Raw genomic sequence first — 72,089 nt, forward strand, 5'->3', positions numbered from 1 at the left:
TCCCCACATGCTAGCCAAGACACCCCCACCGGCGGTTTCTAGCCAAGGAGCTCGGCGAAGAAAGCGTCTTTGAGGGCGGGGTCGGTAGGACCATAGACGGATGTTACTTTAAATATTTCCTCTGATTCGCGTACACGGACCATGGCAGAGAGGCAAAAAGTTGTGGTAGTTATGTTAGATATCTCAACTAGGAGATCATCCCAGAGCAACAGGATTCTCCCTCTAATACCATTCGCTGGTCGTTGCGCAAAACTATGCAACCGATGACCCCCTAAGAAGGCGGCCATGAATTTGTTGATATTGTCGAGTTTCATTTCTTGGAGGCAGACCACATGGCAAGAGGAGGAGGCGATGGTGGCATTGACCGTGGACCGACGGTCCAGGCAGTTGAGGCCCTGAACATTCCAGCTAAGAAAATTTATCGGTTGTGCTAACATGATGAACATTCCATGGCCACATTCCCTTTTGATCCCACCCCCCTTCCTCCCTCCAAATCACCATAGCATCGAGATAGCTGCTCGTCCGGACAGGGTGCGGGTTATGTCAGCTTCGCCTCCACCACTTCATGAGGACTGGGCGATTGTGACGATTGTGCCGATGCCAAACCTTCCAGTGCAGTTCAACACCGTGCGCGAGGTACTTTCTGACTTCTTCACCGACAGGAGATTGGGGTTTTCAGAGATTGCCCCTTGCCCATTCGGGCAGGCTTATGTTAAGATGAACAGCATTTTTGATCGGGATGATCTAGTTTCCAATAGCCCACACTTGTTCACGGATGTTCATGTCATCTTTGAAAGACATGATAGAGGGTTAAATTGGAGAAAGTTGGCTTTGGACAGAGAAGTTTGGATTCTTTTATGTGGTTTTCCACTTGATAGGAGGAACATTCAGGAGATTAATGATGCAGTTAGCAAGTTTGGAAAGTTTGTCAGCTGGGACAGAGTTAGAAGCACTAGAGCCAATCAAATGGTCAAAGTGAAGGTGGAGGAATTAAGAGATATTCCTGCGAGTATTGTCTTTGGAGATGGGGATAAGGAAGATTCTCTCACTTGTCCTGTGGTCATTCTTCAACAACAGGTGCTAGGTGTGGAACCACATGATGAGGATCCTATTCAACCCAATGGTAATCCACACCCAATGCCAGTTCAAGAGAACTTTCACCCTAACCAGCATAACCACTTCCTCGGACCCCTTCAGCAACACGAGCAGCAAGGACCAAATCTGAACCTGAATCTGGCACTGAATAATGTTGAGGATATGGATGCAGATGCAGAGCAAGAACAAGAGTTACCTGGTTGGGGCCACTGGGCTATGCCAGAACCTATGGTTGACCAGGAGATCAATCCTGGAGAATTTCTGGAGCTCAATGATCTTATGGCGCCCATGGAAGCAGATGTTCAGCCTGTCATTGACAACATTGATCATAGCAGTCTCACTCTATCCATGGGACAATCTGACCACAGTGCCAATTCTGGTGCTTCAGCTAATGGGCCCTTGGCTCCTCTCCTTCCAGATTTGAATTTGGCAGATGGGCCTATTCCTGCACTGGAACCTGCCCACCCCCCTCATGTGGATGCAATCATGGGCCCTTAGTTACCAAGACAGTCTATTATTGATATGAGTTTGGATATGTTTCTGTGGCAGCCCAACAACAATGTGGTTGATAGACAGGAGGACCCCATGCAGATGGAGTTGCTGGCTCACTTGACCTCTACCTCTAGTGCTGCTCCATTAAAGTTGCTGGTATCTGCAACTGGAGAAAAGAGGACTGAAACAGAACAACTGCAGATGGAAGCACTGCCACTGGATCAACCTTTGCCTGATAACCCCACAGATCCTAAGGGTATGATTGATACCTCCTCTAATGATAACTGTTCTGATTTGTTTGCTCCACCTGGTTTCCCTGTACCTGCTTTCCTCAATCAACACAATATTATCACTACAGGTCTTGTGCAACTAAATTTACCAGATGTTGATCCAGTGATTGCAACTAAGGAAACTGATCATGCTAAGCTGACAGAGCTCCTAGGGCAGGAGGGAGCCGAGACCTGGAAAGAGCATTTTGCTCCTGTGTAGAATGACAAGGCCATCATTCAGGTACCTGTTGATTGGGTCAATTTCTTGTCAGTTACTTTCCTCACACCTGATAAATTTGATTGGGCCAAGAAGTTTGTGAATTCTAATGTCTGGGAGATAATCACACAAGGGTCTAGTGGTCTCAGTACTCTACCATTTGCTATCCCTAAGATCTACCCAATTGTTGAATCATTTGTTTCCACTGCCACTGTGACTAAACAGGGTGGGAAAGAGCAGGAAGTTACCTCTCCTTTGATCTCATCTTCCAAAGTGTCAGCCGCAGCATCTTCCTCAAGGGTTCTCCACAATAACAAGAAGAGGAAGGATAAAGTTCCCTTGGTGGAAACTGAGGTAAGGAGAAGTTGCAGGCTGCAAAAGATGGCTAATGGTTATAAAAAGAACATCTACACAGATAGAAATTGTTTGGCCTGTCATGCTTTACCTCCACCAATCCCTGCAAAAGTAGCTAAAAATCTTAATACTACTTTTTGCAAGGTGCCTGCAAGTGATACTTCTGAGGAACTACTCTCCAAGAAGCACAAGAAGAGCAGGATCACTACTACATCCAAAGTGGGCCCCAAGACTGGCTTGGACCCAGCAAAGGCTCCCAGTAGCTGAAGCAGTCAAGCTCCAGTAGTTGTCTCTTAACTAGTAGTGTTATGGCTTCTATAGTGGCATTTTGTCATCATGTTCAGACTCTTCCAGCTCTCCCTGTTTTAAGAATTTGTCAGTTTGTAAGGACAGAGTTTGTCTGGTGGGCACTGTGGTTCTTTTGGTGTCATGATCAGTGTAATAGAGATGCTATGAGATTGTTATGCTTCTATATGTCAGACTCAATTATTCTCATTTCAGTAGCACCATGGGTTACTATTCTTTGCCCACTACTTCATCATGATCTGCAAAGATTCTCCTGCTTTCTTCTCTGGCATAAGTATTTTCACAGTACATGTTATTGGGCTCTATTCATATCATATGGCTAGAGATTGGACTATTTTGAACTGGAATGTCAGAGGCCTCAATGATCCAGATAAATGGACTGCAATTAGAAACAAAATTGAAGAATCTCAGTGCACAATTGTCTGCCTTCGGGAAACTAAGAGAGAACAATTTGACAGTTCTTATATTAAAAATTTCTGTCCCAGGAGAATAAATAAATTTGCTTTTCTCCCATCTATTGGCGCATCTGGTGGCCTTTTAGTTGCCTGGAACGAACAGGTTTTTCATGGACAAATCTTTCACTCCAATGATTACTCTCTATCCATCAACTTCACCTCTAATCATAATGGAGATTCCTGGATTCTTTCCAATATTTATGGTCCATGTCAACAACCAGATAGAAGCAATTTTATTGACTGGTTTAAGAATTTTCAAATTCAGGATGATGTTAATTGGATGGTGCTTGGGGATTTTAATTACATCAGATATCCACACAACAGAAGCAGAGAGGGACGCAGCATCTCAGACATGTTTGCTTTCAATGAGGCCATTCGCAACCAAGCACTTATTGAAATACCTGTGAAAGGCAGGAACTTTACCTGGAGTAACATGCAGGAGGCTCCACTTTTGGAAAAATTGGACTGGTGTTTCACCTCTGAGACCTGGACTTTGAACTTCCCAGCTACTTTTGCACATCCCCCGGCTAAAACAACTTCAGACCATGTTCCTATTATGATCAAGATTGGTACATCTATACCCAGAGCTAACATCTTCAGATTTGAGAATTACTGGCTGGAACACCCAGATTTTCAAGATGTAGTGCAGAACATTTGGAGCCAGGATGTGGGACACATGGATAGTGCCAGAACTATTGCCACAAAATATAAGAGGTTGAGGAAAGGATTAAAGACTTGGGCCAGAAACATCTCCAATCTCAAAAAGATCATTGAAGACACCAACTTTTTAATCCTCTGCTATGATTCCTTTGAAGATGTGAGAGACCTAACATTGGTTGAAAACAATAGCAGAGAGATCCTCAAATTGCATTTGGAGAAGTTGTTGAAGCATCAGAGATTGTACTGGAAACAAAGAGCAACTATCAGACAAATTAAAGTTGGAGAAGCTAATACTAAGTATTTTCAAGCAAAGGCCACAATCAAATTCAGGAACAACTGTATTGCCATGCTCAAGGATGAAAATGGATCAGAGCACCATGATCACCATGCCAAAGCTGCTATTTTATACAGGGCATTTAAGGACAGACTGGGTACAAAGGCTCCTTCTCAAAATCCATTGCAACTCCAACACCTGCTTGTGCACCATCAATATCTGCAGGAGTTGGAAGCCCCTTTTGAGAAGAAGGAAACTGATGAGGTGGTTCAAAACATGCCAGCTGATAAAGCACCTGGACCTGATGGTTTTAACCTTGCTTTTTTGAAAGCCTGTTGGGGGATCATTAAAGAGGATTTCTATAAATTGCTTGAAGACTTTCACAATGGTACAGTTAATCTTCAGAGTATTAACTACTCCTTCATTACATTGATACCAAAGAAAGACTCTGCCTCCTTACCAGCAGAATTCCGACCTATTTCACTCCTAACCTGCACACTCAAGATCATCACCAAACTCCTTGCTAACAGACTTCAGAAAGTGATTTTGAGTATGGTCCATAAAAACCAATATGGCTTCCTTAATAACAGGTGTATTCAGGATTGCTTGGCTTGGACTTATGAGTATATCTATCAATGCCACCAATCTAAACAAGAGATAATCCTTTTGAAACTTGACTTTGAGAAGGCCTTTGATATGATCAATCATGACACCATTGTTGATATTCTACATGCTAAAGGTTTTGGCTCTAGATGGATCAATTGGATTAAAATGATTTATGGCACAGGCTACTCTTCAGTCCTCCTAAATGGGGTTCCTGGGAAACAATTCTTATGTAAGAAGGGAGTCAGACAGGGTGATCCTCTTTCCCCTTTGATATTTGTGCTGGCTGCAGATCTACTTCAATCCATTTTCAATGAGGCCATGAATCACTCTCTTCTGGAAACTCCTCTGCAACATCATTCTTGTCAAGACTACCCTATACTTCAATATGCTGATGATACTATTTTGGTAGCAAAGGCTGATGCTAGGCAGTTAAGCCAGATTCAAAACCTGCTCCTGCACTATGAAACTTACACTGGACTAAAAGTGAACTACTCCAAATCCATCATGATCCCTATCAACACCCCTACAGATAAGATGCATACTCTCTCTCAGTTACTGGGTTGCAAGATTGGGACATTTCCTCATACATATTTAGGGTTGCCTCTCTGCATCTCAAAGGCAAGAATTGAAGACTTTGTCCCCATGTTGACAAGGATTGAAAACAGACTGCTAAGTTGCTCCACCATGCTCTCTTCTGGAGACAAGCTCACTCTACTGAAATCAGTTTTCTCCAGTATGCCAATTTTCTTCATGTGCACTCTCATGCTGCCCAAATCAGTGGTTAAACAGATTAACATATATCTGAAGCAATGTTTTTGGAGAAAGTATGGCACCCAAGACAGTGGCCCTGCCCTTATCTCATGGGAGAAAGTATGTAAACCCAAAAATTCAGGTGGTCTTGGTGTCCTTGACATCACCACCCACAATCAGTCCCTCCTCATGAAGCACCTGCATAAGTTCATGAATAAAGAAGATACTCCATGGGTGAATGTCATTTGGGAATCTTATTATCAAGATTCAGTGCCAGGTGATAGGATGGTTGGATCATTTTGGTGGAAAGCATTGCTGAAACTACTCCCCACCTTCAAGACTCATGCTAAATGCAAAGCATTTAAAGGTGACACCACACTTTTCTGGTCAGACAACTGGACTGGACATACTACGCAAAACAGATTCCTAGAACTCCACTCCTTTGCATTAGACAAGAACACCACTCTTGAGAATATGCAGAGTCAAGATGATATCAGCCTTCTATTTCGTCGACCTTTGTCTGAACAGGCCTATTCTCAATTTAACATGGTTCAAGACATGCTCTCCAGCAGAACTGTTTCTGAAGATAAAGATCAATGGCACTATGCATGGTCCTCACCACAATACTCCTCCAGGAAGATGTACAAGCAGCTCAAGGGTACCAATTTTGCGCACAAAATTTTCAAAGACCTGTGGAGCACCACTTGCAGACTGAGGCACAAGATCTTCTACTGGCTACTGCTATATGATAGACTCAACACCCGAAACCTTCTCCATAGAAAAAATATGACCATTCGGGACTACAACTGTGCTTTATGTTCAGAGCATACTGAGGAAACACTGTCCCACCTATTCTGGAATTGCCCTTTTGCTCTTCGGTGCTGGGATTTCCTTACACCCAACAGGCACAGAGGTATTTCTACCTATGATGAAATTCTGATGATCACCAGCCAACTGCCTCAGGAGATTGCTCAAGACATAGTACTTATGAGCTACTAGGGGATATGGTCAGTCCGAAATGACAAGATTTTCAGATCAGCAGCACCACACATCAACTCCTGGAAGCACTATCTTAAAGAAGGCTTATGGGCAGCTCAACTCAGGTCAAAACAGAGCAAAGCTGAGATTCTAAGAATTTGGACTGAACAGATCCTTTAATTAACAATGTGTTCTTTCCCTAGAGCAGGAGTGGGATGAAGTTGTATTAGTTTTTTATGACTTTGTAAATACTTTTTATTTAATGAAACCAAGGTCTCAGTTTCAAAAAAAAATAAAAAAATGATGAAACCAAGGTATCCCTGAAGTATGGCCACTGATGAGCAGAAACATCAGTCGCCCCAACTCCGACATCAGTTGAACAAGAAGCAGCGGCCTCATTTGTCGATAGACGGGCAGCAGCCCACACATAATACATAAAAGCACGATTACGGCAAGGGCCAACAATTCTCAGTGCCAGGACACACACAATCCTTGAACACACACAGCTGCTACATGGCTCCGTGCCAAAACACACAATGAGGATACCCCTGAACGTAAACTTAGCTCCACCACTTGAACACAGTAATGCTTCTGGTCATGAACTGCAGCTCAGTTGGCCGTCTGCTGTGCCCGCTGCATCTTCACCGGGTCTCTCCAGGTCCAGCGCTCCTCCTCTGCCATGCACCAGGAGGGCATCTTCAACAGCCTGAGCACTGCTTTCATCCAACTTGAAGAGCCTGCGCATGTCCGCGATCATCTCTGGCGATAGCTCCTCCTTGAAACGCTCGGCAAAGGTCGAGAGCTGCCGAGGTGACGTCCTCGTCATCCTTGACGATTCCCAGAGAGCGGCAGACGAGTAACTCGGCCGCGCGAGAAGCCGGCGCGGCGTTGGCTTTGGCGCGGCTGGCCGGCCGTGTCTTGTGGATGGACAGGGTGCCCCCAACCCTGGAGATGGTAACCCCGGCCATCGTCTTGCGGCGAGCAGCAGGGGCCCGAGGAGGTGTCGTCGTGGGAGCAGGAAGAATGGCCTCCTCACGGTCTTCGAACAGCGGCGCGAGGCACTGGAGCCCCACCGCACAGGCAGCAGCATTAGCCCTCCTCCTCTGCACCGGAGATGGGGTGCGCCGCAGAGGACCGCTGGACACCAGCGGCGGAGTGGGAGAGGCCTCAAACCCAGGAGGCTTGGCTTGGCTCTGCCTGCAGAAGCGCGACCGACCGGGCTTCATCGCCGGCGAGCCGAGCGTGGCGAGGGATACCGGGTCGGGTTGCGGCCACGCCCAGCAGCGAGTGGTGGAGCCATCAGTGGTGACATCTCCAGGGCGCGGTCCACGACCAGGCTCGAGGAGCCAGAGCCGAGCAGAACAGTATGTGCGGCCACGACCGCCGGCACGGCGTCAGGCAGCGACCCAGCAGCGCCGCGGAGACGACCATCGCGGTCACGACCGCCCTCCTCACGGCATCCACCGCGGTCAGCACCGCGCCCCTGGTCACGCGATACATCCCGAGGCTGGCGAGAGAGGCTGCGCCTGATACGAGCGCCCCATCCTTCTCTGTTACATGATCCATCGCGTCCCCGGCGGTCTCTGCCATCTCGCCTCCTATCTTGATCGTCATCGCGGTCGCACCTGTGGTTGTCGACGGGTCGGGAGATGCGCTCCTCCGGGTCACGGGCGATCCGCTCACCGTCGACGATGACCTTCAACCAGGTGTACCTCTGGGACACAACCCGTCGCCCTTGCGTTGGATCCTCATGAATCGCCAGGTGAATGATCACCCGACGCTCTAGCCCGCGCCGCCCAAAGGACGGCTGGTCCTCAGAGCGAGCCGGCAGGGTCACCTAGTTGACGCGCGATATGTTGGCTGGCGACGCCGTCCACGCCCACACCCCTAGCACCTCGCAGTCCGTCTTGAGCTTCGACGCAGGCTCGATGTAGTCTATCGAGCAGCCCAGGCCGATAGCCTGCGCCACGGTCTGCTCGTCCCACGCCTGCAGCGGGAGCCCGTCGAGTCAGTGTGGAGCATCGCATCGCATTGCCCATGGCCGTTGGCGTCACATCGCGCGCTCCCCTTCTCCTGCCTCCCAAGCCAAGCCAAACCCAGAAAGGGGAAATGCTACACCGTCCAAGTTAGACGGATGGATACAAGCACCGAGGCGTTTCCGTTTTTGTCACCTCGCCAGTGGCCGACGCAGAAAAGCCACCGTACTACTAGTTGGTGTCTGATGCCTCTAGCTCGGCCGGCCTAGCAGCAGCTTGAATTGATTGATCCATGGCGTATGGATGATGCGCGTGGTAAATTTAACAAATTTGACCTGTGCACAAAATCAAATCATAGAATGAACTGCCCGTGAAATTATTTCACGCGGCTGATCTTTTTGTTTGACGCCCGATACGAAGACGCCACACTACACTGTGCAACGCTCACAGATAGGCGCTACACGCCTGGCCAGCGTTGCATCCGTGTGATCTGAAAATTACTAAGTCAGTGTGAAACGCCCAAAAGCTAGGCACCACACTATACAGTGTAGCGCCTAGCTTCTAGGCGTTGCACTAGTGGTTGCTTCATTTTGTAGTGCAACCACTAGTGCAGCGTCTGAGAGCTAGACGCCACACTATACAGTGCAGTGCCTAGTTCTTAGGCTCTGCACAATGACTTAGCAATTTTTAGGCAGCCTGGGATGCAACGCTGGCCAGTTGAGTTCTGCTGCTAGGAATTTCACAAGGTGGTCTCTCTCGGTGTCGACCGAGTTCCGAGCCACGTAAAGGAGCATTGGCACCACCTCCTCCATAAAAGGCCCGCCATTGCTTCTCCTTCACCATTCTCACTTCCTCCAACCGTCAACAGACAACAAGAAGGGGCTCCATCTAGCCAGCGAGCCAGCCAAAGACGATGAGGTCAAACGCCCCGACGCTGCTGCTGCCTCTCGCCTTCCTCCTCATCCTCCTCCTCGTACCACCGCTGGCACCAGGTACGTACGTACGCACCTCGTTTCGCAAACTAACTAACTCGATCATGCATGCAGCTACATGTTAAAATCTGGTCTTCTTCTTCTTCTTCTTTGCTGCAAACCAAACTGTGATCCACTGATGATGTCTGTTTATCCCACTAATTTACCACTCTTCTTCTTTGCTGCAGCTGAGGCGAGGTCTGATTGTACGAGCCAAGTCATTGATCCGATGGGCAAAAAGTGCGATCGCGCGGGTTGTTACTTGAGCAGCCGCGTAGCCTACGCTCAGATTGGATGCCACAAACCTGCGGTCAGTTGTTCTTGGACTGCCTACTGCAGCAGCGAGGGGTGCAACTTCACCTACTGCATGTATAGCTAAGATAGGCCGGCATGTTGATCTGATAGAATAACAAATATGATACCATGGCAATGCAATATGTACTACCTTCGTTCCTAAATATAAGGCGTTCCCACAGTTCAAACTGAACCAATGAGACGTCCTATATATATTCGAAAAGTTGTTGTAGCTCCGGGGTCCCGACCCCCGGTTATCCTACCGTCTGGCGCAGTTGAGATTCGTGCAGTGTTCATTGCAATCGCAGAACATTTGCAGCTGTTGCATGCTTGTCTAGGCATTTGACTGTTTTAATTATAGGACAAGTAGCCTATAGGGGTAGGCAGCAGGTTATAGGGTTATGCATGCGCTCTGTGTATCCCATTAAAGTGTCTGACATGCATGCACAGGCTGCACAGCAGTCTTTCTCCTCACTGTTTCTCATATGCATGCTCAAGCACAACACAGTCTCTCTCGGGTCTCTCACAAGCTCTCTCTCACTAAAAATAATAGAAAAAAGCTCTCTCACAGTCTCACTAAAAGGCGTGGCTATGCATGCGTTTTTTTATAGTGATCAGTCATCTAGCTGAGAGAGAAGTGACAATGAGTAGAGAGAGAGATGGAGCTAAGGATGACTGGTCACATCTGTCAATGGCAGCTACACAGCCTACCAACAGTAGGTGGCTACGATGCTCTTCGGACCTAGTGATGCACTAGAGCGCATGCATGATACGTGGCGCTCGAAACACCGGTAAAATTGCCCCATTACAAAAGTATGGAGCTGCTAATCCAACTGGTGTTTCCAGACATGGCACAGATCTCAACGTTTCCTATTGTACATGGATGGTTATGATAAGAGGGAGTTCAGACTCCCGGGTCCTAAAAGGCTGGTCTCGTATATATTTAGAAACAAAGGATGTAGTTATATATGTTCTCTGCCAAGCGATGTACCTGAATCGTGAATTATTAACATGCCTACCATGAATATGTCTCTATTTTATATCATCCAGAAATTATGTTCAATTTATGTACTATAAGCATTAACTCTCCGCGTATCTTTGCCTTTGGTCTATCCGATACTTGTCCAAGGAAATCACTGTGCGATGATCAATGCGTGCAAGGATGATTGTAAAGGGGAGCATTGTATTGGTCGTGGTCGTTGCCACAATTTCCATATATAATTGATGTTGTTGCAAGAGGGTATGTGTGGGGAATACGTGGATTTACGAACTGAAAAGGCTAGATGAGGAGAACCAAACCGAGCCTGAATTTTCAGTTAGTTTTGGTATATGGTGGTATAGGATTTAGAAACGATACAAAACTGGGTTTTTGGCTATAAACCATGAAAATGGTAAAAATTAAAAATACAAATTGCGCACCTCATTTTACATAGTATTAAGTAGGAGTATTTTGCCTCTGACATTCAGATTTCACAGTCTAGAGCAAGCATTGTATCTGTATATATGCATGCTTGCATCATTGCATGGAGCCTGACCAAGTTACTACTCTGGCGGCGGCAATCAGCGGCTACCGGCTGCGTCAAGCTCTGCCCAACCACAACTTTTTCTCGAATACGCACAAGCATGCGTATCATTCATTATAGATGGAAGGGAAAGACTCCCAGGAGCGTTTGCCTGTACAATATATTTACAGTTAGGCTTTGCCCAGCTCCGCCCAACTCACACACCTAACTACTCAGGAGCCACCCATGGTAAGCCCTCCGTTTGTCGGATCAGGCCAGCCCTCTCCCACCAGCTTCCCTCCTCACTTATATGTCTGATGCAGGCCACCATAGAAGGCGTTGCTCCATTGAAAACGACGTCATTGCGGTGCTTCCAAATCATCCACATGCCAAGTAGACATTTAGCGCGTGTGGACTTCTTGTGCTGGCAGCCTTCCTCCTGCCTGAGTGCCCACGCTTTCAATGATTCATCCAGCCTATGAGCGAAGCTTTGTCTGCCAGTTCTCTCGACAAACCAGTGCCAAATCTGTCGTGCAAAGGTACAGTTGATAAGTAGATGTTGAATGGGCTCCTCCTCTTGGTCGCAAAGTGGGCATGCATCCTGGTGTGGTAGTCCTCGCCGTGCGAGTCTCTCTGATGTCCAGCAGCGATTCTTAAAGGCGAGCCAGGCATAGAACCTGCATTTGAGAGGGGCTTTCGACTGCCAAGTGAATGCCGCCATCGGCGAGGTCTCCAAGCCCATAAACCTTGCGCCGTAAGCGGAGCACGCCGAGAACTGCCCATGCTGTTCCCAGGCCCAGCGCACCGTGTCCTCGGAGTCCTCCATGAGCTGAACCGTAGATACCTTGTGCCATAGCCAGAGGAACTCCTCGAGCTCACCGGCTGTGAGGTCCGGCCCAACGTCCCTGGCCCAAGTATGATTGGTTATCGCTGCGAGAACCGTCCGAGTTCGTCTCGCCCGCCTCGAGACCCTCCCATATACTGCCGGAGCAATCTCACATATTCGTTGTCCATCAATCCACCTTTCCTCCTAGAATAGAGCAGTCCTACCATTCCCCACTACGACATGAGTTGCAGCACGGTATAGGGCCATGTATTCCTTCGGCACCGGTATGTTGAATTCTGCCTACGGTTTGGAGCTGTCCGACCTTTGCAACCATGGCCATCTTGCCCGCAGAGCTTTGTTGAGCCCGTGTAAGTTAGGAATGTCGAGGCCACCTGCCCATTTGGGCGTACACACCAGGTCCCAGGCCACTGCGCAGTTTCCACCATTCGCCTCCTGTTTACCGCACCACAAGAAACCTCGACAGATTTTGATGAGGGCCGTTAGTGTCTTCGGGGGTAGGTCCAGTGCAAGCATCGAGTGGATCGGGATGGAGCATAGCACAAATGTGATTAGAATGAGCCGACCACTCTTGGGCATCATGGCCGCCTTCCAGTGCGGCGGGCAACGTGCCAGCAAATCCACGATCCTTTGAAGCTGCACAGCTGTTTGCTTCCGCAGGGTTTGTGGCAAACCCAGGTATGTGCAAGGGAAACCACCTGTTGGGCAGCCCAGGGTCCCGCAAACCATGTCTATCTCCTCCTGGGAGCACCGGATTGGAATGACAGCGCTCTTGCTCATGTTTACTTTCAGCCACGACGCATGCCCAAATAGCTGTAGCACTGCCCCACACATGTGTGTTTCCACCTCCGTTGGCTTGAAGAAGACCATGACGTCATCCGCGAACATAGACACTCTCGATTTCATTCCACTTCTGGAGAGTGGCGCGAGCAAGTTTCTGTGTGCTGCAAACTTGAAGAGGCCATGCAGTGGTTCCATGCATAGAATGAAGATCATGGGCGACAAGGGCGGTCCTTGCCGCAGCCCCTGGCAGCTTAGGATTGGCCTTCCGGGTATGCCATTCGTCATGATTCTGGTGGAGGAGGTGGCCAACAATCCACATATCCACGCTATCCATCTCTGCCCGAATCAAAGGACAAAGGGCCATTGTATCAAATCGAAAGCTTTCGAAATGTCCAGCTTGAGCATCACCGATGTTTTTTTAGTGCATGTAATCTCCTTGCAGTACCTTGGACAAGCATGAAGTTGTCATGGAGTGATCGTCCTCGAACAAAAGCACTTTGTTGTTGGCCCACAAGCTTCGGGAGGTCATCCACCAGGCGTGTTGCTTGGGTTTTGTCAAAGATCTTGATCGCGCCATGTGCAAGACTGGCCGGCCTGAAGTCTTTGATGTTGACAGCTCCTTCCTTCTTTGGTAGAAGCGAGACGATGACTTTGTTGATCGTAGCCATGCCTCTCATGTCGCCCTTATGGAAGAGGTCAAACGCACACATGAAATCATCTTTTATCATGTCGCCCAACCACAACTGACCGGTGAAAAGTCGTCTTATATCAGTTTTGTAAAGATGATTCATTTGTGTTCTGTATAGTGTTGTGCAACAGTCAATCCCAATATTGCAGTTAACTCTTTCTGGTTATCTACGGATGAATTTTTTGATTTAGCACTCCAATCTATCATGTTTGTTGTGATTTTTTTTTCTTCTGCGCATCTGTGAATTTGTTTGTTGCATGGCAGAGTACCACTGCCAACAGTAGTTCAATTTCCACAAAAATATTGGTTCAACCGATGGATATTTGGCGATATATTTTGCTACCTTAACGTGTGTTAAAGATATATAAATCTGTATGTGTGAGAGGTAATCTCACCATTTCATCTCTCCATCCAAACATGAAATAGAACCATTCCATTTTACCTAATTGCCCCTACCAAACACGGAACCAATCCATTCTAATGGAATGGAACCTTGGCATTTCATTCACTTCGTTCCCGAACCAAACACATCCTAAGTAGTGCAGTTGCAAGGGCGTGATCTTCTTTTTTAATGCAAGGGATGATCATGATTCACTATTGGTTCTTTAGGCAGGCCCCAGGCCAAATACAGAGCAATACCTAGGTTGGGGGCCCTTTGTATCCAGAGGGCCAGGGTGACGGGCCCACACGCCCCCTCGGGGTTGGGTCTACAACTACCATGGCTTATATCGAACTCATAGTTTCAAGTATTAGTTGTTGATTACTACCTCGGTTTGCCCCCATCATGACTGAGCACCCTACTTGATAAAATTTACTATGCAAACAGGCAAAAATGTTAAAATAGATTACCTGGTCGAAAGATAACTCCAAAAAATGCCATAAAATACAAGGAAGGAAAAGACTACACAGTGTGCAATAAAATCTACGGAAGTTTGTTATTTTGATGTGTTGACCCAGCAAATACCTACAAGTAGTTTGGAATTTCTGCAATGTCCTCTCGTCTCCCTAACCCTAGACGGCTAGGGAAAACTCTCCACTCCAGACTTCACCGGCAAGTCCCTGGATACGCCTCCCCTCTGCCTGCCGCTCCGACGTTCTGTGGGGGGAGGGGAATCCCGGTGCCTTGGCGCTCTGTCGAATGACGACGGTTCTTCTTCGAGTTTGTCTTCCGAACTCCAATCCCTTCCTTTGTCTAGATGTTGTCGACGGAGCTCTGACGTAAATTTGTGTTGTCTCCTTGAAACGATGAGATTAGGGTCTCTCGTTATGTGAGAGATTTGTATGAGTCTACTTCAAGAAGGGTGTACAGAAAATGGTGATCCGGGGACATGGATTACCAACGAGCCATTACAGCAGACACGCGCACACACCAAAACGCGCCACCACACTACAAGCGTATTCACAGTAAGGTCAGCATACAAGGGACTGCTTGAGCTGAAAATGGCAAGCTCAGCTACCCCAAGTACCTCAACGCATGGGGAAGATCACTCGAAGGCACTGTGGAAGTTGCCGGTCCAACCCAAGGTTAGGGTGTTTTGGTGGCGAGTGCTCAATTTTTTTGTCCCAGCACATGGGGAGATGATGCGTAGGCACATCAGAGACGACGCAAATACGTCCTATGTGCAGGATTGACGAGGGTTTTTCACGCGTTGGTACAGTGCGATCATGCACTTTTGTTCTGGAGGGAAGCGGAGGATTTCTTCCAGGTAAATTTGCCAAGGTTGCATCTGGCTACGTGGTCTAGATATCCTGGATCGCACTGCAATGAAGAAGGAGGATGTAGCAATCATAATCTCTGTAATGTGGGCGATCTGGACCAGTCGTAACAAGTTCACCCATAATGAGGTTCAGTTCCAGCCTCACAGATTGATGGAGCTCATCAGGGATCATGTCCGAAGTCTTGATTTTCCAAAACCAGGAGTGGAGAGACCAGTTCAGAGGCACACTTGGGAGGCGCCGGAGCATGGTTGGATGAAACTGAATTCTGACGGGGTGGTTGATCAGGTGCTGCAACGTTCTGGAACGGGAATAGTTGTGTGAGATGGAGCTGGTCAGTTTCTTACTGCCAGGTGTAACAAATACCAAGGGGCGCTTGATCCGTTGTCAGATCGAGCTATCAGCATGTTGGGATGCTATGATACTAGCAAGTGAAAGGCTATAACTAAGTTGAGATTGAAATGGACTGTCAAGAAGTTGCACTTGCGTGGAGTAGAAGCGATGAATGCTCGATTGGAGATCATATCATCAGGGAGATGCGTACCTATCTCCCAAATTTCCAGGGGTTTGATTTATGTTGGGCTGGGCAGAATGCCAATGAGACTGCTCATGCATGTGTGAAACATGCCCTTGTGATAGACTCTTTTCTTTTAATTTTTTATGTCCCTCTGGTTTTCTGACCCAAATGATAACGTCCACACGTGTGGCATGGGCATCATCGTGTGTGTGGGCATTGAAGAGTTCACGCACACGCTCCGTAGCACACGGTTTGCCAGCTGCGCTGTGTGGGTGAACTAGTTTCTGCCCACACAGCCACTAGTCCACGCGCGTGTGGGCAAACTGCTTTTCGCCCATACGACACTCATACGTTGTTAGATGGCAACTGCAGTTGCGCGTACGTGGCAATTAGGTAAACACACATGGCAACTATGATTCGTTGCTAGACGGCAACTGCAGTTGCGCGTACGTGACAACCAGATAAACACGCATGACAACTGTGATTAACCATACATGACAACTATGGTTGAACTACACGTGACAACTAGGTAAACACACATGACAACTATTGTTTGACCATATACGACAAATACTTAATCACACACGACAATTATGGTTTGATTACACGCGGCAACTACCATAAATTAGACATGGCAACTATAGTTAACCAAAACGGTGAGAGTTGCCATGCTTTTACAGCTACATTTGCCATCCCGAATAACTACATCTACCATCTTAGATGGCAACTAAATCGTCATCCCGCGGGTACCTAACGTAGTTGCGCCAGGATGTGCGGGCATTTAGCATTTTTGCTTCATGCCACACGCGCTGGATGAGGATGAGTGGTACTTGTTAGACGTGTGACACAAAGTAGCTGCGCCCACCCGTGTGGGCAATTCTATGTTTCGTGTGGGCTGCCTCCTGCTCATGTCACACACAGTGTGTTGGCGAATGTCTAATATGCCACACGTGTGGGCGTTATCAGGACCTTTTTCTGATTGACATTTTGCAATCAGAAGTGTTCCGCCAAAATGAATAAAAAGGCCTTGATGGCGGTTCTCAAAAGAGAGAGGATATAAGCTCATCTACACAATGCTGACAATATAAAAGTATCACACAAACGTTTAAAAGTTCATTGCCCTTCTAGCACAAGTTCACCCACTAGTACCTACTCATGCCCCTACTCGGCTGCTCGACACGATTCGTCCTGAATTCGTGATGTCTTTGGAAGGAAGGGACCACGAGTCCACGGCAGATCGATGTCAGCGACATAAAGCGCGTTTCATTATTATCCCTACGACGACGACGAGTCGTCGGCGTCCAGATCACGGCCGGTCATTAGACAACGACTCGGCGGTGGACGAGGAGTCCGGGCCCGGCGGGCCGTCCCTGTTGAGCGGCGGCGAGCCCTCGAAGAGCTGCTTCCGGAGCACGTCGTGCAGGTTGTGGAAGAGCCTCCGCTTGACGGTGTCCAGGGCCGCCTCCAGCCGGTGGAGCAGCTCCGTCGAGTTCTTGTTGTACATGAAGAGGCCGTTGTACAGGTCGAAGCTGTCGCTGCAGGTGTTGTCCACGAGCCGGAGCAGCGTCTCGTAGCCCTTGGTGTCGATGGGCGTGGGGCGGAGCCCGAGCGTGGCCAGCATCCGCCCCACGGTGTGCGCCACCAGCTGCGTCTCGGCGGCGTGCGCGTCGTGCTCCGCGCAGGGCATCTCCACCATGCGGCACCCCTCGCGCGCGAACGCGCCCAGGAACGCCTCGGCGCGCGCGCGGCGGGCCGGGCAGTCGCCGACGCGGACCCTGTCGAACACGAACGGGAGGCCGGCCCAGCCGTCGCGCGCCGACTCCGGGCCGAACATGGGGTGCGTGCAGACGATGTCGAAGTCCTCGGGGAGGCGGCTGAGGAGCTGCTTCCTGGGGAACTCCTTGACGGAGAGCACGTCGGCGAAGAGCGTGCTGCGGCGGAAGCGGTGGACGGGGAGCGAGCGGAGCACCGCCTCCGTGGAGAGGATGGAGGTGGCCAGGAGGACCACGTCGGGCTGGCACTCGCAGAGGTCGTGCGGGTCGGCGTAGAAGGACGCGCCGAGGTCCGCCGCGGCGGCCGAGTGGTCGGAGCGGGAGTGCGCCAGCACCGTGTGCCCCTGCCGCACCAGCGTCCGCGCCAGGAACTGCCCGAAGTTGCCGAACCCCACGATGGCGATCTTCAGGCGCGGATGCTCGTCGTCGTCCTCCTCCTCCCCCTCTGCTTCAATGACGCCGGACCCGTTGTCGAACGGCTGCCGCGCAGCGGCCGTGGCACGCACGGCGCGGAGGCGGAGCGGAGCAGCGGCCACGGGGAGAAGGCGCCCCCGCCACCGGCATGCCGGCGTAGACCTGTCAACGGATTGGAGGTTGGTGAAAGCCGCCGGCCGGGGGCAGGACGGGGGCAGGTGGAGTCGTGCGGGGGAAGGGATCGCCATTCTCGCGTCTGTCTCGGGAGCGGCGGCGCTGGTCGGTGCGGTACAGCATTTATATTTGGAGCGGATCTAGGTTTGGACTCTCGAACAAAAAGGAGGCGGTTTTGTGGGCCGGGCTGGACAGACGGGCGGCAAAAGAAGCCCAGGAAACCCACCGTTTCGGCGGCTGGGAGACGGGGAATTGCTGCTAGGGAAGAGAGAGGTGGGAAGCGGATTGTGGGGAGGGGGCGGCGATGGAGGAGGGGGTGGAGGGGAGCGGCGGCGGCGGGGGGCTTGGGCGGAAGATCCCGGCGGGGGAGGTGGAGCTGAAGGAGAAGTCGGGGACGGCGTGGAGCCACTCGTTCCTGAACCAGAAGCCATGGCACCCGCTGTCGTACCCGAACCAGCGCCGCAAGTGGATCGCCGAGCAGATCCACACCAACCGCGCGCGCCGCGACGAGGAGGTGCAGCGCGAGTTCGCGCAGGAGCAGGAGTTCTTCCGCCAGACCGCGCTCTTCTCCAAGAAGGACAAGGAGAAGGTACACACACACACCAACATACATACATACGCCGTCCTCCTCTTTTATCTTTTAGATAGACTTTTATTATCAGCTCATGGGCACTATGGCTTGAACTGTTGTGATCGCCATAGGGTGGATGGAATGAATTATTACATTGTTTTGGTCATCTGGCTTCAGGATTTCACGTGGTTAATCATGCCGTGGTGCTAGTATTTTGTCGGATAAATAGCCTAAACTAGAGCTTTACTGGTCCAAAAAGTGAGACGCTATTGAAAATAGTGACAAACTATTGCTGGCACGCATTTTGTTCCGCTAACACGGTGCACCATCCCCTGCAAGCTTTCCAAAAGACACTGCTTTATTTTTGTCATTGTCCCGATTCCCCCACGAGTGGCTGAAGTTGCAGTGTTACTGAAGGAAGGATGGCTTTTTCCTAACATTAATTTTGATATCCGCTTCACATTCGTCACAATGATGAACCTTCGTATTGGCCAGCCCCTGCCTTAACTTCATCGGCAGTAGGCTGCAGTCTCCTCATTTTCTGTTATTTTGATAGCCATTATTCTCCGCCGAGAGCTCCCTGATTTTATGGCGAAACATATTAGCGATGTTCAAAACAGCATGAATCATCGACTTTTCTTGTCATCCATGGGCCAATATCAACTATGTCCTTCAGATTCATTTCACCATGCCAAAGAGTAAACGAGTGACTGTGCAGCCCTACTGTTGTCCTATCTAAAGTTGGGTTGTCAAATATATTGCCAAGTATTTAAACTATAGGTTGAACAAGAAATGAGGAGATACACTTGTTCGTCACAATTCTCGCCACAATTTTATCCACGCGACGTGCGTGAACTGGTCATGGATTAGCTTGAACTATTGTGATCACCGTAGGGTAGAGGGAATGAACAGTTACATTGTTTTGGTCATCTCGTTTTAGGCTTTCCTGTGGTTAATTGTGCCGTGATGCTGGTATTTGTTATCGGTTAATACCCTAAGCTAGGGCTTTACTGCAAAGGGAATATTGACAAACTATTGTTCGTACACATTTTGTTCCACTAACAATGGCGGATCATCCCCCACAAGCTTTCTCTATGGCGTTGCTTTATTTTTGCCATTATCCCAATTCCCATGAATGACTGAAGTTGTAGTGCTACTGAAGGAAGGAGGATTTTTGCCTAACATTAATTTTGATATCCGCTTCACATTAACTAAAAGACGAACCTTTGTAATTAGCCAGTCCTTTTCTTAATTTCATCTGCATTAGGCCACAGAGTATCATCATTTTCTGTTATTTGATAGTCATGATACTCGGCCGAGAACTCCCCAATTTTACGGCTAAACATATTAGCGATGTATACTTGAAATTGTAAAAATTCCAGCTAGCTTTTCACAACAGCGTGAATAATCGAATTCTTCTCACCACCCATGGGCCAATATCAGCTGCTTCCTGCAGATTCATTGCACCATGCCAGATAGTAAACTAGCGACTGTGCAACCCTGCTCTTGTCCTGTCTGAAGTTGGGTTGTTAAATATATTGCCTAGTATACAAACTATAAGTTAAACAAGATGAGGAAATACACTTGTTTGTCACGATTCTCTGCACTTAGACTAAGGACACTCAATCTAACCAGTACTTTGGTAGCTGCCAACTCTGGTTGCTTCCAAGCGTTGCATGGAATCTTTAGGTGTTTATACTCTGTAATAAACAGCCAATATTTCAACGTCACATTCAACGGTTATCACCCATGGAAAACCGGTCTCATCAATCTTCAATTTGCTTTACAACTTCAGATGGAGATAATGAAAGCTGTGAGTTTCATGTACGTCCGCCCACCTGGATACAATCCAGAGAGTGCAAAGGCTGCTGAAATTCAAGATGAGAAGAAGAAGCTGGATCAAGGCGATGCCGCCGAAGATGCTGTAGCTGCAAATACCTCTTCAATGTAATGTCACTAATCTTATTTCTAGTTAAAATATACTCCCTCCGTCCCATAATATAAGAGCGTTTTTGACACTAGTGTAGTGTCAAAAACGCTCTTATATTATGGGACGGAGGGAGTAGTATTTAAAAATCTTGTTCTGACACAGATGCCTTTGTTCCAAGACATATTTGGAACTTACTTATGTTACTGCTCTGATCTAGTAGGTGTGCTGTTATTCTTAGTTCATTGTATTTTATGTTTGCTGCAGGCCTGATGATGGCCCAGAGAAGAAAAAGAGTAGGCCGAAAGATGTGTTTGGCCGTTCATTGCCAACAGAGCAAGAATTTGAAGTTCTGAAAAATGCTCCAAGGTAATTGTCTCTCTGTTTTATGATGATATTTTGAATACGATCAACAAGGTGACATGAAACGCTGAATTCATTCCATTCCTACTCTCATAAACTGCCAATAGACAAGAGATTTATTTTATATTAGTTTTTTCCCCTTTGTCATTCCTGTACGTGTCCTCTGTTTCGCTTCATTTTTGTATGCTCTCCTAAGGTTACTGCCAGGTCACCTATAAAGATTTGATACATGTTTTGCCCTTATTCGCAGATTGGACACAGGTGCTCCTGCTAGACCTAAACCATTTGGAGTCGAAGTTCGTAATGTTAGATGTTTAAGATGTGGAAACTTCGGCCATCAGAGTGGTGACCGGGAATGTCCCATGAAGGATATTATCATGCCGAATGAGGAGAGCCGATTGAAAAGGGACGATCCACTTACAGCAATAAAGGCACAGACTGATTCAAGTGAGGTTAGATTTTCTATTGGAAGTGTACTTCATTTGCAGTTTACATCAAAATAACGACTCTATGACAGTGACTTGCAAATAGTGAGCTATATCTACTGGTTTTATACCTGATCCGACCTTTCCCCTGGGTCCATAACTGCATAGGATTTTGTCTCTGGTAATAGTCTACTGAATAGCTATGGACAGGGGGGCGTGGAAGCTTGCTATCCATTTGCCAGAGCCATGAGTTGGTCGCGAGATCTTATGGGTTTCACCTCTAGCCTACCCCAACTTGTTTCGGACTAAAGGCTTAGTTGTTGTTGTTGTTGTTGTAATAGTCTACTGAAAATTCATGTTTTGCTGTAGCCTTCTTGTAATTTATGTGCTAGCCTAGGTTTGTTATCCTTTGGTAATATATAACTATCGCCAGATTGTGATCTGAATGCACATATACGTCCTTCGAATAAACGACAAAAGGCTTACACATCTTTCTTCTTTCGTTGTACTTTGTTTAAAAATTCAGTTTTAATGTGAGGAATTCTCTGTCAGCCTTTGAAGTGGGAGCTTAAGCAAAAGCCTGGCATGAGCCCTCCTCGAGGTGGATATAACCCTGATGATCCTAATCAGCAGATTGTAGCAGAAGAGATATTTGATGAATATGGAGGTATAACTTCTGAAGCATGGATAAAACTACATTGTCACTCTCATATCAAGAATTTTTTACTGTTAGCTAAATTTACACAAGTATGTTGTCTTGCATTACATTTTATATTTTAGGATTTCTCGGCGATATTGACATTCCGGCTCTCCTTACCAACTTCTCCACGAGTAAATCAAAGAAACGCTCCAAGAGTAAAAACAGGCGCAGGCAGTCTGAGCCTGCTGCTCATGTAGAATCTGGAAGACATCATAGCAGTCATCATTCATCGTCAGATTCGGAACCTGAGAAGAACAACAGGGTGTCAGGAAGCAAGAGAAAGAAAAAATATTGTTCTGACCCATCCTCGTATTCTGATTCTGAGGCGGAAGCTGGGAAAGGAAAAGCCAAGAAGAAGTCAAAGCACAGGCACAGGAAGAAACACCTGCTAGAGTCCTCTTCTGAATCAGAAGTTGAAGTTGACACAAGAAGGCATCCAAAGAGGGAGCACAGGAAGAAAAAGAAGAAAGAGGGGATGGAAATTGCCCCAGTTTCCTCCTCCAGAGATAAAGGATATACGATAAGCAAGAGGCCTTCGAAGCGATCGAGAGAGAAGCAACACTACAGTGACTCAAGTTCTTCTGAGAGCAAGCAGCAGCATCCAACACGATGGCAGGACAAGCAATCCCACAGTGACTCGAGTTCTTCCGAAAGCAAGCGGCATTCAAGGAGATCAAGGGAAAAGAGACATCACAAAATGCCAGATTTTCCCGTGAGCAATAGGTCTTCACGGAAATCGGATGAGAAGTGGCACTATACTGATTCAAGCGCACGTGAAAGCGATAGACATTCAAGGAAACCAAGAGAAAAATCACGCTACTCTGATCCAAGTGCTTCTGAGTATTCAGATTCTGATCGGCCTTCACGGAGATCAAATGAGAAGCGACACTATACTGATTTGAGTACACATGAAAGTGATAGGCATTCAAGGAAACCGAAGGGAAAATCGCGCTGCTCTGATCTAAGTGCTTCTGAGTATTCAGATTCTGATCGGCGTAATAGTCATCGCCGTCGTCGAAGAAAATGAGTAGTGGCGGTTAACAACAGACGCGTCTCTCCACAGAAGATATCAGCATTGCTGTTTCTGTGGTTGCATTAGATAGATATGTAGTATTTTGTTCCCAGAGAGTTCTGAAGGTCACTGGGGTCCACGGTGAGTATTCCATCAGGTAAATTCAGCTGCTATCTCTGGATCACTATCAGCTGCTCTGCAATGCGATAATAATTTCACTGTGTGACTTGAGTTGCGTCATCCTGGGGAAAATTGGTGTGCATTTTGTTGTATGTGTTATTGTATCTTGTAGACGTTTGAAACATTTGGAACTTTTTGTGTTCCTGTGGCCTGTGGGGAACGAATTCTTGCGAAATTCCTGTTCTTCAGACATGCCTTCGCATACTGGAATCGCCTATGTGCTTCCTGAGATGCTATGCGGCCACTCGTAAGCAGAGGTTCTTTTGTCCTCCACTGACACAAATCTTCTCTATGCCACATTAGCTTGGGCTCTGTTAGCTTCTGTATGAAACAAGACTTAGGGTTTAAGAGATGTCGCCCTTTTTGTAACTCTCTCTTGCTTACTTTGATCTGTTTAACTTCTTTGGTCTGCTTCTGTATGTATAACCATGCTCATTACAGTGATTGCACAATTAAATCTTCTCTATGCAACATTAGCTTGGGCTCTGTTAGCTTCTGTATGAAACAAGTCTTAGGGTTTAAGTGATGTCGCCGTTTCTGCAACTTGCTCTTGCTTACTTTCATCTGTTTAACTTCTTTGATCTGCTTCTGTATGTATAACCACGCTCATTACAGTGATTGCAAAATTAACTTTGCGGGGAGTATTTTCAGACCTGCGCAGCTGTACTTGGTTGTGTGAGTGAAACTACTCTGCATACGACAGTGCGCGTACGAATTTTGTACGGTGCCTGCTTGAAGGGAGCTGATTTGCAAAATGATGCGATCTAGTGGATGATTTGATCCGTCGTACAAAAATTGGAATGAAAGCTATCGTCCGTATAGCACTGCTCGTGAGAGAGTGAAACACCAATGGTGTTGGGTTGTTGAAGATTTATCAACTCCAAAGGCATCACATGGCCAGCAAACAGAACACTATCTTCGACTTCTTTTTTTTTACCAATAACGCACTAGTGACTGTATATGACCAATTTTTTTTTAAAAGAACTATATATGAGCAATGCGTGTTGGTATTTGGTAAGATACTAATTGCATGTTGAGTTTATTGCCAATGTTCATTCTAGTTATGATATTAATTGCGTGCTAAACATGTTGGCCGCTCAACATTGACAATCTAGTTTGTAGAGAGTCATTGCCGATAATAGTTGGATTTGCCCCTTTGTTTTATCTTATATTTTAAATATAAACATTATATGTGTATTCTAATTTGTAGATCTCCCGCACAAGGGGTGGAAGAGCAGGGCCAAACAAAAGTATGAAGTGTCCATCGACAAACGATCTTGATATCGCAACAGTCTGTTGTTTATAATTTATCAACTCTGGTTAGTTAGCAAGTTAGTTTGCTGTCAGTACAGTACAACAATGTTGCTGAGAGCATCTTCAACAACTGTCCTATTTTAGGGCACGAAAAGTTGGCGGAGAAAAAAAAATTAGACACGAGAAGGTGCTTTTTTTTGCACGAGAAGTGACCGTCTCCGACGGCAGCCCCTAAAATAGGGCAACCGCACGGCAGCCGGGCTGTAGCTGAACCCCAATTTGCATATACATATTGCACACAAATAACACCAAATGCATCTGAAATGGATTTCAAACAAACTACAAATTGTTGCATAGTAGTTCATCAAATCCACAACATACATTGTTCATGAAGCTCAATAACAAAGTTTAGCACACAAATGAAACAAACATAGAGATGCAAGCTAGGCTTGTTGTCACCCATGCCATGCCGATCACTCCTCCATCACATCTTTTTGGAGATCTACGTGTGTATCGGCATCTCGAATCTCATCATAGACCTCAAGAAGGTGACGGAGTCGGTCTTCCACCCGACACGGCCGAACCGGGATCCCCATGAGGTCATACGTGCTATGGTCCAAATCTTGTCCAAGCTCGTTCTCAATGATCATATTGTGCAAGATCATGCGGGCTATCATGATGTACCATAGAATATTTATCCCAAAACCTAGCTGGTCATCGCACAATAGCAAATTGGGCTTGCAAAATCCCAAAAGCCCTCTCAGCATCTTTTCTAGTAGCTGCTTGAGCATTGTGAAAGTAAAGTTCTTTCTTACCTTGGGGTTTTGAAACTGGCTTGACGAAAGTACCCCACCTTGGATAAATCCCATCTGCAATGTAATACCCAAAGTTGTACATGCGACCATTTGCTTGAAAGGTCATCGGTGGTTGTTCCCCGTTGGCTAACTTGGTGAATAGAGGAGATCGATGCAACACATTGATATCATTGCAAGATCCAGGTACCCCAAAGTAGGCATGCCAAATCCATGTCCCCTGATCGGCCACTACCTCAAGAATGATGGTTGCATCCTTGTTGCGTCCTTTGTAATGTCCATTCCATGCTGTAGGGCAGTTCTTCCACTTCCAGTGCGTGCAATCAATGGAGCCAAGCATGCTCAGAAAGCCACAGTCCTTGTTCATCTCCAATAGTCTCGTCATGTCCTGAGCATTGGGTGCTCTCAAATACTTTGGACCAAACACTTCCACAATTGCCTTCGCAAATTGTTTGACAAAGAAGATTGAAGTAGTCTCTCCTATTGCCAAGTTGTCATCAATGGAATTTGTCGGAATACCATATGCCATTATGCGCAATGCGGCAGTAACCTTCTGCTCGGTGTTATGTCCAAGAGCTCGGGCACAGTTCCTCATTTGAATGAAGGACCGACCATGTTGCTTCATAGCATTGCAAACGTGAAGAAATAAGCCCGTGGACATCCTAAACCAGCATTGAAAGTACCTCTCTTGATAGTGAGGTCTTGGGGTAAAGTAGTTGCGCCGCAATCGGTTGCCTGCCTCTTTCCGTTCTCTCCATAGAAACTCACAACCAATAACCGAACCTCCGTGCTTCGGCCTCTTGTTGTGCATAATCACAATCATAGCAATATCTTCCTCCTTGGTCAAATCCAATTCCTCATCTGACGAGGAATCATCGTAATAGTTGGAGTCGCATGAACTCGTCTACAGTACAAAACTATCCATCAAGCTATAATTCTACAAATGCATAGAAAAAACGCAAATGAACTTTTCTTTTACCTTTATAGATGTTTGATCGGACACCTAGTGTGCAAGGAGGAGAAATCTGGCCGGCGAGTCGTCGGTGGCTTGCGGCTACTGGGAGGGGGTGTGCAACGGCCGCCGGAAGTGCTCCTTGACGTGGGGAAGCATGCTATGCATCCAGAACTTGGAGACGCCGCGTCGTTGCTTCCCAAATGTCACCGGACCTCTGCTTGGTCGCGGCGGTGGGGCGACCGGCTGTGGAGCTCCTGCAACCGCTAGTGCACCAAGTAGACGACGACAAATTGGTAGCGAATCGACGTGGCGGCCGCGGCATGGTCGGTGGCTAAATGGGGCTGGCGGCGGAGCGGCGAGGGCTGCGGGCAGCCGGAAAAGGGCGCGGCGGGGTAGGGAAGTACATCCGGGCGTGTGGCAGTGGCCTACGAGTGCTGCTGCAAAGCACCTTTTTTGGGCTAGCCGTTTATTTATTTTTTTGCAAAAAAATCTATTGAGCTGCTCTAAAAACGTCCTAAATGCCCAATAATATGGCAGGAGATGCTCCAATTCATCATTATCTCAAGAGATCATGTTGCTTCACTTGCTTGGAGTAATAAGCATTCTTGTTTGGAGGGGTTGTGGCTAAATAGCATTTGTTTGGAGGACATGTTGGAAAAAGGCTGAGCCCGCAGCGTCGCATCTAAAATCCCCCCGTCCCCGTTGCGAAGCCCATACCCGAACGCAGCACACAACACACCAGAGGCCCAGACTAAGCGGCGGCAGCAGCCTGCGGAAGCGAGCGAGAGAGGGGGGCAAGATGCTGTCGTCTTCCACGGCCCCCTCCCTCCGCCTCCACCACCACCAACCAGCCAGGCCCCGCCGCCGCCCGCCGGCCCCGGCGGCCTACCGCCAATTCCAGTCGCCCGCCGCGGCCTCCCGCCGCCACCTCCCCGCCGGGGCGGCCGTCCGCGCCCGCGGCGCCACCATCCGCGCCATCGACGCGGCCCAGCCGTTCGACTACGAGTCCCGCGCCGCGGGGCTGCTGGAGGAGCGGCAGCGCCTCAAGATCGCCATCGTCGGGTTCGGCAACTTCGGGCAGTTCCTGGCGCGCACCTTCGCGCGGCAGGGCCACACGCTCCTCGCCCACTCCCGCTCCGACCACTCCTCCCTCGCCGCCTCCCTCGGCGCCGCCTACTTCCAGGACCCGCACGACCTCTGCGAGTGCCACCCGGACGTCGTCCTCCTCGCCACCTCCATCCTCTCCGCCGAGGCCGTGCTCCGCTCGCTCCCGCTCCACCGCCTCCGCCGCAGCACGCTCTTCGTCGACGTCCTCTCCGTCAAGGAGTTCCCCAAGAACCTCCTCCTCACCTCCCTCCCGGAGGGATTCGACATCCTCTGCACCCACCCCATGTTCGGCCCGGAGTCGGCCCGCGACGGCTGGGACGGTCTCCCCTTCGTCTTCGACAGGGTCCGCGTCGGCGACTCCCCGGCCCGCCGCGCCCGCGCCAACGCCTTCCTCAACATCTTCGAGCGCGAGGGGTGCCGCATGGTGGAGATGTGCTGCGCCGAGCACGACGCGCACGCCGCCGAGACGCAGTTCCTCACCCACACCGTCGGCCGGATGCTCGCCACGCTCGAGCTCAGCTCCACCCCAATCAACACCAAGGGCTACGAGACGCTGCTCCGCCTCGTCGACAACACCTGCAGCGACAGCTTCGACCTCTACAACGGCCTCTTCATGTACAACAAGAACTCCACCGACCTGCTCAACCGCCTCGAGTCCGCCATGGACTCCGTCAAGAAGAGGCTCTTCGACGGCCTCCACGAGGTGCTCCGGAAGCAGCTCTTCGAGGGCAAGGCCTCGCCGCCCAACACCGCCACCACCGGCCACCACGCCGACGTGCACCGGAGGCAGCTCCTCCTGGAGGGCAAGCCCCCCTCACCCTCAGTGCCCACCCCCAACAACGTTACCGTCCCCAAGTAGCCTCCTCTCTCCCTCCCCTCCCCTCCCCCATGCCTGGCTTGCTCTGCTCCTGTGCTCCATGGTGATGTACTATGATCAATTTCACTTCTTTGCTGGTCTTATACATTGTGTTGTATTCTATTGTACCAGTTTGTATTTCTGCCAAGAGTGATTCCCCCATACGGGGAAAGAAAAGCTTGCACCGAATTATGGATGTATATGGGAATGATGAAATAAACCTGAATTGACATTGGAGTGTCATCAAGGAAAGATCAGGAGCAAAATTGGCCTGGCTTGTCTGCTGACAGTGAGGATATCTCGTGGATGATTTCATGTCTTAGATCAAAATCAGTGGGCTTTCTAACATTGGGATTTGAAAGTCCTTGTCGCCCCAAATATTTCGTCAGTGACCCCTCTGTTGTTGCGAGAGCGACATCGGACGAGGTTAGGTGACCATCTGCTAATCCACCTGTGCTCCTCTGTTCATTCGGTTGGTAATTTGGTTGGTAAGTTGCTTTCCTGACAGCGCCATTACTAGTGTGCCATCGAACGAAACTGTCTGCTATAATACATTGTTAATTACACATCATGGAAGCAGTAACCACTCCTGTCATGTCATATAGCTTGCTTAATACAATGTTTAGTCGGATGATCATCATTAAGCAAGCATGACATGGTCAGCAAGTCATCCAAGCAGCATTGGAACAACACATGATTTTTGCATATAACAGTGCAATTTGTGTGTGTGAAAAATTCAGACGTTTTAGAGGATCAATTTGTGCTGGGGAATCCGTCGATGATTTGCCAATACCAATCTGATTCTCAATTTCTCATAAACCATGCCTTAGAATTTAGGTCTTATTTTAGTGTATATATGATTTTTGTAGAAGCTATGGTTGCAATCATTGGATTGTTTGCCTCCCTTTTAGCCTTTATATACGAGGGATGATACTATCATATTCTTATGGATCGACTTTGCATCCGCTCCAACCTCCCCTTCCACTTCCACTCATTCGGATAGGAGTCGGCATCTTCTGTGTTTTCTATGTTGTATCCAAACAACTGTCTCTAGAGTTTCCATATTCTATGCACACTTGTATTTCTATAACATCATTAAGTTTATTTTTCTGTTCATGTTGTTTAGTTCCAAGGATCCAAAGATGCCTTTAGGGTTCCGGATAGAGTGATTCTCTTTCTGGAATGCAGGATTGCAAATAAATATAAATAAGTACGCCCTCAGTCCCATAATATAAGATCGTTTTGCAAGATATTTTAGCTTGCAAAACGATCTTATATTATGAGACCGAGGGAGTACTATCGAGATGCCATGGCTTCGGGTAAATAGAAGAATGAAAAGGAACGAAGACTTCTAAATCTGCAAATTATAAAACAAAAAGATTACTTTTATGACAGATTTTCCAAAGTTCCTATGTGTTAAGCTATTTCTTAGAAATTTCAACAAACTGATAACAATCTTATAAAACTTGTTTGGAATTCTTCAATCTCAAGAAACGGGACCAGGTAGTGGCGGCATTGTCAGGATCCCTGAAAATCCCTGAAGAAATGAACACTGCAGTTAACTGACGAACTCTGAAGATGTGTGCGCAACGGTTCGTCAGTTATCCGACGACCATTATGCCATGCCAGAGGGTTATATACATCGGACGGTCCAGATTCACACTTAGATCAGTGGAGTTTTACTCGACGTAATTCATAAACTCACCAGTGACCGTTTATCTTTGTTTACCTCTGTAATTCTGAACGTACAGTATAAGCCGCAAGCTGGAAATGAGAAGAAAGAGGAAAGTTATTCCTATCTTAATTAGTCGCTGTGGCCCCGTATCCACTCGATTTCGACTCAAATCATGGGCCATAGACCTGGCCATCCTCCGGGCCAGGCTGGGCTTCGGGCCGGGCCTGACCAAGCCCGAGGTAGAAAACTCAGGCCCAAGCCCGGCCCGGCCCGGCCGCCGGGCCTACTTTTCAGGCCCAAGCCTGACCCGTCACAGCAAAAACACACCGGGCCTCGGGCCTCGGGCTGGACCTCTTCAGTAAATGGCAGAAACAGTGGGCCCAGGCCCGGCCCGACCTAGTCTTCGGGCTCAAAACCTAGGCCCAGGCCCGGCCCGGGAGCAGCGTCCGGCCAGGTCGGGCCAGGTGGCCCATGGCCAGGACTAATGGGCCATCTCAACACAGTAGCGCATCCTGACAGGCATGTTTGCTAACTAAAAGTTACACAGCATGCTTTGTTCAAAACGAGCAGTTGCCTTGCCTGCATAACTTTGTTTTAAATTCCAACGAGTTCCTGCAATCTCATTCGAGGGACCATAAGAGCATCTGCAGCCGGGGGCCCCAAACACGCCTCAAACGTCCGGACGGGCCGTCCGATCACTTATCGGTCACGAAATTTCGATCCAGATGGACGCCTCAAATGGGCCTCAAACGCCCGGGCTAACCGGCACCCCTCATATCCAGCCCAAATTTATGGTGGATATGAGGGCATCCGGGCGCATCCGCCACATTGGACCCGACAGCCCGACCTCACATGAAAATGCACCAAATCCACCAAATCGACCTACCGGATCCATTTGATCTCTCCTCTCTTCTTCCTGCTCCTCGACATCCCTCTCGCCGCTCCACCACCGCGCGTGCTCCACAGCCGTTGCTAGCCTCTGCGCTGCCACCTTTGGCAGACCAGTCTTCTCTCCCGTCCTTGCCTCTGGGGACATCGTCGCCGGCCCGGACGCCATCGCGGTACGTCTGGCAACTCTCTGGCTGCGTCTTGCGCTCTGTGTGTTCGACACATTGTCTGACCGGATTATTTTTTAGATTTTTTTAGGGAAAACGATGAATTCTGATGCTTCGTCAGACGAGGAGTATGGACTGACGTAGCTTGATCAAATGATTCAAGATGGGTTATTCGATTCCTTGGATTCGGACGAAGAAGTGGACATGATCATGCAAGAGGAAATGGACCGACAGGTGGAGCATATTCTCAACTTCAAGGGCTCAATCAAAGGGAGAAGAGTGACCAATCGTGATAGGGTGTCTGAAGCACGGCTATTGCAGAAGGACTACTTTCCTCCGAACCCAACTTTCTCGGATGATCCATGGTTTCGTCGCCGTTTCCGCGTGCGGAAACCATTGTTCTTGTGCAATATGGAGGGAGTGCAGGCACACGATGACTACTTCAAGCTCAATAGGGATTGCTGGCCAACTTTCTTTCTCTGCTAAGAAGAAGTGCACTGCTGCTCTGAGGATGCTTCCACTTGGAACTGCCGCAGATGCCATTGGTGAGATGGTCAGGATGGGGGAAAGCACATGCATGAAGACTATTGTCAAGTTTCCCCGCGCCGTGGTACATGTGTTTGGAGCAGAGTATCTAAGAGAACCAAATGCGCAGGACACAGAAAGGTTGTTGGCTATTGGAGAGGCCAAAGGGTTTCCAGGAATGCTCGAATCAATTGATTGCATGCATTGGCAATGGAAGAACTGCCCCAAAGGTTTGCGGGGAATGTATCAAGGTCACACCAAAGAAGCCACCATCATACTTGAAGCGGTAGCATCACATGACTTATGGATTTGGCATGCTTTCTTTGGAATGTCGGGATCTCACAACGACATCAACATGCTTCAAAGATGTTCGGTGTTCAGGAGGCTTTGCAATGGGGAATCGCCCCCATGCAACTACACTGTCAACGGCCGTGAGCGCCACATGGGATACTATCTTGCCGACAACATCTATCCTCAGTGGACGGCGTTTGTGAACACTAGTAGAAAAAGGGTCAAATGTTCAGCTCATTAGTGCCGGTTTGAATTTGAGCCGGCACTAATGTGTCCATTAGTGCCGGCTCCAACGGCTAGCCGGGCCGCTCTCATTAGTACCGGTTCTTGCCAAACTTTTAGCACCGGTTCGTGCCACGAGCCGGTACTAAAGAGAGTGGTGGCAGGATGTTGTCAGACTGGGGCCCCTCCAGCACCTTTAGTACCGGTTCGTGCCTCGACCCGGTACTAAAGATCGTCCTATATAAACCCTTCGTCCACCCGCACTCTGTTCTTCCCCCTTTCCCCTCTCCCTCTCCTCTGTTCTTCCCTTCTTCCTCTCGAGCTCATCACAAATTTTGCCCAAAATTTATCAAGATTTGTAGGCCCCCATCCATTCAAATGATCACAAAGGTCAGCACTTTGTCCTTTCATCTCTCATTGCTAGATTAGCTCTTGCATTGGTTTATATATTGATTAATTGTGGGTTTTAGTAATTTGGGAGGAATTATATGTGGTAGTATTTGATTTATATGCAATTTGAGGTCAAAATAACACTTAGTTTGCATATGTAGGTGTGGTTTACTTAGTGCCTTCTAAATCTCCATTGTAACTACTGTCGATCGCCCGCACCGTCCCGTCGCCGGCACCACCTTGTGGTGAGCCTATTGTTCTTATCTTTTTATAAAAAAATTCATGTTTGTGTGATTTGGATATATAGTTACTCGTATAATTATGTTACCCGTACGTTGTTTGTTATACATAGTGTCATGGTTTTGATATCTGTCCCCGTTGGCCCTCGTCCGTGTTATGATTCGAATGTGGTATATTCTATTTTAAAATTATTTGTTGCATTTCGTGTTTATGACAAATTATGCCCATCAAGTTGACATAGATATTTTTATCTAGGAGGTATGTGAACCGGAAATTCCAACCGACCCTATTGTCGAGAGGTTAAATTTAGTTGAAAGTGAAAATGAGTATTTGAAAGAAAAATTGAAAAGAATTGAGGGGGAGAAGATGGAATTGGAGTTGCATGTTGTCGATGTCGTCGATGATCACAAGATCAAGATGGAGAAAATGCGCTTGAAGATTAGAAAGATTAGAAAATATGCCATTGATAGTGAGGCTTGGTATCATTACGTTGTTGGATCAATTGTTACCTTAGTTGCGATCTTGATCGCATTTGTTGTTGCATTTAAATGCTTTACCTAGAGAGTTATTTGTTTGTTGCATTTAAGTGTTGTATGAACTTTATGTATGAACTTGTATTAATTTGGTCTTTTCGGTGTTGTGTAATGAAGATGAGCCGACAATGGATGTACGATGACCGATGCTCTCCCGAGTTTATTAATGGCGTGCAAAATTTTCTGCTTGCGCCTGAGGCAAACAAGCGGGCGGATGGTTTTATGCCTTGTCCATGTGCTGGCTGTAAGAATGATCACAATTACTCTAAGTCAAGAACCATTCACGTCCACCTGTTTGAGTCCGGTTTCATGCTCCACTATAATGTTTGGACCAAGCACAGAGAAAAAGGGGTTATGATGGAAGACAATGAAGAAGAAGAGGAGGACGACAGCTATTCTGACCATGGGTTCCCTGAATACGATGATACAACAATGGGGGAAGAAGCTAAGCCGGCAATGCGGGAAAAAGCTGAAGAAGAGGCATCAGATGAGCCCGCTGATGATCTAGGTCGGGCCATTGCCGATGCAAAGAGAAACTGCGCAAGTGATTTGGAGAAGAAGAAGATGCAGCGCATGTTAGAGGATCACAAGAAATTGTTGTACCCGAATTGCGAAGCTGACAAGAAAAAGTACCACACTGGAATTGCTGCAATGGAAGGCATAGAATGGTGTATCTGACAAGGGATTTGGAAACTTGCTGGTAATGATAAAGAATATGCTTCCAAAGGACAACGAATTTCCCGAGAGTACGTACGAAGCAAAGAAGGCTGTTTGCCCTCTAGGGTTAGAGGTGCAGAAGATACATGCATGCCCTAATGACTGCATCCTCTACCGTGGTGAGTACGAGGATTTGAACGCTTGCCCGGTATGCGGTGCATTGCGCTATAAGATCAGCCGCGATGACCCTGGTGATGTCAAGGGCGGGCGCCCCAGGAAGAAGATTCCTGCCAAGGTGATGTGGTATGCTCCTATAATACCACGGTTGAAACGTTTGTTCCAAAACAAAGAGCATGCCAAGGCGATGTGATTGCACAGAGAAGACCGTAAGAAAGACGGAAAGTTGAGAGTACCCGCTGATGGGTTGCAGTGGAGAAAAATCGAGAGAAAGTACTGGGATGAGTTTGCAGGTGACGCAAGGAACGTATGGTTTGGTCTAAGCGCAGATGGCATTAATCCTTTGGGGAGCAGAGCAGCAACCATAGCACCTGGCCTGTGACTCTATGTTTGTATAACCTTCCTCCTTGGTTGTGCATGAAGCGGAAGTTCATTATGATGCCAGTGCTCATCCAAGGCCCTAAGCAACCCGACAACAACATTGATGTGTACCTAAGGCCATTAGTTGAAGAACTCTTACAACTGTGGAATGGAACAGGTGTACGTGCGTGGGATGAGCACGGACAGGAAGAATTTGACCTAAAGGGGTTGCTGTTCGTGACCATCAATGATTGGCCTGCTCTCAGTAACCTTTCAGGACAGACAAACAAGGGATACCGCGCATGCATGCACTGTTTGGATGATACCGACAGTATATATTTGGATAATTGTAGGAAGAATGTGTACCTGGGACATCGTCGATTTCTTCCGAGCAGGCATCCCGTAAGAAAGAAAGGCAAGCATTTCAAAGGTGAGGCAGATCACCGGACGAAGCCTCGCCACCGTACTGGTGCTGATGTACATGATATGGTCAAGGATTTGAAGGTAGTCTTTGAAAAGGGTCCTGGGGGACAACCTGTTCCGAATGACGCTGATGGACGCGCACCCATGTGGAAGAAGAAATCTATATTTTGGGACCTGCCCTATTGAAAAGACCTAGAGGTCCGCTCCGCAATCGACGTGATGCACGTGACAAAGAATCTTTGCGTGACCCTGCTTGGCTTCTTGGGCGTGTGTGGGAAGACAAAATATACACCTGAGGCACGGGAGGACCAGCAACGTATGCACGAAAAAGACGGCATACATCAGGGTCATGCCAGCTACGCTCTTACCAAAGAAGAGAAAGAAATCTTCTTTGAATGCCTGCTCAGTATTAAGGTACCGTCTAGCTTCTCGTCGAATATAAAGGGAATAATAAATATGGCACAGAAAAAGTTTCAGAACCTAAAGTCTCATGACTGCCACGTGATTAACTCCTCGAGATCGAGCCCATGTCTCCCCTTAGAGAGGAGGAAATAAAATGAAAATATGTCCGCGGCGAACCTTTGGTCAAGCCCGAGGAGGTCAAGAATCTCCCAAGAAGAATGTATGAATTGCATGATTGGTACATGAAAATTACCAAGAGTTCCAATCGAGAGTCCCTCATGGTGCAAGTCAAGGAAGAGCATTACTTCCATAAGAAACCTCTGTCCGTTGAGTATTCAGAACTATTTCAGTTATTCAATCAAGATACACTCGACAAATCTATCGTCAGTTGCTATTGTCTGTAAGTGATTTCTTTCTGTAATTTAAGTCTCAAGCTAGCTGTAGTGCTCATTGATCGATCATTACTTGTAATTATCCTCACTATATATTCTTTTCTGTGGTATTATGTAGGATGAAGATGTATGAAATGAAAAAAGCTGGACGCTATGGCATTGGGTTCATTGACCCAAATACCATTAATGAACACACATGGAAATTGGAATGGTGTAAAGCAGATGTAGAGAAAAACATGCTAAAGTTCTTGAAGTGCCTCAATACCAATGAAGATATACTACTTCCTTACAACTTCCTATGAGTCACACTGTCTTGTACTACAAATTCTGTTTTTGCTTACTAGCTAGCTAGATGTTGATTAGTGTTATGCACATGCCCGCTTAATTAAGACATGCAAACGTGTGCGCATGCAGTTACCACTGGATCTTGTTAATTATTAAAGTTGAAGAAGGAACAGTTGAAGTACTGGACTCACTACTTAAAAAAGAAAGTGACTTCACCATCTTGAAGGGGATAGTCGACAGGTAATTTCAATCATTATTAACTATATCTCGACCTATTTAGTTCGTCATTTTCCTGATATCAACTATTTAATAACCCTTATTCATTTTCTTTGCCGGCGGGCAGGGCTTGGGCAAAGTTCATCAAGGTGACTCCAGGCAAATGGCGACAAAAGCTGTTTTGGTATCGACCCAAGGTAAGTAATTAAGTAGTACTAGCTAGCTACCATCTCTTTAATTCTTGTTTCAATACCATTAATTAATTATCATGCTTGATTAATTATTACCTGATTAAATTCTATTCTCATAAAGGCCCTGAAGCAGGCACCGGGGACTGAAGTGTGTGCATACTACATTTGCCAGAACATTCGCATGATGGCGTTCGAAAGGAGCAAATCTGATAGACAGCAATGGGTACGTTTGATAGAACACTATTCACAATTTTTACATGATTATCGATATCTAGTCACATAACTAATACACATGCATATTGATCTCCTTCTTAACAGTTCAAAGACGTGCGGGAGAAGCTCCTACCAACGGAGCGCATACGAGCACTTCAAGAGGAAATAGCGGGATTTTTGCTCGACCAAGTCATAGATCCCAAAGGAGAATACTATTACCCACTACCGCCCCCATGAACCACTCTCAATTGTCATCGTGCTCCGAAGGCACCAAGGCAACATGTAGGAGAAATTGTATATATATACATGTGTATGTGTGAATAATGGTGGTTGTGAGACATTCGATGATATATATATATATATATATATATATATATATATATATATGATTGGTTCTACGAGAAATTATATATATCTATATATATGCATAACGTGTACAATATGTAGTATCGTAAAATACCAGCAAACGAAAAAGAATTAAATGCAAAACACAAAATTAAAGAAAAAGAAATCACGAATCCAGAACCCCCCAACATTTTAGTACCGGTTGGTGTTACCTGCCCCCGGCGCTGGCTCGTGCCACATGCTGGCCCTTTAGCGGCGGTTCGTGCAGAACCGATACTAAAGGGGGGACCTTTAGTCCCCACCCTTTAGTGCCGGTTACAGAACCGGCACTAAAGGCCCTTACGAACCGGTGCTATAGCCCGGTTCTGCACTAGTGGAAGACCACATCTGTACCACATAGCAACAAACAAAGCCACTTCGCAACAATGCATGAAGCAACTAGGAAAGATGTGGATAGGGCATTCGGAGTGCTTCAAGCTCGTTGGGAATTGTTCGTGGAGCTGCAATGATGTGCGAATCAGAAACTTTGTGACAACTCATGACATGTTGTGTTATTTTGCGCAATATGATTGTCGAGGATGAGGGTGATGATGTAGCCCAAAACAATGATTTTGAAGCACCCGGAGAACAAGTTCAAATCTTGGAAGATGAAGATGCAGCTTAGCTTATGAACTTTCTGCAGATGCATCAGAATCTCCGAGATTATCAGGTGCACACGATGCTAATCAATGAACTTGTGGAGCATATGTGGACCCACAATAAAAAAAAAGAGCTAATGTTTGAGTTGTGCACTTAAATAAACTTTATGTCACAAGACCTATGTATTTTTGATACCAACATTTGTTACTTACGTTCGACATTGACGTGTATGATAGGTGTGCAAGGGTTTGCATGAATTTGAAGTCCGGATTTAAGATATGTGTATGTCAGGCACAAGATATGAGGGGCTGGAAGACACAGTCTGCAGACGCGCCCGCCGGTGTATAGGGGGTGGATTTATCAAGTCCGGCTGTAGATGCTTTAAGACCCTTTACAGAAGAAGAATCTCATAGTATAGCTTGTTTGGAAGCTCTTTAATCTCAAGACACGGACGGAACCACGCATGGAGTGGTGGGCTGGTGGCATACTTCGTTCAAACCAACGGACAATAGGGGTCTGCCCATGCGAGCTGTAGTTGCCTTTGGATATTAGTACAACTTGTGTTTTTTTGAGAATCACCGGGGGGGGGGGGGGGGGAGCTCCCCCACCTGAATATATTACTCAAAGGACTGCCGAGGCAGTAAGTACAACATTACATAGGCACGGTGCACCGTGCAGAGAGGTAGGAACTCCACGAGAAGACGTCCTCCTTGTCCTATGGTAGCACAAGACGATGAGACCAAAGATCCAGAGCGGAAATAAGGTTTCTAAGGGTTATTACAGAACTTTGATCAATCGTCCTAAATACCATGTCATTTGCGAGCAGACCAGATCATCCATAGCAGGGCCAAGAGGACTGAAGGCCATGTGGAGGTGGGGAGGTGAGGAGGGGTAGCGACATCCCAGAGGTCTGTGATATCGTCAGACTGGGGCAGAAGGCCAAAACGTTGCCAGATCCTATTGGCGAGAGGGCATGAGATGAATAGGTGGCTGGAGTCTTCTGCTAGCCTCGCATACCGAGGGCATATATCTAAGGCGATTATATGTTTGTGTGCAAGGTTGCACCTGGTGTTGAGGCGATCTTTGAAGAGCAGCCAAGCGAAGACTTTGAGCTTCCGAGAAATCTTTGCGGACCAGATGAGCGGAGCATGATGATCGTGATCTGGCTGCTCCATGAGGGCGGCGTATGCATGTTTGGTGGAGAAGGCAATGCCATGTCGAAGGAACCGTTGGTCTTCCCTAGCCGAAGGCATGAAGTCCTGCAAAACAGCCACAAGCGAGACAAGTTCTTGTTCTACCGTGAGAGAGAGACGGTTACGGAGGTTAGCTTGAATACCGAAATGTAGAATGTTAGCCACTTTAACCAGCTTTAGAGTGGAGTGGGAGAATAAGTGGGGGAAGGTAGTGGCCAAGGGTTGTGGAGTCAACCAGGTATCTAGCCAAAAGTAGGTGCGTGAACCACTGTTTGTTAACACAAATGTTATATTTTGTAGAGAGGCGAGCTGTTGTGAAATTGTGCGGCAAAGGAAAGAGGTTTGCGGGGGTGGGGAGACTAGAGCATTAGGGTGTTGGAGATCTAACCATTCTAGCCAAGGGGTTTGTGTAGTGGAGAGGGCTTTGGCAGTGAATTTCATAAGAAGGCAGTTGTTTTGTACATGTAGGTTTTTGAGCCCTAAACCACCGTATTTTTTGGTAAGCAAACATTTTTCCAAGCAATAAGACATTGAGCACCTGAGCAAGCATCCTCACCTGCCCAAAAAATGCTCTCCTCAACGAGTCCAGAGTTTTGATTGTTTTCTTTGGGATGCGGAACACAGACATGAAATAAACGAGGATTGAATCCAGGACAGAAGAGATGAGGATGAGCCGATCACCTTTATCAAGAAGCTTGGCACGCCAGCCAGAAAGTAGTTTCCTAGCTCGTTCTAGCAGAGGATTGAAGATATTAGTGAGATGCCTGGTGGGGGCGAGGGGGAGTCCTAGATAAGTTTGCGGGAAGGAGGCGCAAGAGCATCCCATGGCCAGGGCGATGTTAGTAGACGTGGTTTCGTCGGTGTGTAGGGTGGCTAGGGTAGTCTTAGCAAAGTTGATGGTGAGACCGGTGGCATGTGCAAAGGTGTTTAGGATGTTTTTGAGGGTTGAGGCGGCGGCAGAGGAGGCGGCTGCAACGATGAGCGTGTCATCGGCGTATTGGAGGACAGTGGGAGGCAGGTGGGAGAAGATGGGATGGTGGAGTGCAGAGTTAGAGTTTTGGAGGATGAACTGTTGAAGGAGATCGGCGACAATAAGAAAGAGGTAGGGAGAGACTGGGTCGCCCTGCCTCAAACCATTTTTGCATTGGATCCATTTGCCCGGAACCCTGTTCAGGAGAATGGCCGTTTTGCCGGTGAGGAGGATGTTTTGGATCCACCGGCGGAAGGTGGAAGAGAAACCCCGTATTGCCAGAATTTTTTGTAGAGCAGGCCATGCGACAGAGTCGAAAGCTTTTCGGAAGTCCAACTTGAATACCATGGTAGGTTTTTTGCAAGAGTGGCAAGAGCTAACGAGATCGGCTGCGAAGACAAAGTTTTCAGCGATGTTTCTACCAAAAATGAAGCCGGTTTGATTGCCATGAACTAACATAGGAATGAATGGTTTAAGACGAGATGTGATAACTTTTGCAACAGCTTTGATCGGGCAATTCTGCAGCGAGATGGGCCTAAAAGCGTCAGGGGAGGTCGGCGTGTCCTTCTTAGGGAGGAGGGCAATGTGGGCACGGTTTAGACGTTCAGTGTCTGCGATACCTTGGTGGAAATGTGAGAAGAAAGGTAGAACAAGGTTTTTGACTAATGGCTAGAACGATCTATAAAAAGTAGGTCCAAAGCCATCCGGTCCCGGGCTGGCTTGGGGGTTCATAGTGAGAAACGCAAGCTTAATTTCATCTTCGGAGAAGGGTGCATCGAGGGCGTGGAGTCCATGCACCGTGTGAGGGTATATAAATTTTAGATCAAAGGTCCAGGTTGTCAGGCCTGGGGTGCCAATTAGAGAGACAAAGAAGTCTCTGAGGATTTCCGCTTTCTGAGGATGCGCAGAGTATTCGGATCCGTCACGTGTGAGGGTGAAGATTTTGTTCTTACACAGTCGTTGAGAGGCTGATATGTGAAAGAACTTGGTATTTCCCCCTGCGTGGATAGCGCGAGAGACTTTAGCACACTAGCGCCAATATGTCATTTTCTCGTGGATGGCACTCTTGAGCAAGGAGATGATGATTTTGCGAGTGAGCGACTCTGGCTGAGTTAGGGGTCTAGTTTCTTCAACGAGGTCTAGGGCTGTGATTGTAGCTTGGCAGCGAGCCTCGCGTAGGTGGGTGGGGATACGAGGACGTGCCCAAGTCTTAAGACGGGCACGAGATTTTTTGAGCGCAGAGACGAGGGAGGCAGTGGCATTGGTTGGCGATGAGGGCTGTGCAGCCCAAATTTGAGCAACAATGTCCTTGCAGGGCCGGGAGTTGGCCCAGGCCGCTTCGAATTTGAAAAAGTTGGATCGAGGGATGGAGGTGGTGACGTGGATGAGGAGTGGAACGTGATTGGACGTAAAGCGAGATCGAGAGGAAAGGGAAGTGTTAGGGAAAGCATCTGCCCATGCAAGGTTAAAAAAGACGCGATCTAGCCGTTCTAGGGTGGGGGAGGCACGGTTATTGGACCAAGTGAACCTGCGGTCCAGTAAAGGCAATTCGATAAGTGCTAGGTTATCTAAGGTTTGGTTGAACGCGTTGGTTTCGGCGGGGCGGAAGGCGGTGTTATTTTTTCGGAGGGGAAACAGATGAGGTTGAAGTCACTGGCGATGAGCCATGGGGTGTCATCGGGTTGTGCGATTGAGACGAGTTCGTCTAAGAACGCTAACTTGAGAGAGCGCGAGGAGGGAGCGTAGATGTTAGTAATGGCAATGTGGTGGGCGCAGGCAGTTGATTGAAGGATTAGTGTGGAGGAGAAGGTTAAATGGGAGAAGGACACAACTTGGAAGGACATAGAGTTGACGGCCGAGATGGTGCCACCCGCGGTTCCGACAGCTGGCAAGGAGAAAACTTGGTCAGCCTGACGTGGTAGGAAGGATTTTGCTTTACTGTCGGAGAGAGAGTCGATTTTTGATTCTTGTAAGAGCGTAATGTGCAGTTTTGTTGCGATTAGTTCGGATAGCACGTCAGAGCACTTGTCGTTATCACCAAGTCCTCGTACATTCCAAGAGCAGATTATAAAGGCGTCATTACTCATTAAGACCGATCGAGCACCAACAGACAGAAATGGGATACAGCTGGCATACAGTCACAAAGGCTACAGGTGAGGCCAGAAGTAGCATTGGAACATGCGACATAGGAAGCGAAAACCAAAAGAACAGCGATCTAACATTGTCATGCAGAAAAGCTAGGTGAGGCAGAGGTCACGCCGTAACTCCAGGGTGGCGAAGAGAGCTGATCATGGAGCGGCGTCGTCACCAGAGGCAGCATCCTCGGAGCCAAGGATGGCATCCAGCTGCTCGTCGTCAGCGCCGTAGAGCAGAGCAATGGCAGCAAGGTCCTCGGAGGAGGCAGGAGGGGCGTCGGGCTCGTGGAGGCGTGCCTCCTGGATAGCACGGCCAATGGCCGTGTCGACATCCGCAGCGGAGAGGCGAGCAACCTTGGCCTTGACGGCTTTAGCAAGCATGGGGGAGTAGGTGGCTTGCTTGCCAGCGAGCCGCGCACTCCGTCGCAGCTTGTCCTTGGAGACGGACTGATCGCGCTCTGACTTGCGGCGCGCCTTGCGAATGATGCACTCGTGGGTGTCCAGGTCCTGCAGGGGGAGGGCTGCGTCCAAGGGTACATCAGTCAGTGGCAGATAAGCAGAGGGTGAGAGATTAGATTGATTGAGCACGGGGAGGGTGGTAGATTGGTTACCAGCAGCACGGGAGGACTCGCCCGCGGTGAAAGTGAAGAAGGGAGGCGCAGCAGGTGCGTCTGCAGGAGTGGGGACCGTACAGAACGCAGAGGCGGTGGACTGAACCAGCGGGCCCGCGGCCAGAGGAGCGACAGCCAGGTTAGTGGACGGGCTAGGTGGCACCACGGCACCCACCTGGGCAATCGGGTGTATGACAGGTGGGGCATGAGTGTCGGAAGGGAGTGCATGCACCACGTCTAGCGAGTCTGAAGCGGCATGCAGGAGCGGTGCATGCATGTCATCCGAGGCGGCCGAATCGTCGTCGGAAATGATGAGATGCTGGCGCCGGGAACCATGGAGGGTGAGAGGTGAGGCCAGAGCTGACTGGTTTGTGTCGGTTTCATGAGACTCAGAAGGGGCATGGGGGGCGACCGGCCTAGTGCCACCGTAGGTGGGATCGGCGTGCCACCCCGCACGTATCACAGAAACGACAGAAGCAAGGTGAGCAGGGGAGAGCGGCCGCGGAGAGGCCCGCTGAGAGAGAGGAGCAGAGTCACCATCAGAGGAGCCATCACTGAACGGGTTGGCACCATCACCGTGGTGCCAGCGGGAGACCTCCACAACTTTGGCGATCTTAATCTCGTTTATGGGTGGGATCTGAATGACAATGCCTGGAGGGGCTGGCTTGCCAGATTGGAGAAGGAAGAGGGCACGGACCGATGTGTAGTCGATACCGTGGAGGCAGAAGTCGTCAATGGCGCACACGTCACTAAGGAAAGTGAGGGCGAAGCGTATGCCATCCTCATGCCATAGCTCATGTGGAAACTCAGGGACTTCGACCTCAGCAAGGTCAGTGTATATGGCAATGGAGCGGTCGACGTGCTCGACCGACTCAATAGTGATAGAGTTTCCCTCGAACTCGATGGGGCTGTGGCTGAGCACGTCATTGCGTGCAGCCGGTGTGTGAAAGGTGAGGCAGGCGATCCCCCTCCAGGAGCCGCCCATGATAAAGGCAGGGTTTCCGCAAGTGTGCTGGATGGCTCGACAGATGAGGGGAGTGGGGTTGGGGACTGGTGTGCGAAGGTGGACGAAAGCAAAGCGACGCGGGAAGTGAACGAGACAAGGAGGAACTGCGACTAGTGGCATGTTTCCATAGGGAGGCAGCAGCCCGGTCTCATGGGCCGGACGGGGCAGTTCCTCCTCAGTGTCTGTCTCGAAGATGTGAGACGAGGCTCTGGTGTATTGTGAGGTGAGGAAAACGTCGGCGAGCCGGTCCCTCAGTTCCTGTGTGTCGAAGGGTGGAGAGTGCGTGTGGTTGAAAGCTGGTGGGAGTGAGGTAGGCGTGGGTGGAGGTGCAGAGGATCGTGGTAGGGAGGGAGGTGGCGGAGGTGGTGGGGCGGAGCCGACCGGAGTGCCGTGGAGGATGAAAGGTGAGGGGACGCAGAGAGCGGGGAAGGGTTCGGAGAGGATGATGGGGGCGTCACCGATCATGAGTGTGTGGGATGCGCGAGTCGCCGTTGATGAGGAGCCGGCGGAGTCCATGTTGCGAGTGCAAAAAGCTGGATTAGGTTGAGAATGGAAAGCGTCGGGGAGGGGAGGGAAGATGGGCCAGATGCGCCTGTACCTGCAGTCACGGCTGCGGTGGCCGTTCCTCCAGCAGCGAGCACAGTGGACTGGGTCACGGCAAGCTTCGACGAGGTGATCTAGAGGTAGGCAGCGGAAGCAGCGCTGCTTTCTTTGTGTTGGAGGAGAAGTGTGAGAGCGTCGATGCGGTGGGGGGAGACGACAAGGGGTTATATAGGGGGGGGGGAGAGGGTGCTGGTGGCTGTGATCGAGGGGGGAGGAGAGAAGGGCATCTCTGTACGAGCTCGTCGGTTTGTGGTTGGAATGCACGGGTGACACATCCGCCGTCAGGGCGGCTGGGCCCATTGCGTGTGACATAGAGCGAGGGGGCGACAGGCAGGGGCGTGGTGACCGAGCGGCCGTCGTAGGCTGGGCAGAGGGATTAGGCTTGATCATGAGGTCTAGATGCTGGTCATGGGTAGCGGGAGGGGTCTGTGGCGACGGGCAGGCGTGCGGACTCGTCGGGTCGTCGGTTCCCAAGGCGAGATTCGCTGCAGATACGTTCATCGGGGGCGCGCGTGGGGCGACAGGGGGCGGCGCAGACGTGCCCGGATTAGACGCGGGGCGGGCAAGCAGCTCGTCCAAAATTGGCACGAACAAAGAGACAGAGAGTAGGTTCTGGGGGCTCGCGCCAGCTCCATCCGCATGCGCCGAACCAGGAGCAGCGTACGGATCTTTTGATAGATTTGGTGGGGAAGGGGGCGCCACACCGCCATCATGATGCATGGGGTGGGCAGCGGTGCATGCGCAGCAGGGCGGACGTGGTGCAAGCGTGCGACCGAGGTGGGCTGCAGTGTCGTGCGGGACTGGAGATGCCGACGCTCAAAGGGGCCAAGAATGGAGTCTGATCGAGGGGGCAATGTAGGGTAAGCAAACTTAGTGTAATGATGGAAAAAACGACTGCAGTGAGCAACGACTTGTTCGAGCTGGTCAAAGAGGAAGATCCGAAACCCTTCAAAACCTATGGACCCCAGATTGAGGATTTGAATTTTAATTGAGCGGGAGAGGACGCTAGACTTGTACACATGCTCATGAACTTTGACTGCTAGAAAATCTTGTTTGACCGAAAAGCAGTGGTTTAGGGCAGATTCTACTAATAGTGGATTAGGTCTAACATTAATTGGTAGGAAGGTGACCCAAAACAAATGCGTGTGCTGGGTGTAATTTGCATGTGGTGTAAGCTGGCAGGAGCGGATAACATTAAACATACGATAGAAAAAGCTTATACCAGGTCGTTGACGACGCTCCTTAGAGAGAACAATAGTTGTGGACGCAGGTGGCAGCAGAGCAGGATCGACTGCCGTCGGCGAGGAAGACGTAGGTCCGGAAGAGGACGGCGAGGCCGACTCCGATGGTGAGCATGAAGCACGCCCCGTAGGCGCAGGCCAAGGGAAGCAGAGCAGAATGCCCAGCTTGTGAAAGTCACCCATAGAAGCGATGAGCGCGGCAACGTCAGGCGAGGCCACAGTGAAGGAGAAGCAGGACTCTCCGTCGTCCGTGACGTTGAATTGGTGGTGGATGCCGCCGAATAGGCAAGCTAGGATGAGACCCATCATGGTGGCGTCAAGGGTGAAAGGGAACAGTATGACGCGCGCATCCATGCGGCATCCATGCGGTTGGTTTGGTGGACGCTGGGAGACGAGCGAGCGACATTGTGCCCATGCTATGCTTTCAAAGTGGAGACCCAGATCCTCTGGAATTTGGAGCAGGTGAGCCAACGGCATGCATGTGGCAGTGTGGGGGTGGAGAAGGTGGGATCGGAGGTAGGGTTCTCACAAAAGAGAAGGAGTATGCGCGGAAGCGGAGTGTGGATTGTGCGAGGATGATCTCTGCTATACACGCAGAAGCAACATGGAAGCGATAAACGAGGGGAGAGCATTGGGCAACGAAGAAATCAGCGGCAGCACCGCCAAGAACAGCCTGAAGCAGAGCGGCGACGATAGTGGCATCAAGGAGGCGGTTGGAGTAGTGAAAGACGATGTAGAGCGGCGAAGCGAGGTGGATGGCGGGGGTGGTGATGTCGAGGCGGAGGTAGTATGTGGCATCATCCTCGAACTCCAAGCCCATGGCATTGCCACAACCCAGGAAGCAGCGGAGCGCAACCTGCCCGGCTTTCACATAAGGCGGGTCAAAGAATGGCGATGGTGGAGGAGCTACTGTGGGGAGGAGCTCGTCTAGAGGACTGGTGGCTAGAGTTGGCTCCGGCGAGAAGGTGGCCGGAGGTTTTTCGGTGGCTGGTGGTTGGTCCTCCTTCGGTGAGATGGAGGAGGGGGGAGCGGGAGCGGGAGCCATCCTCCCTCCACCACATTTGTAACTGATCCTCCTATTTTAATCGTTATCTAACACGGCTGTTTGGATCTAGTAGTATGTTTCGCCCCCCGGCGCCTAGTGGGAAGAAGCCGCCGCACTAGCGCCATTCAGGTGATCGGTCCGGCACGAGGCCCAGGCAGTTTGATGTGTTCCAGGCGCTTCGTGTGTGGAGTAGGATGTTTGTTTAATAACCATCGCGTTTTACTGCGTGTATGGTTAGATGTTTTTATTAAGTTTTATTTAGTAGTGTATACATACATAATACATGTACGTATTTTATTGGAGTAGGTTTCATGGCGAACAATTATTTGTCTATCGCCATGGTGACACGGCTGCATATTTGCTCCTCTACGTGACGACATTATCCTGACGGCCTCCTCCGCAGCCCTTCTTCAGCAGATTACTCTCCGGCTGCGTGACGAGTTCGCCATCAAAGACTTGGGTGCTCTACATTATTTTCTTGGCATTGAGGTTGTTCGGCGACCGGATGGCTTCTTTCTTCATCAGCAGAAGTATGCGCACGAGCTCCTTGAGCGTGCTGGCATGCTCAACTGTCACCCTGTTGCTACTCCTGTGTAGAAGACTTGCTAGCACGGGTGTGAAGGAAGGAAGGGCAGGAGAGCAATTCCATGTCGATTGTAGCACGAGACAGGTCGACATGCAGCAGAGCACACGAGACAGGTCATAGCAAGGGTCATGCTCGTACGAGCTTGCACGTGCCGGCCGGATCGATCTTGTCTTTGTCACCCCAAGATTTTCTTCCGTGTGTTTGTTGTGAGAAAGCCACACGGAACGAGGCAATGAGCTTGTTTAACTCGTTATTATATGTGAACGGTCTCATATTAAAGCTCGGCTCGACTCGTTAGTCATCAAGTTTGAGTCGATTGAGTCCAGTCATGACCTACTCAGCTTAGCTGGCGAGTTTCAAGTTCAACTTCCAGCCCTATGCTTCCTGATAGCTGAGCATGGTCTGTAAGCAAGCATGCATGGTCTGTTAAGTCATCCAACCAATATTGGAACAACACATTATTTTCACATATAACGGTGCAATTTGTGTGGAACATTCTGTGTGTGTGAAAAATTCAGACGTTTTAGATGATCAATTTGTGTATGGGGATTTGTCGATGATTTGCCAATAACAGTCTGCTTTTTCAGAAACCATGCCTTGGATTTAGGTCTTTTTTTAGTGTGTGATTTTTGTAGAACTTGGATTCCAATCATTATTTTGTTTTTCCCTCCTTATATCCACCGGATTGTAGTACTAACGTATTCTTGTGGATCGATTTTATATTCGCTCCACCCTATCTTTCCACCGATTCACATAGGAGTCAAGCATCCTTTTGTGTTTTCTATGTTATATCCAAATGATTATTTCTTCAGTTCCCCTATTCTATGAACACTTGTAATTCTATATAATTGTTCTATTCATGTGGTTATGTTTCAACGATCCAAAGATGCCTTTAGGGTTCCAGATAGGAAGGCAGGATTCCAACAATAAATAAATGAATAGATAAGTTCTGTTGAAATGCAATGGCTCTAGCCTCTAGGTAAAAGTAAAATAGAACGAAAGAAGACTTGAAAATGCAAATGGTAACAAAATAGTATTTTCATGAAGCATAGGTCCAAGCTCAGCTTAGATTTTCCATAGTTCCTGCAATCTGACCCTTTATAGAGGAAGAAAATGATAAAACTTCACTCTCAAGAAACCAGGTGGTAGTTGAATGTTTGCGAGCTTCAACTTACACGCGGCATACTTTTGTCCAAACAAGCGGCGGCCCATGCGTGCCATGGTTGCCCTCGGATAAGATAAAATAAAACAAAGAGAGCAAAGAAAGGAAGGCTTGGAAATCTGTAAATCACGACGAATGGGTATTTCCATGAATCACGAGTCAAAGCTCATATCAGATTTTTCCAAAGTTCCTACGCGTTGAGCAGAGTTTCTGCAATCTCATCCCTACGACCATAAGACCCTTTAGAGAAGAAGAAAAAAGATAGAAATCTTTGTAAAACTTTGTTTGCAAGCTCTTCAATCGCAAAGAGTCAAGACACGGACATCATGTAGTGGTGGCATGCTTTGTTCAAACAAACAGTGATCCATCCATGCGAGCTGTCATTTAGAAGACGTGCTTGCACGACTGAAGCAGAGGAAGGGCAGGGCCGCATGCAGGAGAAGGAACAGTTCCCATCTCGAGCGGAGCACAGCACGCAAGCCGGCTCATAGCAGGGTCATGCATGCTCTGCCTTTTCCGGTTTGCCATTTGAGTTCCATCCATGTAGCACGACCTGCAATTAGCGCATCGCGGTCCAATGCATTTCGGGCAAAAGCAAACCCGGTTGATACACGGGATATCTACCAACCGATCGGGAGTTCTACCCATATTCATATTAACTGTCGGTGATTTAGTACGATTTTAGTACTGAGATCAGTTGTCCGGCACTTGCATCCACTGGTTCAGCGGACCTGTTGAAGTTGAGAAGCATCATATTGGCCGAGCACACCAGGGAGTTGTTCAATTAGAGTTAACGGGGGACATACATGCTGCGTTTGCCGCGGTAACCTGAGAAGAAATTAAGCTGATGTACTATAGACTTGACGTCGTGAATTGTTTGATTTGTAAGTAAATCATGAGCAACGCGGCTTGTCTGCGAGGCAGGATCTTTTTTTGTTTGTTGTTGTTTTCTCCCTCTCGTGCTTGAATCTCTTGTTGTTTTTGTTAGAAATATTAGCACTTTTTCGACTAATCTAATCCACGAGTAAATGATAAGCATGGCAAATATGTTATGCATCTCATACCGAAACCTAAGCATGTGAGCATGTACAGTACATAAAACCGAAACATTTATGAACAGCATATATACGGCCAGCACATGTACAAGCAAATAGGGAATGAACGAGTCATACCCTCCGGTTGGCCAGGCCAACGCGGCTGCGGCAGCGGCAGCCTCGGCATCGGTCGAGGCCTTCTTCTTGGCGGCTTCGTCGTCAGCCATGGAGTCGATGCAGGGGCAGTAGTGGAAGCAGAGGCGGACGGAGACAGATCGAGAACAGTCACGTCGAGACGCTCCCAAAAACCTTATTGCCGTTCTCCCGGGCAAGATCTCGAACGACAGGGTTCCGGAGGCACCTGCTCTCCCGACCAACCGTGCACACGGTCGTCGGGATGGGATCGCCGGAGGCAGCACAGTGAGAGGAACAGTAGATGACGGATAGGGTTGTACGAGAGGGAGTGAGTGAACTGAGTTAGGGTTCACTCCACTGGCCAGCGCCTTCTTATAGGCCGTCGGGTAGATGGGCCTGGGCTCACAGTGGCACTTCCGTAAGCGACTCGTCAATTAATCCAAGATTAATTAACCATTCCCGCAACCCGCGGCGCGCATGCGCGTGTGACGAGGCGAGGCGAGGCGGAGGAGGAGCGCGCGTGTACAACTCCTATTCCCAAGCTCCCAATAGCAAGTGATGGAGCAGCCCTTATAAACAGGTCTCACTCTTCTTACTGTAGCATTATGGTACTAAACTTTCCACACTTCCCACCACTTGCCGTACACATGCATGGGCCTTAGAGATTAACTAAGGATTATTGTCTTATATGGGCCTAAGCCAATCCACAATCCATCAATCCCCCACCAGATGTCGAGCCACATAAGTTTGTCAACTGTTCCAAACAATGTTTGATATACCAGAATTTTCAGCGGAGACTGTTAAGTTGAACTTCCATCTAGAGCAATAGGATTAGACTTCCTCACAACTGAACAATGGACTATGCCTTGAATTGTTAGTTTGGCGTGCAGAGGTTTCGCCTATTGTCAGCTGATACGTGGCTGCCGAAGGCTAAACCCCACGGGTGGAGCTTATTAGTCATACTCCGTACCTTCTGATGAGCTTCCTAGAGATCACCCAATCTCATAGAATGTGACCAGCAGTCGGACTCACATAGGTGTGTTTCTCCAAAGAATGCTCTGTAGGTTAGCATCTTGCTTTCATAAGCTTTGGAATAAATTAAGACAAAAGTCAGCCTGCCTTACAGAATTGAGAGTATTATGCATCTCCAACGGAGTGGGTTAATTAAGGATACTCTCCTCGGTTGACCGCTGGATTGTTTTCCCAGATCCTAATTCACGGGATCTCTGATCACATAGGTTGGGTTACCCCCATGGCAACTTACGTGGGTCTCATACCCATCTCCCTCGATGCATTTTCTATCACAATCCGTGATAGCCCTTTCGTAAAAGGGTCTGCCAGATGTTTAGCAGTCTGGATATAATCCAACGCTATCACTCCGGCTCTTGATTTTCTGACAGATTTCAATCTTCTTCTTATGTGCTTAGTGGATTTCATGTCCTTTGAACTCTTAGCCTTGGCAATCACAGTTTGATTGTCACAGTTCATAAGGACAGTCGGGACTAGTTTATCAACCACTGGCAAATCCATCAAAAGCTCTCGAAGCCATTCTGCTTCGACGCATGATGTGTCTAATGCTGTCAGTTCTGCTTCCATAGTCGATCTCGTTAAGATCGTTTGCTCGCAGGACTTCCAGGAAACAACACCACCACCAAGTATGAAGACATATCCACTTATGGCTTTCATCTCATCAGCATCATATATCCAATTCGAATCACTATACCCCTCAAGTACCATCGGGTACCCAGAATAGTGAATTACGTAGTTCACAGTACCTTGCAAGTAACGCATCACTCGCTCAACAGCATGCCAATGCACATCTCCCAGATTGGAAACAAACTAGCTCAGTTTGCACACAACAAATGAGATATCAGGACGAGTAGCACAAGCTAGGTACATCAGTGAACCAACCACTTGAGAATATCTCAATTGATCTACAGCCGTGCCTTCGAATTTTCGAATCCGCACGCTAGGATCATATGGTGTTGCAGAAGGTTTGCAGTCCGAATATCCAAAACGGCTCAAAATCTTCTCAACATAGTGGGATTGCAAAAGTGTAATTCCACCCTCAGCATTTCTCAGTACCTTGATGTTCAAGATAACATCAGCCATGCCCAGGTCTTTCATCTCAAAGTTATGAGATAGAAAGGCCTTGACCTCCTCAATGACCTTGAGGTGGGTCCCAAATATCAGTATGTCATCGACATACAGACACAGTATAACTCCTTTGCCCCCACCATAGCGATAGTATACACATTTGTCAGCTTCGTTAACAACAAAGCCAACAGATGTCAAAGTTGTATTAAACTTCTCATGCCATTGCTTAGGCACTTGTTTTAGGCCATACAAAGATTTCACTAGATTACACACCTTTCTTTCCTGACCATTTACTACAAAGCCATCCGGCTGTTGCTGAAGGAAATGTGCCCTAGAGGCAATAATAAAATTGTTATTTATATTTCCTTATATCATGATAAATGTTTATTATTCATGCTAGAATTGTATTAACCGGAAACTTAGTACATGTGTGAATACATAGACAAACAGAGTGTCCCTAGTATGCCTCTACTTGACTAGCTTGTTTATCAAAGATCGTTATGTTTCCTAGCCATAGACATGTGTTGTCATTTGATGAACGGGATCACATCATTAGAGAATGATGTGATGGACAAGACCCATCCGTTAGCTTAGCACTATGATCGTTTAGTTTATTGCTATTGCTTTCTTCTTGACTTATACATGTTCCTCTGACTATGAGATTATGCAACTCCTGAATACCGGAGGAACACTTAGTGTGCTATCAAACATCACAACGTAAATGGTTGATTATAAAGATGCTCTACAGGTGTCTCCGATGGTGTTTGTTGAGTTGGCATAGATCGAGATTAGGATTTGTCACTCCGATTGTCGGAGAGGTATCTCTGGGGCCTCTCGGTAATGCACATCACAATAAGCCTTGCAAGCAATGTGACTAATGAGTTAGTTGCGGGATGATGCATTACGGAACAAGTAAAGAGACTTGTCAGTAATGATATTGAACTAGGTATGGTGATACCAACGATCGAATCTCGGGCAAGTAACATACCGATGACAAATGGAACACCGTATGTTGTTATGCAGTTTGACCGATAAAGATCTTCGTAGAATATGTAGGAACCAATATGAGCATCCAGGTTCCACTATTGGTTATTGACCGGAGATGTGTCTCAGTCATGTCTACATAGTTGTCGAACCCGTAGGGTCCGCACGCTTAACGTTCGATGACGATTCGTATTATGAGTTTATGTGATTTGATGTACCGAAGGTTGTTCAGATTCCCGGATGAGATCACGGACATGACGAGGAGTCTTGAAATGGTCGAGACATAAAGATTGATATATTGGACCATGTTATTTGGACACCGGAAGTGTTCCGGATGGTTTCGGATAAAACCGGAGTGCCGGAGGGGTTACCGGAACCCCCCGGGGAAGTAATGGGCCTTAGTGGGCCTTAGGGGAGAGAGAGGGCAGTAGTTAGGAGGTGGCGCCCCCCCAAGGGGATCCGAATAGGACTAGGGGAGGGGGGCGCGGCCCCTCTTTCCCTCTCACTCACCCTCTCCATCCTTCTTCTCCTACTTGGGCTATGAAAGGGGGGGGGGGGGGCGATTCCTACTTGGAGTAGGACTCCCCCCCTTGGGCGCGCCCTCCTTTATATACGGGGAGGGGGGCACCCCATAGACACACAAGTTGATCTTTAACCATGTGCGGTGCCCCCCTCCACAGTTTTACACCTAGGTCATATCGTCGTAGTGCTTAGGTGAAGCCCTGCGTCGGTAACTTCATCATCACCGTCACCATGCCGTCGTGCTGAACGTGTGCAGATCGCGGAGGTGCCGTGCGTTCGGTACTTGGATCGGTTGAATCGCGAAGACGTTCGACTACATCAACCGCGTTACTAAACGCTTCCGCTTTCGGTCTACGAGGGTACGTGGACACACTCTGCCCGCTCGTTGCTATGCTTCTCCTAGATAGATCTTGCATGATCGTAGATTTTTTTTTGAAATACTACGTTCCCCAACAGTGGCATCCGAGCCAGGTCTATGCCTAGATGTTATATGCACGAGTAGAACACAAAGAGTTGTGGGCGATAATAGTCATACTGCTTACCAGCATGTCATACTTTGATTCGGCGGTATTGTTGGATGAAGCGGCCCAGACCGACATTACATGACCGCGTTCATGAGACTGGTTCTACCGCCATGCTTCGCACACAGGTGGCTAGTGGGTGTCTATTTCTCCAACTTTAGTTGAATCAAGTGTGACTACGCCCGGTCCTTGTTGAAGGTTAAAACATCACACTTGACGAAAAATCGTTGTGGTTTTGATGCGTAGGTAAGAACGGTTCTTGCTAAGCCCGTAGCAGCCATGTAAAACTTGCAAAAACAAAGTAGAGGACATCTAACTTGTTTTTCCAGGGCTTGCTGTGATGTGATATGGTCAAGACGTGATGATATATAAATTGTTGTATGAGATGATCATGTTTTGTAACAGTTATCGGCAACTGGCAGGAGCCATATGGTTGTCACTTTATTGTATGAAATGCAATCGCCATGTAATTGCTTTACTTTATCACTAAGCGGTAGCGATAGTCGTAGAAGAAATAGCTGGCGAGACGACACCGATGCTTCGATGGAGATCAAGGTGTCCAGCCGGTGACGATGGTGATCATGACGGTGCTTTGGAGATGGAGATCAAAGGCACAAGATGATGATGGCCATATCATATCACTTATATTGATTGCATGTGATGTTTATCCTTTATGCATCTTATTTTGCTTAGTTCGACGGTAGCATTATAAGATGATCTCTCACTAAATTTCAAGGTACAAGTGTTCTCCCTGAGTATGCACCGTTGCTACAGTTCGTCGTGCCGAGACACCACGTGATGATCGGGTGTGATAAGCTCTACGTTCACATACAATGGGTGCAAGCCAGTTTTGCACACGCAGAATACTCGGGTTAAACTTGACGAGCCTAGCATATGCAGATATGGCCTCGGAACACTAAGACGGAAAGGTCGAGCATGAATCATATAGTAGATATGATCAACATAGTGATGTTCACCATTGAAAACTACTCCATCTCACGTGATGATCGAACATGGTTGAGTTGATATGGATCACGTGATCACTTAGATGATTAGAGGGATGTCTATCTAAGTGGGAGTTCTTAAGTAATATGATTAATTTAACTTTAATTTATCATGAACTTAGTACCTGATAGTACTTTGCATGTCTATGTTGTTGTAGATAAATGGCCCGTGCTACTGTTCCGTTGAATTTTAATGCGTTCCTAGAGAAAGCTAATTTGAAAGATGATGGTAGCAACTACACGGACTGGGTCCGTAACTTGAGGATTATCCTCATTGCTGCACAGAAGAATTATGTCCTGGAAGCACCGCTAGGTGCAAGACCCGCTGCAGGAGCAACGCCGGACATTGTGAACGCCTGGCAAAGCAATGCTGATGGCTACTCGATAGTTTAGTGTGCCATGCTTTACGGCTTTGAACCGGGACTTCAACGAAGTTTTGAACGTCATGGAACATATGAGATGTTCCAGGAGTTGAAGTTAATATTTCAAGCAAATGCCCGGATTGAGAGATATGAAGTCTCCAATAAGTTCTACAGCTGCAAAATGGAGGAGAATAGTTCTGTGAGTGAACATATACTCAAAATGTCTGGGTATCATAATCAGTTGACTCAACTGGGAGTTAATCTTCTGGTTGATAGTGTCATTGACAAAGTTCTTCAATCACTGCCACCAAGCTACAAAAGCTTCGCGATGAACTATAATATGCAAGGGATGGATAAGACAATTCCCGAGCTCTTCGCAATGCTAAAGGCTGCGGAGGTAGAAATCAAGAAGGAGCATCAAGTGTTGATGGTCAACAAGACCACTAATTTCAAGAAAAAGGGCAAAGGGAAGAAGGGGAACTTCAAGAAGAACGGCAAGCAAGTTGCTGCTCAAGTGAAGAAATCCAAGTCTGGACCTAAGCCTGAGACTGAGTGCTTCTACTGCAAAGGGACTGGTCACTGGAAGCAGAACTGCCCCAAGTATTTGGCGGATAAGAAGGATGGCAAAGTGAAAGGTATATTTGATATACATGTTATTGATGTTGGGGAACGTAGTATTTCAAAAAAATTCCTACGATCACGCAAGATCTATCTAGGAGAAGCATAGCAACAAGCGGGGAGAGTGTGTCCACGTACCCTCGTAGACCGAAAGCGGAAGCGTTAAGTAACGCAGTTGATGTAGTCGAACGTCTTCGCGATCCAACCGATCAAGTACCAAACGCATGGCACCTCCGTGATCTTATGACATCCCTCGATCTCTAGATCCAGCTGAGGCCGAGGGAGAGTTCCGTCAGCACGACGGCATGGTGACGGTGATGATGAAGTTACCGACGCAGGGGTTCGCATAAGCACTACGACAATATGACCGAGGTGGAAATCTGTGGAGGGGGGCACCGCACACGGCTAAGAAATCAACTTGTTTTTCTATGGGGTGCCCCCTCCCCCGTATATAAAGGAGTGGAGGAGGGGGCCGGCCGGCCTCAAGGGGCGCGTCCCAAGGGGGAGAATCCTACTCCTACTAGGAGTAGGTTCCCCCCTTTCCTAGTCCAACTAGGAGGGGAAGGAAAGAGGAAGAGGGAGAGAAGGAAAGGGGGGCCGCCGCCCCCAATTCGGATTGGGCTTGGGGGGGGGGGGGGGGCGTGCCTCCACCTGGCCGCCTCCGCCTCTCTTCCACTAAATCCCATGAAGGCCCATTAACCCCCGGGGGGTTCCGGTAACCCCCCGGTACTCCGGAAAATGCCTGAACCTATCCAAAACCTTTCCGGTGTCCAAAATATAACCTTCCAACATATCAATCTTTATGTCTCGACCATTTCGAGACTCATCGTCATGTCCGTGATCACATCCGGGACTCCGAACAACCTTCGATACATCAAAACACATAAACTCATAATACCGATCGTCATCGAACGTTAAGCGTGCGGACCCTACGGGTTCGAGAACTATGTAGACATGACCGAGACTTATCTCCGGTCAATAACCAATATCAGAACCTGGATGCTCATATTGGCTCCCACATATTCTACGAAGATCTTTATCGGTCAAACCGCATAACAACATACGTTGTTCCCTTTGTCATCGGCATGTTACTTGCCCGAGATTCAATCGTTGGTATAACCATACCTAGTTCAATCTCGTTACCGGAAAGTCTCTTTACTCATTCCGTAATGCATCATCCTGCAACTAACTCATTAGTCACATTGCTTGCAAGGCTTATTGTGATGTGCATTACGGAGAGGGCCCAGAGATACCTCTCTGACAATCAGAGTGACAAATCCTAATCTCGATCTATGCCAACTCAACAAACACCATCGGAGACACCTGCAGAGCATCTTTATAATCACCCAGTTACGTTGTGACGTTTGATAGCACACTAAGTGTTCCTCCGGTATTCGGGAGTTGCATAATCTCATAGTCAGAGGAACATGTATAAGTCATGAAGGAAGCAACAGCAAGAAACTAAATGATCATAGTGTTATGCTAACGGATGGGTCTTGTCCGTCACATCATTCTCTAATGATGTGATCCCATTCATCAAATGACAACACATGTCTATGGCTAGGAAACATAACGATCTTTGATAAACAAGCTAGTCAAGTAGAGGCATACTAGGGACACTCTGTTTGTCTATGTATTCACACATGTACTAAGTTTCCGGCTAATACAATTCTAGCATGAATAATAAACATTTATCATGATATAAGGAAATATAGATAACAACTTTATTATTGCCTCTAGGGCACATTTCCTTCTGTCTCCCACTTGCACTAGAGTCAATAATCTGGATTACATAGTAATGATTCTAACACTCATGGAGTCTTGGTGCTGATCATGTTTTGCTCGTGAGAGAGGCTTAGTCAACGGGTCTGCAACATTCAGATCCGTATGTATCTTGCAAATCTCTATGTCCCCTTCCGACACTTGATGACAGATGGAATTGAAGCGTCCTTGATGTGCTTGGTCTTCTTGTGAAATCTGGATTCCTTTGCCAAGGCAATTGCACCAATATTGTCACAAAAGATTTTCATTGTTCCCGATGCACTAGGTATGACACCTAGATCGGATATGAACTCCATCCAGACTACTTCATTTGCTGCTTCCGAAGCAGCTATGTACACCGCTTCACACGTAGATCCCGCCACGACGCTCTGTTCGGAACTGCACCAACTGACAGCTCCACCATTCAATATAAACAGGGTCGGTTTGTGACTTAGAGTCATCTGGATCAGTGTCAAAGCTTGCATCAACGTAACCGTTTACGACGAGCTCTTTGTCACCTCGATAAACGAGAAACATATCCTTAGTCCTTTTCAGGTATTTCAGGATGTTCTTGACCGCTGTCCAGTGATCCACTCCTGGATTACTTTGGTACCTCCCTACTATACTTATAGCAAGGCACACATCAGGTCTGGTACACAGCATTGCATACATGATAGAACCTATGGCTGAGGCATAGGGAATGACTTTCATTTTCTCTCTATCTTCTGCAGTGGTCGGGCATTGAGTCTCACTCAACTCCACACCTTGTAACACATGCAAGAACCCTTTCTTTGACTGATCCATTTTGAACTTCTTCAAAATCTTATCAAGCTATGTGCTTTGTGAAAGTCCAATTAAGCGTCTTGATCTATCTCTATAGATCTTAAAGCCCAATATGTAAGCAGCTTCACCGAGGTCTTTCATAGAAAAACTCTTATTCAAGTATCCTTTTATGCTATCCAGAAATTCTATATCATTTCCAATCAGCAATATGTCATCCACATATAATATTAGAAATTCTAAAGAGCTCCCACTCACTTTCTTGTAAATACAGGCTTCTCCAAAAGTCTGTATAAAACCATATGCTTTGATCACACTATGAAAACATTTATTCCAACTCCAAGAGGCTTGCACCAGTCCATAAATGGATCGCTGGAGCTTGCACACTTTGTTAGCAGCCTTTGGATCGACAAAACCTTCTGGTTGCATCATTTACAACTCTTCTTCCAGAAATCCATTCAGGAATGCAGTTTTGACATCCATTTGCCAAATTTCATAATCATAAAATGCGGCAATTTTCGTGGATCTAAGACTGACAGTAGAATGGGGGGTAGGTATGAGGAGGCAAGATCCTAGCTATGGCGAAGTTGTACATGCGAGCTTTACGAGTTCAGGCCCTTCGCGAAGGAAGTAACAACCCTATGTCTCGGAGCCTGGAGGCAGTCGACTGGATTATGTGCGTGTGAGTTACAGGGGGTGCGAACCCTTGTCCCAGAGGAGGGGGGAGGCTTATATAGAGTGCGCCAGGACACCAGCTCCCCTCCGTTACACAGCGTTCAATGTTCATAAAGAGTAAGCGTTACAGGTAACGTCTGCAATAAAGTGTTATAAATGGTAATTAAGTCTATGAGTAAACACCCGATGGTTGCTGCGCAGAGTGACTTTAGATCTTCTGTATGTCGAGTGGTTTCTGTGACGGTCGAGTGACATTGATTCTTCCGAGTGGAATGTCTCTGATCGAGTTGGTGATGGTACCCTTCGAATGCTCCTGTCTTTAGGGTGATGCCCTTGGGGAGGGTGTCTAGGTCAGGCCTATGACCCTACCCTAGGTACACGGCTTCATCATTAGCCCCTGAATGGTTCAGGGTTTGAGTCGAGAAGGAGTTGAAAACACTTCCGATTCAGCTCTTGCACTTTGGGAGTGTCTGGTTGGGATCGATGAATCAACACGGTGACATCAACTTCTTTTTCAGTCGCCTTGATCCATTCTTGGTTTTGTCGAGTGAACTTTTACTGAAAAGCTTCGAGCGTTGATATGGAGTAAATCTTCCGTCTGACAGGTTGCTCTGTTGCCCGCGGATCTCGCGGGATTCGAATTTTTGGGAAGCGCGCGGGGCGGAGGAGGCCGCAGCAATTGGGCTGGATAAGGCAGGGCCGCCTCGATTTCCGCGCCGCATTTTTCGCCACGTATCGCTCGCGCGACTGTTGCGGGATTTGATAAGATCGCCCGGGTCCACAAGTCAGTCACTCGGAAGCAACCTCATATAAGGCGTCGGTCCGGGGTTTTTGAACAGTGCGCTCCCATTCTTCCTCTTCCTTCTCTGTTTTCTCCACCGCATCCGCTCCTGCCCCGGCGCCGCTGTTCCGTTCGAGCTCCGTCTGCTGTGATGGGGAAGGAGAAGACGGTGGCCTTGGAGCGCGCGAAGAAGGCGACGGCGAAGGCGAAGGGGAAGAAGTCCAGCTGGGGCGGATCTTCCTCGAGGTCCGGTCTGCCGCGCGGCTGGATCCAGGGAGATTGGATCCGGTCGACGATTCGCCAGGACGACTTCGATGATCCGACTGAGGAGGGATTGATCCCCCACGGATCTGCGTGGCTCCCGGCGGACGAGACTGAGCCCCGACCACTGGAGGGTGAGTGTGTCCTCCTCGCCACCCACGTCGATCGCGGGTTTTCTTTGCCTCCCCATCCTTTTTTCCGAGCTTTCTTGAACTTCTTTGGAGCACAACTTCATCATTTTTCCCCCAACACCATCGTGTATCTTGCCGCTTTCGTGTCCATGTGCGAAAACTTCTTGGGTTGTCGACCACACTGGGGCCTCTTCAAGCACATTTTCACGTGTCGCTCCCAGTCGGTCAAAAAAGCCAATCCGAGTGATGAGAGGACAAAAGTGATCCAGATGTGTGGGGGTCTTGGAATCCAAATGAGGGGTAAGAGCTCTTTCCCAGCCATAATCCTACCCGAGTCAGTCTGAGGGTGGCAGTCGACCTAGTTTTACTGCAAAGACCAGCCGACTCCCGGTCAGTCGACTGGACTTCCCCCCTTTTCCATGGCTCGAGTAGAGAAGCCCTCCACCCTGAAAGTGACCCCGGGGGGGGGGGGGGGAGCAGAGGTGAAGGTGCTGGTCGAGCGAGTGGTCCAGCTCATCCGTGATGGCGTGACCGGCATGGATTTGTTGGAAGTCTTCCTCAGGCGACGCATTCAGCCGCTTCAAGCCCGTGACCATCCGATGTGGATGTATTCGGGCATTGACGATTCCACTCGGATCCATCCAGAAGTCGACGAGGATACGGTGGAGAAGTGGTTGAGGGGTATCACTAGCAACAAAGATAACCCCAGGGGGGCCAGGAGAGTCCCTCCACTTGACAACTCGCACCAAACAGACAAGGTCCAACTCTGAATTGCCGAGTGTTATCTTGATTTATCATGTAACTGCTTGCAATAAACCGACTAACTTTTGTCTTGCTTGTTGTCTTCTAGGCTCTTACTGAGATGTATTCAATGCCCAACGGAGAGCAGGAGCAGGATCTGGAGGGGGAGGCGAGCGGAGGCGAGAGCGGCGAGTGGCATTCTGATGGTGAAGGGGATGAGGAGAGCTCCGACCCGAGTGACGAAGAAGAGGTCGACTCACCTCCCCGTAGGGAAAGGTGATCCAAACTCACTCACGATCCCGCAAGCGCCCGCGATAAGGCAACCGTTCAGACTGGGCAGTCGTCAAAGCGTCCTTGGACGTCTTCTCCGGCGCCGACTGAAAAGGCTCCGAAACAATCCAAGGTCGTACCGCAGAAGACCCGAAAGGCGCTACCCAGAATCAAAATCGACATCCTGTTGCCTCCGCGTAAGTGTCCTGTCTTCAGTTTTACCCGAAATTCTGCGTTGTCTATTTTTCCTTGGTTTGACCGAATGAATCTTGAAACTAGCAGTGCTGCTACTTCTGGGACCTCTGCTTACAAAAACGAGGATGAGGACATGGAAGATGCGGTCACCTCCAACCCAGGTATAATCTTTGTGATCTTGTCTTTGCTTTGTCGATTGAACTGCGGTACAACCAACAAGGATGAATTTTTGGCGACTAATCTTTTTACAGCTCCTCTCAACGTCATTGATCTCCCCGACGATGACGAGGACGAGCCACAGAGGCCCTTAGGTAGAAGAAACAGGAAAATGTCCGCTGGGAAGACGCCTCAGTCGACGCCGGTGGCGGAGCCGGTAATTCAGGACGCCGGCGATGCCAATCGGACTTCCGTCTCCTTCGCCATACCACTGTCGAGTGCTCAGCCCTCAGCGTCAGCCGTGCAGACTCCCGCCGATCCAGCTTCACTTTTTGCTGCACATCACGTCCCAGAGGACCAGGTGGGTGCTGCCAAAGAGGCTATACGCCAGGCGGGCATCATGACGGAGAAGATGAAGATGGTGCGGGAGGCCAGCCAAGCTGCTTATGACGCCAGCTCCGTGATGTCTACTACGCAACCTTCTTCTTGTAGACGTTGTTGGGCCTCCAAGTGCAGAGGTTTGTAGGACAGTAGCAAATTTCCCTCAAGTGGATGACCTAAGGTTTATCAATCCGTGGGAGGCGTAGGTTGAAGATGGTCTCTCTCAAACAACCCTGCAACCAAATAACAAAGTGTCTCTTGTGTCCACAACACACCCAATACAATGGTAAATTGTATAGGTGCACTAGTTCAGCGAAGAGATGGTGATACAAGTGCAATATGGATGGTAGATATAGGTTTTTGTAATCTGAAAATATAAAAACAGCAAGGTAACAAGTAATAAAAGTGAGCGTAAACGGTATTGCAATGCTAGGAAACAAGGCCTAGGGTTCATACTTTCACTACTGCAAGTTCTCTCAACAATAATAACATAATTGGATCATATAACTATCCCTCAACATGCAACAAAGAGTCACTCCAAAGTCACTAATAGCGGAGAATAAATGAAGAGATTATGGTAGGGTACGAAACCACCTCAAAGTTATTCTTTCGGATCGATCTATTAAAGAGTTCGTACTAGAATAACACCTTAAGACACAAATCAACCAAAACCCTAATGTCACCTAGATACTCCAATGTCACCTCAAGTATCCGTGGGTATGATTATACGATATGCATCACACAATCTCAGATTCATCTATTCAACCAACACAAAGTACTTCAAAGAGTGCCCCAAAGTTTCTGCCGGAGAGTCGAGACGAAAACGTGTGCCAACCCCTATGCATAGGTTCATGGGCGGAACCCGCAAGTTGATCACCAAAACATACATCAAGTGGATCACGTGATATCCCATTGTCACCACAGATAAGCACGACAGGACATACATCTAGTGTTCTCAAATCCTTAAAGACTCAATCCGATAAGATAACTTCAAAGGGAAAACTCAATCCATTACAAGAGAGTAGAGGGGGAGAAACATCATAAGATTCAACTATAATAGCAAAGCTCGCGATACATCAAGATCCTATCACCTCAAGAACACGGGAGAGAGAGATCAAACACATAGCTACTGGTACATATCCTCAGCCCCGAGGGTGAACTACTCCCTCCTCCTCATGGAGAGCGCCGGGATGATGAAGATGGCCACAGGTGAGGGATCCCCCCTCCGGCAGGGTGCCGGAACAGGGCCCCAATTGGTTTTTGGTGGCTACAGAGGCTTGCGGCGGCGGAACTCCCTATCTATTCTGTTCCCCGATGGTTTTAGGGTATATGGATATATATAGGCGAAAGAAGTCGGTCAGGGGAGCCATGAGGGGCCCACGAGGGTGGAGGGCGCGCCCAGGGGGTGGGCGCGCCGCCTGCCTCGTGCCTTCCTCATTGCTTCCCTTACGTACACTCCAAGTCTTTTGGATTGCTTCCATTCCAAAAATAACTCTCCCGAAGGTTTCATTCCGTTTGGACTCCGTTTGATATTCCTTTTCTGCGAAACACTGAAACAAGGAGAAAAACAGAAACTGGCACTGGACTCTGGGTTAATAAGTTAGTCCCAAAAATAATATAAAAGTGCATAGTAAAGCCCATTAAACATCCAAGATGGATAATATAATAGCATGAATACTTCATAAATTATAGATACGTTGGAGACGTATCAGCATCCCCAAGCTTAATTCCTGCTCGTCCTTGAGTAGGTAAATGATAAAAGAAATAATTTATGAAGTGTGAATGCTAGCAAGTGCACAAGTTTGATCAATGATAATTTCAATCACCTTTTCTAGCATCATCATATGTCATAACAGTAGCTCAACTCATAGAACTTTTCATGATCAAGTAACAAACTATTCACATGTTAAAGTATAGATCAAAAACTTTCTTGAAAACTAACAAACCGTGTTATTAGTCATCAAACAATTACAATTCATCTTATTTTCAGGAAGAGTCTATGTCAGAGCTTTGATTCAGCAAACTTCACATACTCAACTATCATTTAGTCTTCCGTGATTGCTACCACTCAAAGCATATTTTTAGAACAAATAGTATTCATCAAACACAGAGAAAGATAGGGGCTTAATGTCTCGCCTCCCAACCTTTTACCTCAAGGGTAATGTCAACAGTAATACTTCATGCTCAAATATATTTGAATGGCCATATATGCTTAGATCTTTCCATCACATGATGCTTGCCAACTAAAGAGTGGGTTGGAATGAGAAGGAATACTACCGACTCTTGCATAAAAGTAAAAGATAGGCCCTTCGTAGAGGGCCAGATCTCGAAGCAAAAACAGAGATGAAAATAATTTTGAGAGGTATGCTTTCATTGTCAACATAACAACCAAGAGTTCCCAATATCTTCCATACTAGATACATTATAGGCGGTTCCCAAACAGAAAGGTAAAGATTTTACTCCCCCTCCACCAAATTCACACTCCACGGCTTGTCCGAAACAACGGGTGCCATCCAACTATCAACATTCCTGGGGGAGTTTTGTTTAAATTATTTGCGAATTTATTTTTGATTTTTTGATCATAGGACTGAGCATCCCAGTTACCAGCCATTTTCTCGTGAATGATGAGCGGAGTCCACTCATCGTGAGAATAACCCACCTAGCATGGAAGATACTGACAGCCCCTAGTCGCTACATGAGCGATTTGGGCATACCAAATAGATTATTATTTGAAGGTTTAGAGTTTGGCACATGCAAATTTACTTGGAACAGCAGGTAAATACCACATATAGGTAGATATGGTGGACACTCATGGAAGGAACTTGGTTCAAGGAATTTGGATGCACAAGCAGTATTCCCGCTTAGTACAGATATTTTGGCTAGCAAAGGATTCTAAACAGCAAGCACCACATGTTAGAGGATCCATAACAATATAACTTCTATACAAATATACCCAAGCATAACTCATTATGTTGTCTTCCTTGTCCAACTTCAACTAATTTGCTCAGGTTTGAAAATAATTAATGGGGCTCACAATCATAGAAGATGTCCAAGATAGTATATTTATATGTGAAATCTCTCTTCCTTCAATATTCTTTCATGAATTGTTCAAGTGACCAATACAATGTTTGCTAACCTTCAAAAAATTTACCACCTCTACTTCTTATATGTGAAGGCATTACTCCCCATGGGAAAGGCATATGAAACATATATAATTTCAGATTTATGACATTCAAATCATTCAACCATTTACCCATAGGATATAAGTGAAGCACACGAGTAAATGACAAACTACTCCAAAAAGATATAGGTGAAGATCAATGAGTAGTTAAATAATTATGTAGCTATGTGAAGACTCTCTCCCATTTAAGAATTTCAGATCTTGGTATTTTATTCAAAAAGCAAGCAAAAAAAATAAAATTTCATTTCAAGGATAGCACTCATCATGTGAAGAAGCAAAAACTTAGGCTCAACCGATACTAACCGATAATTGTTGAAGAAGAAAGGTGGGATGCCTAACGGGGCATCCCCAAGCTTAGATGCTTGAGACTTCTTGAAATATTATCTTGGGGTGCCTTGGGCATCCCCAAGCTTGAGATTTTATGTCTCCTTAATTCCTCTCATATCACGGTTTCCTAAATCCCGACAGCTTCATCCACACCAAACTCAACAAGAACTCGTGAGATAAGTTAGTATAAACCAATGCAAAAAAACCTTATCATACTATACTGTAACAAATCACTAAAATTATTATTCAACATTGCATACTAAATGCCTCTGCATATTTAATACTCCTATCCTCAAATAGAATCGTTAAACAAGCAAACATATGCAAACAATGCGAACATAACAGCAATCTGCCAAAACAGGACAGTCTGTAAAGAATGCAGCAAGATCCATACTTCCCTAGCTCCAAAAATTATGAAAGAAAATTCCCACTGTAGTAAATTTATCTGAGCTTATTATTCAAAAGGTTTCAACATTTTATCGTATTCTGACTTTTCTAGGGAATTTTTTGCAACAGCGGTAAACTTTCTGTTTTGAAACAGCAACATGTATACTTGCAAAATAAGCATGGTAAAGGCTATCCTTGACATTTTTATTGAAAATAAAGATGCAAACACTATTCTAAATAACAGAAAGCAAATACTAACAAAAGAAAATGACGCTGCAAGCAAAACACATATCATGTGGTGAATAAAAATATAGCTCCAAGTAAAGTTACCGATGGATGAAGACGAAAGAGGGGATGCCTTCCGGGGCATCCCCAAGCTTAGGCTCTTGGTTGTCCTTGAATATTACCTTGGGGGTGCCTTGGGAATCCCCAATCTTAGGCTCTTGCCACTCCTTATTCCATAGTCCATCGAATCTTTACCCAAAACTTGAAAACTTCACAACACAAAACGTAACAGAAAACTCGTAAGCTCCGTTAGAGAAAGAAAACAAAACACCACTTCAAGTTACTGTAATGGACTCATTATTTATTTGTATTGGTGTTAAATCTACTGTATTCCAACTTCTCTATGGTTTATAAACTATTTTACTAGCCATAGATTCATCAAAATAAGCAAACAACACATGAAAAACAGAATCTGTCAAAAACAGAACAGTCTGTAGTAATCTGTATCAAACGTATACTTCTGGAACTCCAAAAATTCTAAAATAAATTGGTGGACCTGAGGAATTTGTCTAGTAATCGTATGAAAAAAAATAATAAACTAAATAGCACTCTCCAGTAAAAAGTTTTAGCTAATCTCGTGAGGGCTAAAGTTTCTGTTTTTTACAGGAAGATCATAAAGACTTCACCCAAGTCTTCCCAAAGGTTCTACTTGGCACAAACACTAATTAAAACATAAAACCACATCTAACCAGAGGCCAGATAGTTTATTTATTCCTAAACAGAACCAAAAAGCAAGAAACAAAAATAAAATTGGGTTGCCTCCCAACAAGCGCTAACGTTTAACGCCCCTAGCTAGGCATGATGATTTCAACGATGCTCACATAAAAGATAAGAATTGAAACATAAAGAGAGCATCATGAAGAATATGACTAGCACATTTAAGTCTAACCCACTTCCTATGCATAGGGATTTTGTGAGAAAACAATTTATGGGAACAATAATCAACTAGCATAGGAAGGCAAAACAAGCATAACTTTAAAACTTTAAGCACATAGAGAGGAAACTTGATATTATTGCAATATGTAGAAGCATGTGATCCTCTCTCATAATAATTTTCAGTAGCATCATGAATGAATTCAACCATATAACCAGCACATAAAGCATTCTTTTCATGATCTACTTGCATAGAAATTTTACTACTCTCCACATAAGCAAATTTATTCTCATCAACAATAGTGGGAGCAAACTCAATAAAATAACTATCATGTGATTGAAACTTAAGATCAAGATGACAAGTTTCATGGTTATCATTATTCTTTAAAGCATACATGTCATCACAATAATCATCATAGATAGGAGGCATGCTTTCATCATAATAAATTTGCTCATCAAAACTTAGGGGACAAAAAAATATCATCTTCACATAGCATCCCCAAGCTTGTGGCTTTGCACATTATTAGCATCATGGGTATTCAAAGAATTCATACTAACAACATTGCAATCATGCTCATCATTCACATATTTTATGCCAAGCATTCTATGTAATTCTTCTTCTAGTACTTGAGCACAATTTTCCTTCCCATCATTTTCACGAAAGATATTAAAAAGATGAAGCATATGAGGCACCCTTAATTCCATTCTTGTAGTTTTCTTTTATAGACTAAACTAGTGATAAAACAAGAAACTAAAAGATTCGATTGCAAGATCTAAAGATATACCTTCAAGCACTCACCTCCCCGGCAACGACGCCAGAAAAGAGCTTAGTTGACGGGGTGTGAGTGCCGCTTACCTAGCCTCCCCGGCAACGGTGCCAGAAAAGAGCTTGATGTCTACTACGCAACCTTCTTCTTGTAGACGTTGTTGGGCCTCCAAGTGCAGAGGTTTGTAGGACAGTAGCAAATTTCCCTCAAGTGGATGACCTAAGGTTTATCAATCCGTGGGAGGCGTAGGTTGAACATGGTCTCTCTCAAACAACCCTGCAACCAAATAACAAAGAGTCTCTTGTGTCCCCAACACACCCAATACAATGGTAAATTGTATAGGTGCACTAGTTCGGCGAAGAGATGGTGATACAAGTGCAATATGGATGGTAGATATAGGTTTTTGTAATATGAAAATATAAAAACAGCAAGGTAACAAGTAATAAAAGTGAGCGTAAACAGTATTGCAATGCTAGGAAACAAGGCCTAGGGTTCATAATTTCACTAGTGCAAGTTCTCTCAACAATAATAACATAATTGGATCATATAACTATCCTTCAACATGCAACAAAGAGTCACTCCAAAGTCACTAATAGCGGAGAACAAACGAAGAGATTATGGTAGGGTACGAAACCACCTCAAAGTTATTCTTTCGGATCGATCTATTAAAGAGTTCGTACTAGAATAACACCTTAAGACACAAATCAACCAAAACCCTAATGTCACCTAGATACTCCAATGTCACCTCAAGTATCCGTGGGTTTGATTATACGATATGCATCACACAATCTCAGATTCATCTATTCAACCAACACAAAGTACTTCAAAGAGTGCCCCAAAGTTTCTACCGGAGAGTCGAGACGAAAACGTGTGCCAACCCCTATGCATAGGTTCATGGGCGGAACCCGCAAGTTGATCACCAAAACATACATCAAGTGGATCACATGATATCCCATTGTCACCACAGATAAGCATGGAAAGACATACATCAAGTGTTCTCAAATCCTTAAAGACTCAATCCGATAAGATAACTTCAAAGGGAAAACTCAATCCATTACAAGAGAGTAGAGGGGGAGAAACATCATAAGATCCAACTATAATAGCAAAGTTCGCGATACATCAAGATCGTATCACCTCAAGAACACGAGAGAGAGAGATCAAACACATAGCTACTGGTACATACCCTCATCCCCGAGGGTGAACTACTCCCTCCTCCTCATGGAGAGCGCCGGGATGATGATGATGGCCACAGGTGAGGGATCCCCCCTTCGGCAGGGTGCCGGAACAGGGTCCCGATTGGTTTTTGGTGGCTACAGAGGCTTGCGGTGGCGGAACTCCCGATCTATTCTGTTCCCCGATGGTTTTAGGGTATATGGATATATATAGGCGAAAGAAGTCGATCAGGGGAGCCACGAGGGGCCCACGAGGGTGGAGGGCGCGCCCAGGGGGTGGGCGCGCCCCCTGCCTCGTGCCTTCCTCGTTGCTTCCCTTACGTACACTCCAAGTCTTCTGGATTGGTTCCGTTCCAAAAATAACTCTCCCGAAGGTTTCATTCCGTTTGGACTCCGTTTGATATTCCTTTTCTGCGAAACACTGAAACAAGAAGAAAAACAGAAACTGGCATTGGGCTCTGGGTTAATAAGTTAGTCCCAAAAATAATATAAAAGCGCATAGTAAATCCCATTAAACATCCAAGATGGATAATATAATAGCATGAATACTTCATAAATTATAGATACGCTGGAGACGTATCACTCCGCTCTCCAGAGCAACGTCCAGGTTAGCATATTGCCGACTCACTCTTTTTACTTGTTCTGTTAGGATATGATACCTGAAAACTCTTTTTTCACGGAATCTTTTCATCTGTCTGCGCTTCGCATCTGTACACCCACTGGGTGTTTTGATTTGCCGCTGAGCAAACTTGTATCTTAGGTCGGCTAGGTTGTGTCGATTGGATTTTTGAACTAGTGGGGGCACGCTGAGTGCACCCACTGGGTGTAGTCCCCGAGACCATAGTTGACTGCGGGTAGTCGACTGTGGTCTGAGAAGCCGAATTTTCCACTCGGTCTGGACGGACCATGTCGAGTGGAATCCGAACCAGTAGGGGCACGCTAAGTGCACCCACTGGGTGTAGTCCCCGAGACCGTGGTTGACTGCGGGCAGTCGACTATGGTCTTAGATCCTCTTTTTTTTACACTCGTCCTAGGCAGACCACGTCGAGTGGAAACTGGACCAGTGGGGGCACGCTAAGTGCACCCACTGGGTGTAGTCCCCGAGACCGTGGTTGACTGCGGGCAGTCGACTACGGTCTGAAAACAAACTAATCTTTCTCGACTATTTCCATCTGTCGATTGACTGTCTCTTGCTTACAGAAATCTTGTGAACTCGGAGTTTGTTTTGCTGAATTAGAGAAAAAACAGATTCAGCTCAACCTCGATCTGGAACTGGCCAAGACAAATCTGCAGAAGGCCAAGGACGAAGCTGCTGGTAAGAGAAAACTTGCCGACTGACTTGTCTCTGGGCCGGATTTTATTTTGCTTTTTCTGAACCGAGCGTTGCTTCTTTTTCAGAGAAAATGAATCAAACTCTGGCGAGGAAAGACCAAGATCTTGCGGCCGCACAGAAAGCAGCTGACGAGAAAACTGCACTCGCCGAACAGAAGCTAGCTTCAGTCCGCAAACTGGAGGAAGAAAACACCAGGCTGAAAACTGCCCTCGATGAAGCCAATAAGGAAGCGACTCGCCTGAAGAAGGACAAGAACAATCTGAACGAGAAGATGGAAGGCATTGCTCGCAAGAGGGACGATCTGGAGAATTATCTGGGAGGTCTTGCCAAGAAGCTGTTCGTCATGCTTGAGGGTATTTTCTCTGAACCGACTGACTTGCTATTGTCAACTCGATACATGAGCACTGACTCATCTTTGAATTGTACGTGCATAATTTTGCCGGAACTTCGAGGAAGAAACTGGGCGAGTCGAGACAAGCTTGGACCCCATCCGTTCACCAGTGAAAGACGAAGCTTCCATGAATGTACTCCAATTGGAATCTCGTGTTGCTGGTGTTGTTGATTATCTTGCTCGACTGAAGGTCGCAATGTCGCGGATCGACACAACACTCTGGCCAGGTGCAACGCCCCAGAATGAACTCGAGTCTCTGATGACTCGACTTAATGAGATTCCAGGTCGAGTGCAAGAATGGAAGAAGTCTTCTGCCCGGTGCGGCGCTGATGTGGCTCTGTCTTTGGTTCGTGTCCACTGCAAGGAAGCGCGAGAAGAGAAGCTGGCAGCAATCAAGGTTGCCAACACCAAGAAGCATGACTTCCAATCTTTCATGGAGACCTTCATTGCTGCAGCCACTCGGATTGCCGACGGAATCGACCTGGATGAATTCGTCGAGCCTGCCAGCCCTCCTCCCGCGGAGTGAACAAACTTTTATGCCCCACCTTAAATTTGCCTCGGAATGCCAAGTGATTTTGTAATCATTAAACTCGTTCGGGCTTGATGCCCGAGTACTTTAATCCGTGGGCGGGACCTTAGGATTTATCTGAATTTGGTTTATCTCTGAATATGCTTGCGCTTGTCTTTGAGTGGAACTTGTTCTTCACTCGGAATATTTTTTTGTACTCTGAGATGCAGCTCTGGGGAAGAGGTTCCAGTCGACCTGCAGCTTGTCGTCCTTGCGTATGAGGATGGAGCGCACGTTATACTTGTGGCGCAGCTCTGGGGAGAAGGTTGCAGTCGACCTGCACCTCGTCGTCCTTGCAGACAAGGATGGAGCACACGTTATACTTGTGGCGCAGCTCTGAAAAGAAAGTTGCAGTCGATCTGCACCTCGTCGTCCTTGCGGATGAGGATGGAGCGTACATTATACTTGTGGCGTAGCTCCGAGGAGAAGGTTGCAGTCGACTTGCACCTCGTCGTCCTTGCGGATAGGGACGTGTTTCAAACTTAGGCAAGTACTGGACTGCAGCTAAGCCCCCGAGTGAGAGGCTTGCTCACCACTCGGTAGGATTTTTCAAACTTAGGCGAGTACTGGACTGTAGCTAAGCCCCCAAGTGGGAGGGTTGCTCACCACTCGGTAGGAATTTTCAAACTTAGGCGAGTACTGGACTGCAGCTAAGCCCCCGAGTGAGAGGCTTTCTCACCACTAGGTAGGATTTTTCAAACTTAGGTGAGTACTGGACTGCAGCTAAGCCCCCGAGTGGGAGGGTTGCTCACCACTCGGTAGGATTTTTCAAACTTAGGTGAGTACTAGACTGCAGCTAAGCCCCCAAGTGAGAGGCTTGCTCACCACTCGGCAGGATTTTTTAAACTTAGGCGAAACGGATTCGCGGCTAAGCCCCCGAGTGAGAGGCTTGCTCACCACTCGGTAGGATTTTATAAACTTAGGCGAGTACTGGACTGCAGCTAAGCCCCCGAGTGGGAGGGTTGCTCACCACTCGGTAGGATTTTTCAAACTTAGGCAAAACGGATTCGCGGCTAAGCCCCCGAGTGAGAGGCTTGCTCACCACTCGGTAGGATTTTATAAACTTAGACGAAACGGATTCGCGGCTAAGCCACCCACTGGGGGATTTCAGACACAAATATAAGCAACGACAATCTTTTTAGAAGACTGTAAAGCTCTTGTCTTTAATAAACAAACTACAAAGGTATTTCTTATTACATCTCAACGGAATGAGTGCTTAAGTATAAAAGGGGTGGAGAAGCTCCGCATTCCAAGCGCGCGGCTCGTCTTTCTTATGCTCGACATTGTAGAGGTGGTACGCTCCGTTGTGGAGCACTCTGGTGGCAATGAAGGGACCTTCCCAGG

At 47.5% G+C, this 72,089-nt stretch overlaps 3 protein-coding genes and 1 long non-coding RNA gene across 4 annotated transcripts; 3 read left to right on the plus strand and 1 right to left on the minus strand.

The window, feature by feature from the left end:
• Positions 1-9,152: 9,152 nt before the first annotated feature.
• LOC120969521 (uncharacterized) lies at positions 9,153-9,959 on the plus strand. The gene is made up of 2 exons (XR_005763805.3): positions 9,153-9,424; positions 9,592-9,959. It is a non-coding gene; the product is annotated as an uncharacterized lncRNA (long non-coding RNA).
• Positions 9,960-16,804: 6,845 nt separating this feature from the next.
• On the minus strand, positions 16,805-18,181 carry LOC109758435 (arogenate dehydrogenase 2, chloroplastic-like). Its single transcript, XM_020317294.4, has one exon. The coding sequence runs from the start codon at positions 18,179-18,181 to the stop codon at positions 17,054-17,056; it is 1,128 nt and encodes a 375-aa protein (XP_020172883.1). The 3' UTR covers positions 16,805-17,053.
• A 230-nt stretch (positions 18,182-18,411) lies between these two features.
• Positions 18,412-23,748, plus strand: LOC109758437 (uncharacterized). Its single transcript, XM_020317296.4, has 6 exons — positions 18,412-18,696; positions 20,474-20,625; positions 20,873-20,974; positions 21,219-21,420; positions 21,946-22,060; positions 22,174-23,748. The coding sequence occupies exons 1-6, from the start codon at positions 18,412-18,414 to the stop codon at positions 23,118-23,120; spliced, it is 1,803 nt and encodes a 600-aa protein (XP_020172885.1). The 3' UTR covers positions 23,121-23,748.
• A 3,260-nt stretch (positions 23,749-27,008) lies between these two features.
• On the plus strand, positions 27,009-28,521 carry LOC109758438 (arogenate dehydrogenase 2, chloroplastic). The gene has a single exon (XM_020317297.4). It carries the CDS (start codon positions 27,106-27,108, stop codon positions 28,270-28,272), a length of 1,167 nt encoding a protein of 388 aa, XP_020172886.1. The 5' UTR covers positions 27,009-27,105; the 3' UTR covers positions 28,273-28,521.
• The last annotated feature ends 43,568 nt before the right edge of the window (positions 28,522-72,089 follow it).

Source organism: Aegilops tauschii, chromosome 7 (assembly GCF_002575655.3).
Source record: "Aegilops tauschii subsp. strangulata cultivar AL8/78 chromosome 7, Aet v6.0, whole genome shotgun sequence".
Taxonomy (NCBI): Eukaryota; Viridiplantae; Streptophyta; class Magnoliopsida; order Poales; family Poaceae; genus Aegilops; species Aegilops tauschii.

Bases quoted from the DNA above. Each gene is read 5' to 3' on its own strand.
- LOC109758435 (XM_020317294.4), bottom strand. From the start codon at position 18,181: ATGGCGATCCCTTCCCCCGCACGACTCCACCTGCCCCCGTCCTGCCCC.
- LOC109758437 (XM_020317296.4), top strand. From the start codon at position 18,412: ATGGAGGAGGGGGTGGAGGGGAGCGGCGGCGGCGGGGGGCTTGGGCGG. The intron at 18,697-20,473 runs GTACACACACAC...TTACAACTTCAG, and splicing joins CCAAGAAGGACAAGGAGAAG to ATGGAGATAATGAAAGCTGT. The intron at 20,975-21,218 runs GTAATTGTCTCT...CCTTATTCGCAG, and splicing joins GTTCTGAAAAATGCTCCAAG to ATTGGACACAGGTGCTCCTG.
- LOC109758438 (XM_020317297.4), top strand. From the start codon at position 27,106: ATGCTGTCGTCTTCCACGGCCCCCTCCCTCCGCCTCCACCACCACCAA.